Raw genomic sequence first — 72089 nt, forward strand, 5'->3', positions numbered from 1 at the left:
CTGCTCCGTACCATCCTGCACCACTGCCGCTTGCTGCTGGAGACCCAGGCACAACTGTTTGAGCTACCCTGCTTGGTGCTTTCCCTCACTATCATTGGCTGCTACTGTAAGTTCTGACCTACACAATTTCTCCAGCCTACGTTTACAGGGCCAGACAAAGTGTTTCTCTAAATCCAGTTGAAGGCATGAAACTGCTTGACTACCTCAAATGTAAAGAACATGGCAACATTCTGACAATCCCAGTCAGTGAACATCAGCTTTACTAGGCTGCACACACATTACAGAACACACACTTTGGCTTTGATCCAACAAAATCTGATCTGCAGCAAGTTGTGCTGGGTTTTTGTTCAGCCTCACCTAACAAATATTTATTTGTTGAAGGTGATTTGAACATCATTTGTGAATAGGGTAAATAGACAGAGGCAATTGCTGTCATATTACTCAATGTTTAGATAGGGAACAATCTCAAAGGTAAGCACAACATAGTTGAGAGAGAGACGGGATGTTTAAGGAGCTTTTATGTCGGCTAACAACCGAAGAGGTAAATCTGAGAAAGCCTTGGGGCTGCATTGGGATCAATCCACAAGGCACCAGAGGAAACGGCCACATCCCGTGGAGGATTTTGGAACTGCAAAGGGTCTCAGTCACTGGGTAGTCTTCGCCACATAATATCAAGCGACAATACTCAAATATGGGAGCTTAGTGCTCAATATAAGACTAAACTTATCGAAAAACTCCATGCACAAACCCAAAATAATACGACAAAAATCCGGGGCCTCCTTCGTACATCTCTGGTCAGTGTTTTAAACATGGGACTGCATACAAATATACAGGCCAGCCTTTCAGCCAATGGCACAAATCTCAACAAATGTTGCCGCTACACTTAATACACACAGCAGTTTGAGAAACATGGCCCTGGGCTATGACCCTCAAGGCACACCATCTCCCTCAACAAACACAGTCACCTTCCCACCCATAAACACAGCCATGATTCCATTCAGTATTTCATTCTGTGGGCCTCTCCCTTGACAAATATAGCTGTGAACCCCCTTGACATTCTACAAACATGGTCGTGACATGATAAACACCCCGTAACCCCTCCCTCTATAAACAAGGCATTACACCTCTCAATAAACAAGTCTGTGACTTTACCTAATAAATAATTCTGCACCGCAATGAACACAATTGTAGCCACTCTCCCCTCGACAAACACAGCCAGGAATCTCAGTCAGCTCTTTTAAAGTAGAGAAACAGATGAATTACCATTGAAATAACATCAAATTGGAAATGTGATTCAACCTTACAATGGATTTGATCCTGAGCATAGCTGAAATATTTCTGTAGCAAATCAAAAATGTGAGCCATAACCTTGTATTTGATTTATTTTATTTCATTTGATTAATGCGCACTGAAAATTTACAGATGTTTTGGGTGTATAAAATGAAATGGGTTTACATTCTGACAGTTGAAAGTTTAAATGGGTCACCTGCAGTTATAAGGGCAGGGATGGAAGATTTTGTCACAAAAAGAGACACAGGACAGATTTGACAATTAAATTATGACATTCAAGGGTCAAAGTAGCTGGCCTGTTTGAGAATTTCCCTTTGTGCACCATCTGTTAACATGTAATTGAAGCTTTGTGAAAGTTCCCTTGATGGCTCAGTTGTTTAATGCAATACCTTAGTGTGAAAGTAGAAATCTTTCAGGTTTAATCTCTGACTGGGTTGAGTTTCCTGATTTCAGACTGAGCCCTATAAATACCTTCATTGTTGCCAGATCTTCTGTTCCTGATTGATAATCCCCGGCCTTACAATATTAATAATGTCCCCTCGGGCAAAGTCTCACAGGGTTACATGGAAACGTGCATCAGTGCAAGTGTGCATCCTCCTGAGAGTTAGTTTGGGAATACATTGAAGATTTAATACCAAGGAGATCATTACGCTAATGTTGTCAATCAGTAAAATTTTCGCTGAGGCTAGTAGAAAGAAAAACGGATTTTTTTTTCAGGTGATGTTAGGTGGAAGGATAAATATTAGCCAGTACAGTGTAGAAAACTGCTCTTCCCTTCTTCATATTAAAGCCATGTTATCTTTCATGTCCTCTCAAGAGGGGAGATGAGGCCTCAATTTTAACACCTAATTTGAAAGACAGCACTTCCAACAGTACAGCACTCCCACAGTACTGCATTGAAATGTCAGCCTGGATGTCATTCTCCAGCCTCCTAGGCCAGGAAATGTGTGTCAGGGGTGAGAATGTGTTGGCACTGAGGCACGATGACACTGCAGGAACAGAGTTGTAACAGTGGAGCAAAGTACAGCCGCTGTGGTATTGCTATCTATCTCCTCTCCAACAGACAGGCTGTTTTCATAGTAGACGGCACCAAGCAGGCCTGGCTAAGTGAGGTGGGATCTCTAATTTCAAGATGTACACAATATATTTAAGGACTATTGTTGTTACAGGTCAACTATAGGGCAGTGCAGGCTTATTGCAATATAGTGAGTGTGGGTAGATGCCTGTCTGCTCTTTCAGTCCTGAACTGTGCACAGTGTGCAAATGTAGCGTCATCAGTAGCTTCTCGGAGTATAAGTTTTTCACAGGAAGCACAGCACACAGCAAATTGGGCTAACTGTTATCCTGTGGTCCAACCGAAAACCGTCACACAAATTGTCGTCAAACATATGCACGCACAGTCTGCAGTCCCGGTTCAACAACCATCACAGCTTTCTCTTCGAGAGCGAGGGATAATTATTTTGCACTCCTCGACGTATAACATTTGTGTATTACAGTTTACTCAGGGAGCCTGAGTCGTCACGGCACTTTTTAAATGCATGTTGCGGTCTGGAGCCATGGATGGTGAGGGCAGAGGCTCCAATGTTCCTGCTACTAAACTGTTGAACGGGAATTTCTCCCGCACTAACTGCCTGCAATTGACAAGTGTCATAAGGATTGTCAGATTCATACTCAACTGCTCTGACCACGTTATTTTATGAAACAGTCCTGGGGTGGGTCTCAAACCTGAGTCTCTGGGCTCAGGAACACCACAAATCTCTTCCTCTATGAACGGGAAGCCGGTATTGGAAAAAGGACCATTTTCCCACTTTTTTCAGATGACGTTCCACTTTTTGGCGATCCTTTTAGTATTGGCAATTTGATTCCAGTGTCCTTGTACACTCACACAGACAACACCACCACAGCCCCCGAACTTTCTATAACCCAGGTTGTGCCTTTATCCTGCTGAATATCTCAGTAATACGCTGGCACATATGAAAATCCTTCACTGTATGGCAGCTTCCCAGTTTTTGGCCTCAGAAGGTAATAGAATCAACAGTGCAGCAGGCTGTGAGATAGGTGAAGAGTTGTTTAATCGATTCACTAGTCAGTAAACGGATAAGTGAACAGAAACAATAACACATTGGGCCACATCTTCCAAGGAGAGGCAATCTCATGCACATTACTACTCCAGCTCTTCTTTACAAAAGAAGGGAGCACCTAATTTCAGAGAAAAGGTTCCACTCAGAGTTACCTCAGAGGTACGGAAACGTCCTTCCATTCTAACAGTTCTTTTGTAGCATGTAACTGTCAGGGGGAAGGTAAACCATGCCCACCCTCCACTTTCACAACAGTCAGCTGCTATATTCGGACATTTCAGGTCCTGATGGTCACTTTCACAACTACTGCCACAGGATAAGTATATAAGTTAAGTGAGGGATCTTGCAGTGCAGTGCTAGTGCCCCTACCTTTGGACCAGAAGGATTAGGTTCAAATCCCACCTGCCCCAAACGTGTGTTTTAACATGTGTGAACAGGTTGATATAAAATATCCAGGAAATTAATGACTTCTTGGGGCTTTTGTGGTGCAGTAATAGTGTCCCTACCTATGAGCCAGAAGGTTTCAGTTCCAGTCCCATCTGCTTTGGAAGTGTGACATTACAGATCTGAACAGGTTGATTAAAAAAAAATCTACAAAGTGAATATGATGTTTGGTTGCTGGGAAGGTAGGGGCAAGGATGCCAGGCTAGGGATCTAGCTGGGAGGGGTAGGATACCAAGTGACAAGAGAGAGAGAAGCAGGTCTAAGAGATGCAGCGTTTAGAGCCCCAGGAATTGGGTTTTCCCGGGGCTGGAAAGTGCTGTCAATTCTGGCAGGGGGAGGGTCTAAATGTCAGATCTAGCAGGGGGAATGAAGGGGGCTCAGACTGGGTCAGGTCTGGGGAGTTAACTGCTCTGGAGGTGGCCATCTTAGGGGTGTGTGAGGTAAGCATGGGATAGGTTCACTAGTTACTGAGAAGTTAGACTATGTATTATGTCTAGCATTTACTGAGAAACTATTTAATCTCATCGCAACAATGCAAACTCGCCGATTTAAAATGAGATTTTAGGGGGAATCCCAACATAGCCGAAATTCCCAGTGGAAAACTCAATTTCCTGTGCAATTGCTTTGGAGTCTGCTGAGAATGGGATTCCACATGGGCCCAATGCACAACTCCCACCTACACTGCCTGGCCATCAGAAAATCTGCCACATTACATACAGTACTTGCACTTTTTACCTTCTGATCTCTGGCTATGAATAATTTGTAAAATGCACCAGATATAAAGGTCCCAATTTAAACCTTTGTGCCCAATGATGAGAGAATGTCAATGATACTGGGATTGAAGATTAGGATTCCTCAATTCAGACCCCCTATGAAGCTTATGCTAAAAACAGGCAGAGCTTACTTAATATTGAAAAGTGGCAGCTCAATAATACCCTGGGTGCAATGACTTACTTTCAACTCCATCACAGGGCAATCCACTGCCAAGCAGCATCATCATCTTGGCAGGAGAAGTCAACTGGCCAGAATAGGCCTAAAATAGTACCTGTTTTTCAAGTCCTGGTTGGCCAGGATATGCAGGGGTGCCAAGCTGATCTCAAATGCCCATATCCTTCCTGACAATTGTGCCAACCTCTCATTTCTCCAGATCCCATCCCATCCCTCTCCCTGACTGCTGGCAGTGTTCCTGCAGATACTAGCTGTAGCCTCATATCATTAATCTGTACTCCTGCTCTCTAACTAGACTCTCAATCTGGCCAGCTGTAGAAGGGAGTCTGCACTGATTCACCTAAATGAGGACTTGCCATTGAGATCAGCCTTGTTTCCATGCCCTCAGCCTTGCCGGATTTGGAGTTCTCCCCCAAAATCTCCCACTCCACATATACCCACCAGGGAGGCGATGGCCTAGTGGTATTACCACTGGATTGTTAATCCAGAGACCCAGATAATGTTCTGAGGACCTTGGTTCGAATCCTGCCACAGCAGCTGGTGGAGTTTGAGTTCAATTTAAAAAATGTGGAATTGAGGATCTAATGATGACTGTGAATTCATTGCTGACTATCAGAGAAAACCCATCTGGTTCACTAATGTCCTTTAGGGAGGGAAACTGCCATCCTTACTTGGTCTGGCCTACATGTGACTCCAGACCCACAGCAATGTGGTTGACCCTTAACTGAATTAGGGATGGGCAATAAACGCTGGTCCAGCCAGCAACGCGCTCATCCCGTTAATGAATAAAGGAAAAAAAACTGCCCATTAATACATGCCATCCGAGTTATTCAAACAAAAATGAACATGCTGCTTGAAGCTGAATTGAAGCGCTAGTTCGTTCTCTCTGACACACAGTCTAATATCAAACAAAGCTAAGCCAGCAGTAAAAGCGACTGACGCCTGATTCTATACTCAATCAACCACAGGTAACATTAAATGGCAGTAGGCTGAAGTAAACTGGCCAAGTAGGATGTCTGACAATTACCCCTCACATATTGTCAATTACTAACTCTATAACCAGTGGGGAATGAGTAATCCTTATTGAGCACACCAGGTTAGATACACACATTCTCAGAGTGACAGATTTTAGGACACTGGCTCAGACCTATGCTTTTTAATGTCACAGACTACAGGAAATTGCATTCATCCTCTGCTGAGTTGAAAAAGATTAGAGGGACAGGATTTTTTTTGCACAGAGTATAAGCTTTTATAAACACATCAATTACTTTTCACTAATGTGTCCACACCAGCAACATCAGAGGTTTGAAACTTGATCTCAGCTCAGTTAGCCTATCTAAATATCTTCAAAGGAGGTGGTTTTCTAAAGACCAAGATAGTAATAGGCACTGTTAGGACAAAGCATGCAGTTCTCACTGTGGAATCTCTTTTTTTTTTAACTAGTTCATTGCCAATTCTACACAAACCTAGTGTTCGATGAGCTTTTATGTCTTTTAACTTGTCAACAATTCATTGTCAATGCGCAATGCTTGCCCATCAATCAATCAAGTAATATTAAATGGAGAGCTTCATCCTAGCAGAATACTATATCCTCGACATGTGTGAGTTATTTCCCTATTTAAACATCAAACACATACATTGTCAGGAAAGTCCAATACAATAGATATCGGTGTCATATAAACTTGTATTATGCCATGTCCTAGGACTGGATCTGACTTATTTCTTACTTTCACCTTTATGGATGATTCCTGGCCAGATATCAAGGGCCACAGGGTGGGACCTGGTGACCTTGGAACTGAACTGTCAGTTCTGAGAGGTGAGATTTTTTGTCCAGTTTTGGAGATAGCATTCTATGTGTGCACTGGTCTCAGTATAATACATATGACAATATATTATAATAGGTCATATAACAAATGGGGAGGCAATAACACAGTAGTATTATCACTGGACTGCTAATCCAGAGACCCAGGTAAGGCTCTAGGCACCTGGGTTCGAACCCTGCCATGACAGATGGTGGAACTTGGATTCAATAAGAGTCCAATGATGATCATCAATCCATTGTCGATTGTCGGAAAAACCTATCTGGTTCACTAATGTCCTTTAGGGAAGGAACAGCCATCCTTACCCAATCTGGCATATACGTGACTCTGGAGCTGAGTCCATGAAAAAATCAGTAATGATCTTATTGAATGGCAGAACAGGTTCGAGGGGCCAAATGGCCCACTCCCGCTCCTATTTCTCATGTTCTTATGTACAATTACTGAGCCTGTTCACTTTAGGGACCTTGCCACTAACTTGTGGATTTGGAGGATGAAGGGACACTCCTGAAGAGGGAGAAAAGGCAGTCACACTTTGAAGTGACTAAAGCCCTCTGCAAGTAGTGCTGCACTTGTGGCTTGAGCGAGACACAGTTATCTGGGTAAGCCAAAGGAAACCAGCCCTTGCCATCAAGAAGGAAGCAACCACAGAGTTACACCATCTGCTGGTGTCTGAACATCAAAGACAAGGATAGTCTGCCCATGGACCCAGATTCTACAGTTCCCTGCAGTAAAGAATTCTACAGATTTACCACCCTCTGAGGTAAGAAATTCCTCCTCATCTCTGTCTTAAAAATGGATGACTCCTCACTCTGAGATTACATCCTCTGGTCTTAGACTGTCCAAAGAACCTTTTCATATCCAACATGTCAAGCTCCCTAAAGAGCTTGTAATGCTCCTGGAACTGTTCTGTCTCTTTAACCCCGTTCAAGCTTTCCACGATTATGGGTGAAACTATAACCTTTACTCCAGCTAAATCATTCCCCAGGAATAAGTCAATTCCAACCATGGGTAATTTCTAAATAAGTCCTGTTCCCAGTGATCCAATTAACAAGCCACACTCTTTTAATTTATTTCATTCAACAGACCTGGGATACACTCTCCACTTATCCCATTAATTAGCATTTTGGCATTCATTTCACTCTCTGGTGGGAATACAATTCCTTCTGTTGCAAAACAGTGTTGAGTAGCTCCAGTGCTCCCTTAATATCATTAGGATTTTAATGGCATCATATGAAGAAAACTGAGCTATTTTCTCTTTTGACATAAACTCTTTCCACCTTTGATCTACCCTATTCACCTCTCCTGCACTTAGCAGTGTTTACCTCTGTTTTCCTGATTGTAGTTCAAAATGCAAATTATCTGGGGTGTTTACGTTTTGAGTTGCTGTTTTATGGACTCACTCTTACAAACCCCAATAGGTCCCATCGGCTTTCATTGCCATGTCCAGCATTCTGAACAAGGGTATTCCACTTCTTTACAATGGAAATATCTAAACATTTGATTTTTACCTCCACCATCAGCACCTTCTGTGTCTCCATTTTTGCTTCTTGATGCTTGATCTAGTGACAATGCAGGATATTTATCTTTTGCTTTTTGCACGACCCTTTTCAGTGGAAGGAGCAAGTGCAACGTGCCACATTTCTGCTGGATATGAAAGGTTATAGGTGTCAGCAGCTCAGCATCTGCCCCGGTCAGCTGCTGCTGTTCCCTCCCTGACACAAGTGAGACCTACTGACAAGGTCCTGGCTAATTGAGGGCCCTTTGAAACTCACTGTACTGTACAGCCCCTTGCTCCTCCACAACAAAACTCAAAGCTGCTTCAGGGACTCTAAGCCATTCAATTACCAACAAAAAATGAACGAATCATACTTTGTTTCCCCCTCTTGGTTACTCTTCATTTCTTTTAGTCTTCAAATTGTAATTTGTTTCAAGCACTGAGCTGGTGACACTTCATTTCGGTCATGATCTACTTTTGCTTTTGCAGCCACCTAGTGGTCTATCCTCAAACATCATCAAGGCCCAGCTCCATGTGTCTATTCTCAGTGGAAGTTCATTAATCAAATTGTGATGAGTCTATGCAACCTTGAGAGAAGAAATATGCACCTGATATGGATTTAATCATTTTCCAAGTGATGTAAAGCCACAATCTAATCCCAGGTTTGACAGGGCTAAGGGAATAACTTTAAATGTTAATCAGCATGCTTCCACAGAGCAAATCATGGAATCCCTACTGCGTGGAAGCAGGCCATTCAGTCTGTGGAGTCCACACCAACCCATCGAAAAGCATCCCACCCGGATCCCCACACCCCTATCCTATCCCTGCATTTCCCATGGCTAAACCACCTAGCCTGCATATCCCTGGACACTATGGGGCAATTTAGCATGGCCAATCTGCACATCTTTGGACTGTGGGAGGAAACTGAAGCACCTGAAGGAAGCCCACGCAGACACAGGGAGCATGTGCAAACTGCAGACAGTTGTCTGAGAGTGTAACTGAACCCAGGTCCCTGGCGCTGTTAGGCAGCAGTGCTGACCACTGAGCCACTGTGCTGTCCCTAGATCCGAGTGAAATATGGCCATTTGGAATCAAACAGATGTGGATTGATGCTTGGGATCGGCATCTCCAAAGCAGTATTTGGCTAGCAGAGTAATCTGCACTGTTGGTCTTTCTGTTGCCATATGTCTGGGTTTTTGTCAGATTTTCATTGCTTCCTGCTCGGTTATTTCACTACAGCCATTTATTCATCCTCTGCGGCCGGATTCTGTTACTGTATCATTCTCATACTGATTATCATCATCACCATTTTGGTCATTTGCTCACATCTCTCCTCTACCCAACACAGATAAGAAGCCTTATGCAAATGGAACAAAAATGGCACTTCCTTACTCTTATAGTCTAACCTCTCAGATGGTGTAGTGTGTGTATGCACTACCTTATTCAAAGCTGAATCAAAGAGACCAGAAAGGTCCCTATTCTCATCCTTCTCTGTGCTAGGTTAACGGGTCTGAACCAGAGTGGCAGTAAGACCTCTACACTGAACCTATTGCCCAGGCAGGGGAGGGATGCCATATCACCCTCGATGATACAATAATAGATTGTTCACTATGCTCATCTAACTCGTGCTTAAATATCTACCCTTAACATAAAGAGCATCCCAAGGTGGGTTACAAAAATAAACTAAGAAAACTGACATTGTTCCAGGATGTGGGAGATGCAGAATATTACTTAAAAGTCAGAGCTGAAGAGGTGTATTTTTTTAATATATTCATAGAACATGGGCATTGCTTGCCAGGCCATCATTTGACGGGCAGGTAAGAGCCAACCAAATTGCTGTGGGTTTGGTGTCACATGTAGGCCAGAACATGTAATAACGATAGATTTCCTCCCTTCAAACAGATCAGTGAAATTAAGGGAGTTTTTACCAACAGTTTCAATTCCAGATTTTTCATTGAATACAGATTTCACCATCTGTCATAGTAGGTTCTGAAATCATGGCCCAAGACCATTAGCCTGGGGTTCTGGTTTAGGAGTCCTGTGACATTACAACTACATTACTGCCTCCTCCATGGGGTATCTCTTCAATTAAACTGCAAATGAAATAGAATACGTAATACAATTAACCAACTGGCTGATTAAATGTAAAGACAATGAGTGAATGGAATTATTATCCTACAGTTTTGGGCTTTCCTACACTGGCCGTCAGCATTTTCTCCAGGTATGTTTATGTGCTGTCACATTGTGCCATATTCTGACCTTAATAAGCAACTGTGATTTAGCCTATAATCAGTGAAACTTTTAAGTACTGATGCATTTTCTAGCAAGCAACATGAGATAATGGTCAGAAGGTGGAATGCTGCTTGATTCCCTCCCCAAACTCTCCTCTAGACAGTAATGCAATGGGATACTGAAGTCTGGAAGCAGATATAAAGCGAAGCTAGAAGGCTTATTGTCATCTGGATGTTCCTTCAACAATTTGTTTGTTTTCAAAACCACTGGTCCTGACATTTCAGTTTCCTGTTCTGTCCAATTGTACAGAATATTCTGAGTTCAGATCAGTTATGATCTTGTTATAAGGCAGAGCAGGCTTGAAAGGCCAAATGGTCTATCTCAGCTCCTATTTCATACATTGGTAGGTTAGTTAACATTTCAGGTCGATTATTTGCAGCAGGGTTCAATGTGCATCATGCCTGTATAGATCAAGTAATGAACAAATTATTCTTCCACCTCCTCACGATTGTCAACAATGGCCTAATGCTCCATCTCACTCATGTCCTCTCCTGTTGAAACCCTCATCTACAGCCCCTGTGCTCATTACTCTACTCACCAACTACTCCACTCCTTTCCTCTCAATATCCTTCAAACCCAACTGACCTGAAGCATCAACTCCATTCATCCCTCCACAGAAGTTGATCATAGTGCTGAGGATTCCCAGTATTTTCTGTTTTAATTTCAGATTTACAGCTATACTTTGCTTTTGTTGTAGAGAACATCCTGCCCTCTCTCCGAGACTGATTAGTTCACATTTTGAAGGCAAACTAATTTACGGCACTGTGACACTCCGTTTGACTGGGTGGCTGCAACATGAAAATAATATTTGGATTGGGTCAGATCATCAGCCTTCTGTTGATCAGAGAAATCGAGGACTGCAGCATAGGTTGTGAGAAATGGAGTGGAGAAGTCGATGAGTATGAGAGAGACTGACTAGTGTCACGGTGGAGAGCTTCAAAAGAAGTTTTGATTGAGATCAGGCACAGGGAAAGGCCAGCAGTAACAGTTGTCAGAAAGTGGTTGATTTTATTGATGTACTGAAAATGAACAGGGTAGGATACTGGACATAATTGGTGCTGATTTCAACCAAATAGTTCACACGTTCAGTTCAATGGAAACTTTTAACTGACATACTGCTAGCAGTATAGGAGGTTATAAGCGTACAAAGTCAAGGTTACAGGCTATCAAAACCATCAATAAATGTCACAATTAGTAAAAACTGCAATTAAAAAGAACATAATACAGTTCAATTAGATGAGTTCACTGATACACTGTCCTCCCACTCCAGGAATTGAAGCTCAGCTCCATCCCAAACTGCTGGAATGAAAGAGAACTTCTTTGCTAGTTGTGAGCATCTTCTGGGAAAAAGAGGCTCATTTTCGATCCAGTTTCCCAAAGCACAAACTCCACTTCACTTAGAAGTTGCAATATACATGAAACCAAACTGGGTGTGATTTTCCCCTCTCTCTAGAGGTGGCGACAAAGTTGTCAAGCAAGTGAAATATTAGGGCAAGTTAACCCTGGACACAAACTCACCCAGTCCTTGACACTTCACTAGCTAAGGTCTCGACAAGAAGATCCATGGATGACCTGCTTGATCCACCAATTAATGCCCTTAAGTGGTCAAGCGGGCAATCGGAGGCACAGATAAATGGCAAGAGGGTGGCCTGTGGAAGCCACCTTCTCCCCTTGCCACCAACTTCCTTGTGCCCCATCTCCCCATGTCACCAACACAGGAATGATATAAAAAGTAGTTGGTTTCTCGCAGTTGGATGTGCCAAGGACTAGGCCTCAACTGACTGACTTTTGGACTCAGAAGCTGCTGGCCTCTGACCGGCTGGGAACTCAGTATGCCAGTGTTGAGGCCTGTGATTCTCTGAGCTGATTGGTGGGTCAGTCAGATGGTCTTCTCAGTGGTTGGGGTGGCATGTTAGTCATTATCTCTTACGCTCACCAAACCCCCGCCAATCCCGAATCTCCCCACGCACAAGAAAAAAGTGAGTAAATTCCATCCACTGATACATTTTAAAGATAGAGAGGAGAAACAGGAGTTGTATTTTCTGTGCTGTTTAATATCATTTGACAAGGACACCATCATTCACCTTTATTTGAGGATGAAGAGTCTTGTTTCTTCATTCTATCCTCACGCTTCACTGATTATTTTTTCCTGTGAAGTCAGATGCACCGCCAGTGCTTGAACAACCTTATTTGCCAGTGAAGTGAAGGAATAGCAGAGTTTCTGATTGAGCAGCATGCTCACAACAAAGCCCGTGCTAATCATGAGTGAGTCTGGCTGAAGTATATATTACTGGACTGTGTCATTTCTTACCCATCATAACGATTGCAAGGACAATATCACTGACTTCCTGCATGAACTTCAATCCAAACGCCAGTAGAAATCCTCCAATCAATTCGATCCAGCCCACCGTCTTTAGGTAATTCATTGGATCTACCTCAATACCCGTGTCAATTAAAGGGAACACTTCAGCGAACTTCACAAACTCATCAACCTATGAAGAAACAACAAATAAAGGGAATGAAAATCAACAACATCTTGTGACAAGACAATGCGGCATATTGGGGAGGCTAAGTAAGCAAATAAGATCCAACCCCATCAGCCCAGCTTTACAATGAAATCTCTCTCAAGTACTACTATCCTTTTAACCCAACTGTACTGTGAACGTAATTGGCATCAACTAATCATTTATTCAAAACATAGAGGTTGGTATTGCAGTGCCAGGACAAAGTGGGTGCTGCCCTGTCAGAAATGCCAACTTTTGGATGGCACATTAAACAGAGGTCCCATTAGCCCTTCAGTTCGTCTGAAATAATGCAGTGTTATCTTTTACAAGAAAAGCAAGGCAGTTTACCTATTGTGCTGAACCATATTTATCCCTCATCCAGTGGCTAAAACAAATGATCTGATCATTTTCTTTTTGTTGTCTATGAGATTTTGCCATGCACAAATTGGCTGCAATATTTCCAATATTACAACACTTGCAAAGTATATAATTGGTCGTAAACATTGTTGGAAAAAGGAGATTATGAAAAGCACCAGAGAAATGCAAGTCTTTCTTTCTATAAATGGGTTCTACTGGACATTACACTTCATTTGCATTTTAAGGTTGCGCCCCTTGGAAACTTTGACGTAGTGATCAATCTGCCTCCATTAAATTGGCGCAATCCTCCAAATGATCTTGTAGCACAACGGATAGCATTCCCACCCCCGAGCTCAATTCTCCAGGTTCCATCTCTATTCCAAGACTCAACAGCTACAGAAGACGTGGGCATAATGTGGCCAAACAGACTTATTGTTAATCTGCAAATCTTTCCAAATCGCCTCTGGCAGAGGTAAGAGTAAGAGAGACTCCTGTTTCCCCATGTTTGATGCAGAGTGTTGCCCACAAACCACAGTCCCTTGTGACAGGGTAACCAGCACCTTGTTCAAGGAAAACCCAGCAATGGAAACATATATTAGCATATGCCTTCACTGCTTCATAAGCCAGGAGGCATGGGAAGAAGAAATTTTCTTCAAATGCATTGTAGTGAATTCTCACGTGAACAAGAGTAAGATTATGACTAAGAGTTATCACTTGACCAATGGTACCTGTCTTCTTGCAGCCAGCATGGCTGTCTGGTGCTAGTTGGTAGCTTCCTCCCTAGGGCATATAGAATGGGGAGAATCAAATGCTCAACAAGGAGATGGCTTTGAATGTTACAGAACGCGCTTCTTTTCCATCTTGTGCTTGCAGTGACCCCTGGACTGGGTATAATGTAGTCAGCAGTAGACACTCTGCCCCAATCCAGGAAAGCTTCTATTGTACAAATGTATGAAGTAATAATGCCACAGCAGCCATCCAAACAAATCTTTCAATAAGCTCCCTAATATGGTAACCATTGGCCAGTGGAAATTGGGTGCAAGTTTGTACTGCGAGCCAATTCACAAGTCGACCTGGGCTGCCACTGAGAGGGCTCAGTTCATATACAGCCAGTGTTCTTTGAGCTTGGTCTGAATTCAGACAGACAATAGAGATGCAAATGCAATATCTGAACAGAGTTCACCACCTAGACTCCAGTCATGCAGACATACAACGTACTTGAATGAGACCATTGTCACTTGTATTATGATTCCAGCTGATGGTAATACTGACAAGTGAGCTTCAGGAATGGAACTTGACTTGATAGATCATGTTTAGCCTTTACAGATGGTTACTGCGGTGGTTAGTTCACATGAACATATTCACATGAGGCTGCAAATGTTCTTGAATAAAAGAATAGTGGACTATTACATAGAAGAAAGAAAAATAAAAGCTATATATCCTGCTATATGAGACAGTTACAAAGATCTTAACATAAACAACAAAAGTTTCAACATGTTTCCCTGCACCATCCTTTTACAGAGAATCAAACCCAGAGAAATCTCAGTCCTATCTCAATTCTTTATAATGCCTTCCTTAACTGACTCTTCTCAGTTATTTCCTTTGGATTGCTGAGAGTTTTATGGCTGCTTTCATATGCTGTTGGAATGAGCCTTTTTCAATTCTGACGGCCTAAGCTCCTTTTCAGTTCAGATAGTGGAGCCCTCTACACACTCTCACAACCTGGATTCTTCACAAACTTCCACCATGGTGACCGGTTCTTCTAATTTCAAAATTTGAACCTTCTGATTTAAAGTCAAAACGAAACTAGTGGCGCTGCATTATTTACCCTGCCTACCATAAACTCAGCAGTTTAAACATTTTATCCAATCCCTGCACAGGTGTATGATTAGGCACTTAACAAAAGTCACAAGATTCTTGGAAATATGTATTCAGGTCACTATTTGAATGGATTTTCTGATCTCTCTTGAGGAAAAACCTACACAGCACTGACTAAAATTCATCTGTCTCTATTTTAAAATCCAAATCCCAAATGATACTGATGTATGTACAAACAGACACTCTATTACACTTATTCCTTTTCAATGAATTTCAATTACAACTTTAAACACAGAGAAACTTGTATTGCAGAGAGAGAGATTACAGGCAGCTGTAGCCTGTTATGAAAGAAGTTTTATTCCTTTTCTTGCTTATGGAATGTTAAGGAGAAGGATTTCCTATTTTTTCTGCTATTTTTAAGCAATATAGAACGCCCCCCACAGTCTGGAAACAGGCCATTCAGCCCATTGAGTCCACACTGACTCTCTAAAGAGCATCCCACCCAGACACACACTCCTATGCTATCCCTGCATTTCCTGGGGCTAATCCACCTAACCCACACATCCCTGACCACTATTGGCAATCCACCCAACCTGCACATCTTTGGACTGTGGGAGGAAACTGGAGCATCCAGGGGAAACCCATGTAGACGCAAGGAGATTGTGCAAATTCCACATAGATAGTCACCCAGGACTGGAACTGAACCTGGGTCCCTTGCACTGTAAGGCCGCTGTGCTAAACACTGAGCTACCCCACTTAAATGAGTGTGCAAAGCTTTGGTTCTTAATAGCTAACATTCAAGTTTTTACCCTTTCCCACATACGCAGCCATTCATCCCATTCCGGTCAGAGTTCCTTTGCTCAGAAATGACCCTCGACGTTTGATCTATGTTCAAAGTTACCACTTGCAGGGCATCAGCCACTGACAATGGCTGCTGTAGTGCTACCGACCACTTTCTGAATTTTCACTGTCCATCTGCCTGGCAGAATTCACCGTTTTGGTCATCAAACTGAAGCAGCGACCTCCCGGTGTCAACTCATTTACCACTATAATCATGCATCACATTAGCAAACTGACACTGTTTATTGCAAACACATAACTTTTAAGTAAGATCCCCTCTTCTGACAAAGGAGTAGAAATCCGAGCTGGAACTGCTGCTAGCCCATTAGTATCTCATTAAGTGGCAATTCACTATGCAAATGCTTGTTTCTTAAGAGCTACAAATCTTTGTGTACTGTTTCTAGTGCCGTGGTTAATGCATTCATTGTGAAATAGTTGCCAACTGATGCACACAAGCATTTGACTAAAATATATCAAGCACGGTGCAAAAAATAGCACACGAAGAAATATCAACTCAAAATACTTATTCATTTTCTGATGCTGAAAGTGGTAGCAGATACCAATGTCCAGCACAGATTACCAAGGAGAAAGCCAAGGGCCAAGAACGCAATCCGCATTGCAAGGAGTTAAGGCGTCTGCACACTGAATGCAGGTCACATCCTTCAGGATAAACTGCTTTATAACATGAAGAGAGCACATTGAAATAAATTCAATCTGCTCCCAGTAGCTAGTGCCTGACCTCACTGTGAAACCATTACGGAAGGAGACAGAGTAAAGATGCAACCTGGCAGCCCACTGGGAAATGTTGGAGCATTTAAAGATACAGTGGTTGCACAAGCAGCAGTTTTGGAACAGTACTTCTTCTCCTCGATTTTCTAATATCTTTTAGGGCTTGATAGCTTTTTCAAATTATACAATATCAAGGCACAAAGCAAAGGATGTGGATTGAGTGATGGAACAATACAGACTTCAAGCCTAGTTTCTGACTGGGGTTATAGTAGATATGAGGCTGCAGACGGAATTACAAAGAAGGCACCTGCAAACATACATGTAAACATACTACTTAGGAATAGGAATGGGCCTCTCAAGCCTGCTGCATCACTCAGTAAGATCATGGCTAACTTATTACTCCACATTCGACCTCCTTTTACTTTTCATGCGCTTGTTTATTAAGAATCTAACTGTGCCTTAAAAATAGCCAGAAACGCTGCCTTTAAAAAAGTTTCAAAGACTTACTAGCCTGAGAAAAAAAACTGTCCACATCTCTGTCTTAAATGGGTGACCCCTTCCTTATTTTTAAACATTGACCCTGAACTCAAGATTCTCACACCTGTCAAGACCATTTAGGATCTTGTACAATGCAATCAAACCATTCCTTACTCTTCTAAATTCTAGAGAATACACATCTAACTTGTGCAACTTTCCTCATAGGAAAACCCAGGTATTAAACCAAGTAAATCTCTACTAAACAGCTTCGATGCATTTCAACCACAAAGAATTTCAGCTACAGCTTTAAACACAGAGAAGCTTGCACTGGAGAGAGAGATTACAAGGAGCCATGGCCTATTATGAAAGAAGTTTCTTTCCTTTTTTTGGCTCATGGAATGTTTAGGGGAAGAATGTCCTCTTTTTCTCCTATTTTTAGCAAAACCTTAAACGGAGCATGCAAAGGTGTAGTTCTTGATAGCTAAGTCAAGGCACTACCCTTTCCCACATACCTACATGCTCCTTCCATTCCTATCAGGGTTCCTTTGATGAGAAAATCTTCAACTCAAATCTTTAAATAAGAAGGCCAAATATTGCACCCAGTATGCAAATGTGGTCTCCACCAAAAACTGAATCTTACACTCCTTACTTTTTTCAGTCCATTTCCCCCGCAATAAAAAAATCTTTTAGCTTACCAAATTGCCGAATCTATTTGCATACTAACATTTTGTGATTCACACAATAGGACACCCAGATTCCTCTGCACCTCAGAGTCTGGCAATCCCTCACCATTTAAACATTTGTTTTTACATTATTCCTGTCAAAATGCGCAATTGTACATTTTCCCACATTATAACCAATTTGGCAGATCTTTTCCCAATCACCTAACTGCAGCCTTTTGTAGCCTCCTCACTTCCTCTTCACAACCTACTTTCCTAACTACCTTTGTGTCATCAGTAAATTTAATGATCATACCTTCCATCCTTTCATCAAAGACACTTGTTTAAAATAAAGCTCCAGTGCTGATCCTGTGATAGATTTTTTGTTACATCCTGCCAAGAACAAGATGACCCATTTATGTCTCAGCAGCCAGTCTTCTATCCATGCCAATAGGCTTCCCCTGTACGATGAGCTTTTATTTTCCGCAATAACCTTTGATGTGGCACCTTATCAAATGCCTTCTGTAAATCTAATACAGTATATCCACCAGTTCCTCTTTATCCACATATTACTTCTTTAAAACACTCTTGACAGATTAAGAAAAGGCTTAATAGGGAGTGGCATGGTGGCTCAGTGGTTAGCACTGCTGCCTCACAGTGCCAGGGACCTGGTTCAATTCCATTCTCAGGCGACTGTCTGTTTGGAGTTTGCACATTCTCCCCGTGTCTGTGTGGGTTTCCTGCAGGAGGTCCAGCTTCCTTACACGATCACAAAGATGTGCAGGTTAGGTGGACTGGCTATGCTAAATTGCTCATAGTGTCCAAGGATGTTCAGGCTGGGCGGATTAGCTGTGAGATTTGCAGGGTTACAGGGATAGGGTAAGGGATGAATCTGTGCAGGATGCTCTTCAGATGCTCAGTGTAAACTCAATGGGCCAAAAGACCTGCTTTCACAGTCTAGGGATTCTATGATGTAGATTGGTGTAACATGATTTTCCTTTCACAAAACCATTATGACTCTGCCTGATTACCTTTATCTTCTCTAAGTGCCTTCCTTTAACATTTTTAATAACAGCTTCTAATATCTCCATGATGATAGATGTTGAGCTGACTGGCCTGTAGTTCTCTACTTCCTGACTCCTTTTCGAATACAGGAGTTACATTTGCTATTTTTCAATCTAATGAACATAGGGAATTTTGGACAATTAAAAGCAATGAATCAATTATTTCAGTGGTCATTTCTTTTAAGACCCGAGTGTGAAGTCCATCAGGAATCAGAATCAGGATCGGAATATCCTTTATTGTCAAATGTACTCCAGTACAGGAGTACAGTGAAAGTTTCTACAATGGCTGTCCTTAATGGCGCCATCTTTGGTACAAATACCTAGGTACAAATCTTACAGAGTAAACAATAATGTTGTTACAGAGTAAAAGAAGAATATAGATTTGCATGAAACAGTGAAAAAGTCCGGAATGAATATAAGTGGCCATAAGTATGTAAGTTCCAGTCCGTATCTGCAGGCCCTGCAGCACGAGGCCATGGTGCTTCCATGTGCCGGTCTCCATCAAGGGCTCACTCCACCGCCATTCCAGGAATCGCCCATTCAATCCTCCGCTGCCAAGGGACATGGCACGTGTGTGTTCCACCACCGGGCGCGGCCTGCGCGCAGCCGTACCTCCAATAAGATATCACTTTTTCTTCTCTCCTTCCCCTAGGTGCTCTTGCCTGTCCCTGTGCAATCAGTTCTCAAATCAGTACAGCTCCCGTAGCTTGTATAAGTAAGATTCCTTTGGCTGCACCAGCGCGGCTTTCCCGAATTTCTTGCCCGTGGCCTCAGCGTGTATATGATCTACTCTATCTTTGGTCCCAGTGTGGTTAGTCCTGTGACCTCGCTGCAGGGCGGCTTGTCCAGCGCAGATTTGGCCTGGCCTCCACAGGCTTTCCTCGGCGCCTCCTGTCCTGAGTATTCCTTCAGATTCTTTCAGTGTTCAACCGGACTGTTCCCAGGCTTACTGCACTAACTATGGGTGTTAAACAAAAATTACTGACCCCTTTGCAGTGTCTTTCTGATGACCTGATACAAGTATCCTGTTTGTGATGCAAATTGTTATGGGATTATTTTACAAAATAATCTCAGAAGCCTTGAGGTACCGGTCAACAATCATTTACTGAGCCAGCGCTGGGAGAGTCTGCCTCAGAAAAGATTCCAATGTAGCACTCTAACACAATGAGGATTCATCAGAAAGTTATACATTGTAAGTCATGTAGACAGTACATGGTACAGATTCCAAAATGGTCTGTTTGAGACAAACACCTTAGTTATCACACATTCCAAAAGTGGCAAGGTAACTGTTCCCCCTGGTCTCACCACGCCGTGTCATTCACGGTGCCATTCCATCTCCTCTCCTTGGCCTGTGTTATTGTTGCTAGATATTAGTGATACTATCGAGATCTAGGTAATGTTCTAGGGACTGGTTTTGAATCCCACCACGGCAGTTGGTGGATTTTGACTTCAACCAAATCTGGCATGATAAGTCTAATGATGACCATGAAACCATTGTTGGATATTGTGAAAACCTATCTTGTTCACTTTAGAGAAGGAAATTTGTCATACTTACCTGGTTGGGCCTGCTTGTGACTCCAGCAGTGTAGGTGACACTGAACTGCCCTCTAAAATGGCAGCTGTATCAAACCACTGAAAAGTTTCAAAAATAAGGAATGGAACCAGAAGTAATGGCAAACTCAGCCTTGTCGGCACTGCAAAGTCCTCCTTACCAACATCTAGGAGCTACTGACAAATTTGGCACACCAGACTCACAAACCAGTCAACAAACAGCCTGAAATAGTCATACACACGGAATCAGTCCTACAGATATTGTCATTCCAGCAGAGTGGTATAAATTTGAGCATTTTTTTTGGGAGTGTTTCAAATTGACTCCAAAACCCATGAAATCTCATGGCATCAGGTTACATATGGGCAAAGAAACCTCCTGCTGATTACCACATACCATTTCCCCCACAATTGGAGAAAGTACCGAGTGTGGCAAGGACACAAAAAGAACTCTTGGTGGGGAATGCTTTCAATGCATTAACAGTACTGATTGAGCTGGTCAACTCCTGACGGGCATAACTGCCGAACTAGGTCTGCAGCAGACGGTGAGGTAACCAACAAAAGGGAAAAACATACTTGACCTCATCCTCATCAATCTGCCTGCCACAGACACAAGTGTCCATGTCCAAAGTAGCAGGAGTATGAACCATACAGTCCTTCAGGAGACAAAGTTCTGACTTCAAACTGAGGATATTCTCCAATGTGTTGTGCGGCACTATAATTATACCAAATGGGATAGATTTTGACCAGATCTAGCAACTCAAGCCAAACTGTACTCGAGTGCAATCTGCAACCTCATGGCCTGGCATATTGCCCACTTTATCATTACTATCAAGCCAACACTGGTATAAAAAAGGGTGCAGATGAGCATGCCAGAAGCAGCACCAAGTCTACTTAAAAATGAGGTGTTAACTGGTAATGTTACAAGACTGGACTACTTGTATGTCAAACAACATAAGCAGCAAGAGATAGACAGAACTAAACGATTCCATAACCCATAGATCAGATCTATGTTTTGCAGTCTTACCACATCTAGTCACAGATGGTGATGGATGGTTAAACAATTCAGTGGCAGAGGAGGCTCTACAGATATCTCACCTCAATGGGTTTGAAAGAGACAGTGCATTCGTCAAAGACTAGCAGCCTTTAGAGCATTTCTTGTAGGATTAAGAAAGCAGGAATGCTTCCTCCGAACCTCAGGACAGACTTTCACCTTCAACTTGTCAAATAGAGATAATGTCTAGAAGATTATAATTCAGTTTGTAATGCATTCCTCCCTTTTAAGCCTATCCCTTTGATAATTCCTTTACACCTTATCAGCTGTGACATTTCAAAGTCCCACTCTCTCTAGACAGCAAGCGAATTTACATCATTTTGGCTGTATCACTCCTCTTTTAAAGATATTGGAATGAAAATTCAAGATGTCCATAGGTGATCTGTGGTTATGATAAATGGTCATGATGGCAAGGCCACGTCAATCATGATGATTGCTCAATGATGTTGAATGGCAGCAACCAGCAGCAGGATGAGCAAACTGTCAAACAAGTGTGTATTTCCCCAGATGGGCAAATGATTACCAGACCAGGGCAACTTGTCAAATATTCAAAGAATTACATTTGCGCTTGAAATGTCAATTTTGTAAACTATTTTACCTGTTTGCATAATTATGAATTGACAACAAGTGGCTACGTACAACTATGCTTGAGACAAGCTGTTATTTTTGAAAAAAGGGGATGTTGTATTACAATGCAAGGTCAATGTACAACTATGTCATTAAGAGATATTTTCATGGTATCATCACTCCATCATGGTAAGCAACTTGAGAATACAGACATCTCATACTAAATCTTAGTGAGGGCCAGTAGAAGCACAAAATTCTACTGGAAGTAGCTCCTCTGTTATAACCTTATAGTGTAATATTTGCCAAGACATTTATGTGTCTGAAAATGCAATGGTGGGAATAAATTAATTGCAATAAAGATCTGATGGATTCTTCAATACCATGATATCCACACCCAGTTTCTTATGTTACCGAAGATAACATAAGCATTGTCTCATCAGGTAAAACTACCTTGATGGAGATAAACTCACACTCAAGCTGTGTTTTAAATGGAAAGCACTGACACACTCAAATCTCCTAAGAACTTCAACCTTCAAACCACCATGACACAAAAACAGTTACCTAGTGTGGGTGCTATGAAGTCTTCACGGATCTCGCACCTTGGGAAATGCAGTTCAGTTCCAGCAGGCAATCATGCCAAGCTGTTTGGTGTGAAAAGAGACTGATGAGTTAGGGGCAGATGAGTAACTGGGCAGTTCTGAGGAAGGCTCACCGGACCCGAAACAGTAACTCTGATTTTTTCTTCACAGATGCTGCCAGACCTGCTGAGCTTTTCCAGCAACTTCTGATGATTTAGGTACCTGACCATGCTATGGCAGCACTTCAACTGATTTTGTAGAGTTTGCCATAATATGGCACATATCAAGGCATAATTTGCCTGTAGGCTAGCTTACTCCAAATGGCAACAGTTCCTGCAAATGACATCCTTGTGAAATTCACAAGATGGAGTCAGTATTCTCATCACGGGCTGGTGGCTGAGCCAATGCCTTCCCGTATGTTTAGGACCTGCTGACTCATCCAGAATCCTTTTTAGTCTAGTACTATAAAAACATTTAAAGTAAACAAATATATTACAACGGGTGAAAAGAAATGGCTATTTCATCTGGATATTTTGTAAGAACATAATTTCAAGGGGAAATTCAATATTTATACTTAATGGGGGGGGAGTGGAGAGTGCTGATTGGTTCGCAATTTTTGCTTTCTTCTGGAACTTATAAGTATGAATGCAGAGCATCCTGTTCTTTGCGAACAGAAACAACATGTCCATGCACTCCACATGTTTCAACTCAACTAAATATCGAAAGCCATTCACTGGTTCATTAGGGAAGTGCCCTGACAAATCAGAGATGACCTGTGCGGTTTAAAAAATTAAGAAAGTAAGTCTGTTAACTGTCAATCAGCATTACTGGATGCATTGTCCATGCCAACATTTTTAACAATCATATTCCTCTTGACAACCAATCGCACTCTCCCCTCAAGCAATTTATGTGTTGGTTTTCCCCTTGAATTTGTTCCTGCAAAATGTCCTAATGAATACAAGATTAAAAGCTTCAACAAAAGTGTCTTTTTTCAACAGTACTGAAATTCTATAAATGAGTATTAATATAGCAAAAGCAGTAATCAATTCACAGAATGCATTTATGTTAAAGAAGTTCCTTCTCCCAATCCAACTGAGCAATAAATAATGCCCTAAAGTCTCCTTGTTTCAGAGCCAACCAACTCTGTTAATCTGTCAGAAATGAAGTTCAAAAGCAAAATGGTAATCAATAGTCACATCTCAGGTGCCAAGACCTCGATCTGCACTCTTCGGCTCAAACTGCTGACAGAGAGAGCTATGAGCAGTCAAACCCTGAAACCATCATGAGAGGTTTATACCCTTGCTGGTCATTAATTGAGACTCAAGCTCTAAATTATGCCATATGAATATATTAGTAGATCAATGCTGAGCACATTGAGATAAAACACTGCCTTCTCTTTTAATGAAGAGAGAAATTTCATTCAATTTGGTAAATACTTGAACAACAGTCAACATCATTTTAAGGCCCGAGGCTTTAATAAACAACTGTCTGCACAGTGGCTACTTCCATCACACTTGGGTGCATCTACATTTACTCCACACGTGCAGAAATCATAACTCGTCAATAATTAGTCAGTTTTCTTCATAATTCTGTAAACACCAGAATGAGGGGGCTAGTTCAGAATTAGCAACCCAAATTATGATTAAGGCAAGGTGAAGTACACAACATTTTTTAATGAAAATGAAAATTCTGATATGTAATTAGCTTTAATAGGTGATATATTCACCAAAGTCTAGTTTTCATGCAGTTTAAATATATTTTGGACCAAACAACCTTTAGCAGCTATTTAACACAATGGGGGAAGCAGCACAAGAGCTATGTCACATCCCCCGACAATGCCTCTCATGGCTGATGAAATTGTTTTTGTTCACTTGCAATACAGTGAGAGATATAATTGCAAACAGGATCAAAACACAGACTGCTGTTCAAACAGAAGTCAAATTTGCTTTTCTAGAGGTAACCAAATTAAAAGGCTTTGCAGCTGTCTCAAGCTTACAAAAGAACTCATCATTGAAAGTGCAGTGGCAATGCATTGCACACTATATACAGATGGTGTAGCTGTAATGGAAAATCACAACTGATACAATATGCTTGTTTGCTTACAGAATTTACAACTAACAATGATTGGGTCCTGGAGGGACCCAATTTTGTAGGGTCAAATGTTACCTTTTCGTTAAAGAAAATATAACCTGTATAAACTAAATACAGATCAAAACTGTGCCTCTGCCACAAGGCTGATAGAAGAAGTATTTCCTAATAGCCATGTGATCTTACATCATTTTCCAATGATATAAATGTCCACATTAATCCTTACATTACTTGAAATAGATTCAAATCACTGCCCATTAATCGATGTAGAATTCAACAATCTGGTGGCAAGGCCAGATGAACCTCCCACTGAAGACTTAGATGGCGAAGTTTGTGATGGAGTAATGACAAAGAGCAAGTAATGGACAAGAGGAGAACACATTGCTGGTTACATACGAAAGAGCAAACAGCTGCCACTTAGTACTGAAAAACAAAGAAGAAAAGCAAAGAAAACCTCCAACTAGATGGACTAAAATCCCGTTCAGGAAGTGTATCCAAGCGGTTCTTTTCAGGTTCGGGTGAATATAATTGAGAAGGCTCGACCACATCAATTTGCTTAAATATGAATGTTTATTAAGTCATAATTGAGTATAATGTTAATAATAAATGAAAGAGAAAAGGAAAAAAAATGTCTCATGCCCTTCTAGAGAAAGCAACAAATCTCACACCCTCCTGCCCGTCTGGGGCCCTTCGATCAATGGCTGGTCTGGAGGAATAGGTTAGTTTATGGCACCATTCACGATCCCGAGCCAAGGCGAAGTCCCGCGCTTTGGAACGAAACTCTCTCTCTCTTACACAGTGTAATAAACAGCCAGCACAAAGAAAGCAGATACAAAAAACAAGACACAGCTACAGAAAAACAAGTTGCAGGTGCTGTCTTCGGCCAGTAAAGGAATGTTAACAAGACTCATCCAAGGTCATGCAGCTTGTTGAGTATCATCACCAATTTTAGCCATTCAGCCCATCCTGTACAATCTATCTATTCGTGCAGCTGTCGAATATCATCATTAACTTTTAGTCCTTTGGCCCATCATATAAAGATGTGCACCGCAGTGAACACCTAACAAACATTAGAAAAGCCAGCCCAAAATCAATAGATCATGCAGGTTACCTGCCTTCCTTCTTTTCCAGAGGAAGTCACAAACATTCGGGTTTTAAGGTTACGTTACAGGAAAGTAAATAAGATATGGTGGCATAACCAGGGAATAAAGGTCACATCAGAGTTTATTTTGGCCAATCATTTATTTGATTGTTAATGTTTGCAGAAAACATGTCTCAGCACTAGGTCTCAGTAGAAATAATGACTGCAGTTCACAGACATTTTATAAATGCAAGGCTAATATAAAAGCTTTGAGGCCAGATGTCAATAGGCATTGCTTAAGATCGAAGGGCCAAAAGGCTCTAGATCACATGGTTAGAATCATATTGGAAATAGATGCAGAAACCTTGAACATGTAATATTGGGTTATACTGACTTTGATAGTTAAACCTCTGGCAAATATGTCAAGTTAAGTCCACAGGTGCAGCTCAACTAAATTGCATGGGAAGCACTTTGCTGTAAGTATGAGAAAGAATAAGTGACCCAGGAGCTGCTCACTAGCTGAGCAGTGTCTGCTGAGAGCAGTGACTGAAGGTGCAGCTTTAATTTATCTGAGCCAGCTTTTCAGAAAAAAACATGAGAATCCACAGCAGAGGACAGCATTGCTACAAAAGCTTAGGAACAAAATCAGGTAAGATATCCTGATTCTTAAAATATATATTTAAAAAGGGACCAAATGTATCCTTTCAGAAATGTGGAATTTGTGGGGCAGGAATTAATCCCTAGATACTGCATTGTGGAATGAAAATAAATGTCTGAATGGACAGGCTGTGATGTTAATTCCACAAAATGCATCATCCAATGAGAAACTCTCCAGAAGGTGATTCTAATGTTGGAATAAGACAAGAATACCTTAAAGTAAGAAGTGATACAAGATTAGGAAATTTAAAAATAGAAATTACAAGATTGATCCTCTCTAGTATAAAGTCCTTACATATCGAAAACTCACAAAACTGCAAAGAAATATTTCAAAATCAAGGTAAATGTTCATTACCCTTTAAGCCCCTGAAAAATGAATTTATTAATACAAGCCACCATCTATAGATTCAATGTGAACACACCAGGAAATTCTGCCAGACAACAGCCCAAGTTGAGCAGTTCTCACACAGCCTGTTACAAGACCCTACTTATATCGCAGATTGCTGCAGTTCAGATTCTAGCACAGGGGTTTCCCAAATTATGAGTCATAAACCCACTGAGATTTTGGGATCACATGCTCTGAGGCTGCTGTGGGGGTGTTATTTTTCAAATAAGACCATGAGATAAATGCACTCCATCCTGCACTCCACAGCTTAACCACCCTCTCCACCTGCAGCTCAAGAATTAACCCTTGACCCACTCCCTCAAGAGTTAAAACACACACCTCCGCACACACAAGGTTACATAAAGGCACATCAGGGAAAGGTTTGGGAAGCACGGTTCCAGGATACTAACCTAACCTGCCCAAGCTGACATCTCAATTTGATATTTCAAGTGACTGCTGGTCTTCCTGTTGGAGATTTGTAGTAATTGGAATGATGGCCAAGTGGATCTCATTGACTATAAGATCCTTGACTGGGGCTTTTAACCTGGGCAAATCAGGGAGCCCTGGATGATAGATATAAACAAGGGATTCAGAATCTCCTCAGTCTAGGGACTAGCTGGTCAGAGGCAGTGTAATGTGCGTATTTAAATAAAGGGTGATTAAGTGACGGGATACCAGCCTCTGTGCAGTTATTTCAAGACTGATTAGCCAGATGGAGACCGTATTTGGAATGTCCAGCAACTGATAAAACAAAAAGATAACCATTCCTTTGCTGTTGAAGATCCTTTATGTAATTATAAAATTTCTTGTTGATTTTGATGTCCCTTGCAAGTTTCTTTTCTAATCCCTTTCTGTATTTCATCTAAGCTGCTTTGTGGCCCTTTTCTGGTCTATCTTGGGGGTCTGTGACCTTACTGGTACGTTAGAAATAGGGAGATGGGCACAGTGCAATTATCAGTTCTGATGGTAAATAGGACTCAATAATCCTGTGGTATATTACAGTGACGTTCACTGTCTGTTCCAACACTAAATCAACAACAGCTTGCATTTTATAGTGTCTTTAACACAAAAAGTCCAAAGAAACTTATCTTTGTTGAGTCATGAAAGGTAAAATTTGGATGGTTTGACCAAAGCCTTACCCATGGGATGAGTTTTAAAGAGGGTCTTAAAAGGTGAAAGAGGGATTTATGAATGTTAGATTATTGGGCCCAGACATGAATTATGAAGCACAAAGAAGTTTTGGGGATGGGGGGGTATGCAGATTGAAATTATTCAAACAGTATTTGGGAGTTATGGGAGGGGCAGAGGAATGATGAGGTCATTTGGGGGTGGCAGAGATTCAGACAATAACCCCTTGTATTAACATAGTGCCTTTACCTCAGCAAAATGCCCCAAGACACTTAACCATTTCAAATCATTGTTTTAAATTTGCAGTCAATTCAAAAAAGTCTTCAAAAGCTCTCAAATACGATTTGACAAATATGTGTGTTAATGAGAAATAAATCAATAGCTGAAGGAACCACATCTTTAATACGGCAAGGCATTTTGCACAGCCCACAAAAATGATTAAACGTTTCTTGCCCAGCTTTCTATTTTTTGCTCTGCCCTTGCCAAGAATTCTACTTCTGTGGGTAGACAGCTAATGGTGAATTTAATCACATCTGTAAATGTGAAAGGTCTCTGATACACGGTCTCAGTCACAAATAAATCCCATTTTGTTCAAAGTGTGTAGCCCCCTTTTAATTCCTCATGTAACAGTCACAGGTGGAACTTAAGCAGCAGCTCCCAATCAAAATCAACTAATTACATCTGACTTGCGAAGCACATACTCTTTTTGTGAAAAACTGTGACCAGAACACAGTGAGATAAGAATTTATACATACTCTTACAATGTTAGTCACATTTGTATTTTATCTATCAGAAGATAAGCTTCTTCAAGCTAATGGTTCCACTCAACCTTGTCTTTTCTTGTCTTGTGTTAATTTAATAACTTAAAAAAATTCCATTTCATTGACTGAAACCATCATTGACTGGCAAAGTCGTAACAAAAACAGGAACACAGCTGTAGGAGCGAAGTGTGCCTTTTTGAAAATAATATACAGGTGTTCCCACAGGAAGGGAAATGTTTATATGCAGGCTCAGTTCCTAAACCAGGCTCTGCTGTTTCACTGCCGCTGTCAGTGATGGTTCAGTCACATTGTCGCACCAGAACAAACACTATCTTGCTCTGGTACAGATATGCAGGAGTAGCCGATGTGTTGTTCTCTCCAATTTTCCATGTTTTCTTGTCAAACATTTTCGCATAACATTCTATCCTAGGATGGCATTGGCTTAGCTTATCTCTGTCAGAACATCAGGTGGGCCGCTACAATTGCCACTTGTTCTTTTACGCCAATAAGTTTCCTACACCTTATTAGTGTCCAATAACCTTGCTGAATTTATAGATGTCCAATGAAAACAAGATTGAGTTCATCTGTAGTCTGCACCACAATCAAATTGCCACTGGCACTCATTTCAGTGCATACATGAGAACTGGGCACAAATTGATTACTGCCCTAAAGGAGCCAACATCCTCATATCCAAAGGGTAAATCCTGAATCTGCTTTGTGCCTGTGCTGAGACAAGTAACTCACTGTTCCAGGCTGTGCAACATCAGACTGAGGGCATTGTAAGCTGATGTAATAAATTAGGCTGTCAGTTCAATGTGTACAATAACTCCAGCCTTACAGTCAGCATGAAGAAAACTGAAGCAATGTATCAACCTGTGCCAAGATAGCCATAACTCCAGACCATGACCAAAACTGATCACAGCAGATAAGTTAACATCTCAGCAGCACGCCAATTCAATTTATCCAGATCAAAAAGGTACGTGCAGGAATTGTCAATTTCGGCAACTTCAAACATCAGTCTGGGAATAAAGAGAAGTAAGTCTGCCTGCCAAACAAAGTCTACAGAGCAATAGCCCTCTCCACTCTGCTCTACTTGGACTGTGTCTACCAGCATCATGCCAAGAAGATCGATCATTTTCACTTGAGCTACCCTCAGAAATTGTTAAAGGCCAGGTGATCGGACCAAATACCAGAAACTGAGGTGCCCACCTGAGCTGGCATCCAAAGCATTGACACCACAATGAAAGAGTCAGGACTTAGGTGTGTTGGTGACGTAGCCAGAATGCCTGACACTCGCTCAGAAAATCAACCAAAACAGTGCTGTCTGGGGTGCACTTTCATGGCAGTCTAGAGGAAGAGTTGAAAGATCACTCTGAAGGCTTTGCTTGAGGAGTTTTGATATCGACCCCAAGCCCTGCAAGAAGCACCCGTGGATCGCTGGACATCATGCAACCAAATTAAGTAAAAATGGTGTCACCTCCTCTGAAAATACAGACAGGATAAAGGGAAATGGTTCACTGCACTACCACCACACCATGAAAATTCCAGATACTGAGGATGAAACAGTGCAATCCTAGTGACATTCGTATCAAGTTGGGCCTACCTACATTTTGGACCTTTCTCCTGCACCCTTTTTCAGTGATAAGACCTGATCTTGTCCACGAGACCCACTGCTTGTTTGTTAAATCCTGCCCAACACCTTTTACTGTCATTCACATCCCCATAACAGTGGGCATGGTAAATGCTTCCCCAATTCTGTCAGTCACCTCCCTTTCATCACCCCATTTCCATCACTAAAATATTCTTAACCTTTCTTTATTTGCAATCTTCCACTTTCCTTTTCTCTCAAGGTGCTTGAATGGGATATTGCCTCCCAAATCTGTATTTATCTTTTCTGCAACTGAAAGCTCGAACTTCTCCAATCCCCATATGTAGCTCCCCCTGTACAACATCATTTGAGTCCCTTGGCAGGTTTGCGACAAGAACTTTAAAAAATTGAATCGTATTAACGCTGGTTGGTGGAGGGGGGGGGGGAATTCATCCATATTTAATTACACATTTCATTGTTGCATTTTTTTTTAAAAAAAGAACGACTTCTCAATGCTGGAAGAGCGAGTAAAATCCCTGTTTATCGAAGTGGACCGCTTTCCAGCCCATGTTAAAGTTTGGATCAGTCGGTAAACAAGGTGCGGACCGAAAGAGAGCGCAAATTCAACGCTGCAACACATCTGGAAATATTAGTTACAGTGAAAGCAAAGTGCAGCTCGTTTACTGCACATTGATTTTAAAATGCTGCACAAGCCTCGAACTTTTTAAATTCCTCGAACCTTCTCTCGGTTAGCAGATACTGATTTAGAAATGTGTGTGTTTAAGCAGCATAAATCTCCCCAAAATGTAGCAGTTCTTTCTAACCTCCCCCCCCCCAACCAGCCGCCCTGGTAAATTCAGCGCCAACGTGGATGGCTGTGCTTCTGATATTCTCTGGGCTTGTAGGAGAAGCGCTGCAGCAGCTCATACCCACCGCCTCCGCATGCAATTCCGGGGAGATCCGATCCGTCAGCTTGATCGCTCCCGTCAGCATAAAGAACAGCCCCAACAAGACGCGAATAACCACGAACACAAGCGCCATGCTCGTCACTTCATCCCGAATGAAACTGGCAACAAACTGCAATTGACTTCTTAAAGGGCCACACACTTCTCTTTGGCAACCGAACAAAGACTGCCTCAAGTGTCACCTACTCCTCTGTCACTTTCTTTTAACTTTTCAAAAATAGATATTTCATTCATAAAATAACTTTGTATACATGCACAGCCACTCAAGCAGTTCCGTTCTTTTAAAGAGGCCTGCGAAGAAACGAACGAACATTGGAATGAAAACCGAAATAACTGCAGATGCTGGAAATCAGAAACAAAACCAGAAGTTGCTGGAAAAGCTCAGCAGGTCTGGCAGCATCAGCGGAGCGAGATCAGAGTTAACATTTCGGGTCCAGTGACTCTTCCTCAAGACAACTCTTTAAACAAACATTGGAGTTTGATTCTATTTACCAACAAACCATAAGCATTTCTTCCTTATACAATATTTACATACATATGAGGCACCAAGCGGTAACTGATAATTGGACTGACGCCCTACTTAACTTTGACAGAAAGACCTCAGACGGTGGTCTTTCTCACTGCGCCTTGCTTGCAGCTGCCCCAACCTTTAATGAATCCCTCAGCACGCAGTCCTTTGACCTTGGAATATGTCAGTCTGCAAGCCTTGGTCGAGGCCAACTCCTTGCTGTGGAAAACTAACAAGTTTCGGGCAGACCAAAGGCCGTCTTTCACCAAGTTGATGGCCGTCCAGACGCAGTTGATGTTTGTCCTAGTGTGTGTCTCAGGGGACAGCCTGTGGGGAGACATTGTCCTACTGTTAGTGTCCAAGGACTATCACAGTCCCTTACTCCAACCATCAACTCCAGCCCTTATATTGGTGACAACGAGGGGCTCCCTAGGTTTGTAGCTCCTTGTTTTCTGTACTCTGATATGGACTGTCTATTTTTATTAGGAACAAAACCAAAGTTGCTGGAAAAGCTCAGCAGGTCTGGCAGCATCTGTGGAGGAGAAAACAGAGTTAACGTTTTGGGTCCGGCGACCCTTCCTCAGAACTGATGGTGGCTGGGAAAACGCCAGTTTACATGCAGCAAATGCAGTTTATATGCATATAAACTGACGTTTTCCCAGCCACCATCAGTTCTGAGGAAGGGTCGCGGGACCCGAAACGTTAACTCTGTTTTCTCCTCCACAGATGCTGCCAGACCTGCTGAGCTTTTCCAGCAATTTTGTTTTTGTTCCTGATTTACAGCATCCACAGTTCTTTTGGTTTTTGTCTATTTTTATTGGTGTGTTATCCAAAATATTGATCTACAATATAATCGTCTGGACTTGTGTTTCAAAAGAACATTTTGCAAAGCCAAAAACACTGCCAAAGCAGCAACAATGTTGCATTTGCAAGGAACAGCTGCTTGGATGGAGACACCAAGTCTGCAACTCTTGGTGAGAGAGTTACATGATCCAGATTGGATTTGAACAGAGTCTGAGAGAACTTGCCTCAGGAGCAAAAGCATTTGACCTCTCTCTATTTCCTCTGAAATTCCTCTCAAAAGTTTGTAATTGGTAAACCCACTGGAAAATCTCATCATGACAAGTGGAAGTTGCCGAAAGGAGAATTCGAAATGTATGTCACTGTCAGTTCACTGCTCCTAACTAGATTATAACACCAATGTCAGCTGAGCTCAACTGCATCCCTTGACAATAACAGCATTTTTCTAAAGAAATGGACAGAGATTAGTAACAAATGATGCAAACCCATCACCAGCCTCTCACATTTAGATGAAGAGGAATACTTTAACTCCTCAGAAAGGATTCAAAGTTAGAAAAAAGTCAAAGGGACATGCTTTTTGCATGGTATTTGAGAACACTGGGCCACACATTAACTGTCAGCAAAGTCAATCATACAACCCTGACATGATGCATGTTCCACTTTACAACAGCCCATTCTGACCAATTCTTCACTTTTTAATGTGTTCAGGTAAAAAAAGCAAAGAAAGAAAATGAACTAGATCCTTCTGCTTTTAATCCCACCAGCACCGCATCACATGTGTCATTACTCAGTCAGTCTTTCTACTTTGTGCACTAACTCTTGAGACATTCACTCAAGGGAAATTAAAGAGGAGCCAAAGGGGAATGCACACAGAGCTGTGCAGGTTAGGAGAAGCAGTTGTGGGGCAGAATGCATTGCTGATGGCAATGTCAACAGTCATTGTTTCGGTGCTCAGATCTCATGAGCCTTGCTTTTAAAAAAAAGACGCTTACACATCATTGAACATATTTACAGGTACTGGAAAAGGTTCTCCATATTGTGCAGCAGATGCCAGGTTACTGAGAGAATCCACCGCCTGCAACACTAGCATCATAGGTTCACAGCAGTGAAGTCCATTAGATCAGTTTCATTCTACTGCATAACCCATAAAAACAATCTACTGCCCTTGGTGCTCAGATTTCAGCTGTAGAGAGTTTGGACCCAGACTGGAAATGGAGGTGTGTTTTGTCTTCAATATGCTCGCTAACCAACTCGCAAAACTTCTCTGAACTTATTGGTGCCTCTAGGTTTTCTTTCCAATAAATCAGGGACATGCACTGACACAAAATGCAGTCTGTTGCAGATCCGTCTCAGGAGATAATTTCCTTCCCAATCAGAAATAATTCAATCTAACTACACAGAGGCTACCTTATATATTCCTACTACACAGGTAGCATTTGGGCATTGGGTTTAAAGGGTCACATATCACACACTTGCACCAAAGGAAGCTTAGTGGAAAAGTACAGTGTGCACACACAATATGGGCATTGACTGAAATTACAGTTGCTCTGAATTTGTATTCATGGAAGCATTAACACGAAACTTGTGATCAGTAGCAAAGTGGAGGCATATGCATTTAAAACTATATTCATATTTTTCTCATTGGCTGCAGCAGGAATTAGCTTTTCCGATTGTAGCATAGGTCCATGGGTGGAGTTAAATAGGAAAGTTGACTGGTGACATGCAATTCCAACAAAGCCATGCTTGCTTTGAAATCAAAAGGTATAGATGTGCCCTTTGAAGTCTGCCTTAAGCTCAATGACAGGTAAGTGTTTTAATTATGTTAAATGTTTTCTTTGTTACACTTTTAATTCTAGCACCTGGTTCATCTCTGCCAGTGTCACAGAAACAGAAGGGTGAGGCATCTAAACATGACAATGATCACTCTAAATTGGAGAACTGAGGGTCTTTGTAAGTCTGGGATAGGAACAATAAATGAGTGAGACTTAGTGTGCAATAGAAAACAAACAGCACAGTTTTCAACAAGCTAAAGTTTAAAGATTATGAAGATTGAGTGACCAGCCAAAAGTGAATTAAAATAATTGAATTTTGTGAGCAGATCTGGTTTACTCATTCTAGATTTAGTGTGCTTAACTTGACCACTTTTAGCGAAGCTTCTCAAAAATATGTATACTGTTAGTCTAACAAAGACGTTGAGGTGCCAGTGTTGGACTGGGGTGGATAAGGTCAGAAATCACACAACATCAGGTTATAATCCAATAGGTTTATTTGAAAACACAAGCTTTCTGAGCCTCACTCCTTCTTCAGGTGTTAGTGAGAGAGGTGGAATCAGACACAGAATTTATAAGTAAAAGATCAAAGGGTCACACCACCGATGAGGATGTATTAAACAAACCTACGATGCTGTTAAATCTTTAATCAGTTCGAAGGTTTTAATTGATTAATATGTATGTGTAAATCCCCGACTTGAAAGAAATTTGGGGATTTACATATATATACTAATCAATTAAAACCTTCTAACTGATTAAAGATTTAACAGCATCGTAGGTTTGTTTAATACATTCTCATCGGTGGTGTGACCCTTTGATCTTTTACTTATAAATTCTGTGTCTGATTCCACCTCTCTCACTAACACCTGAAGAAGGAGTGAGGCTCCAAAAACTTGTGTTTTCAAATAAACCTATTGGACTATAGCCTGGTGTTGTGTGATTTCTAACCTAGTCTAACAAACCACAGAGGCTAACTTGAGCGGTCACCCTCTGCCACTCGAACATAATAATCACTAATATTATGCGTAGCAACTGTGCACTACAGATGATTGATTAGAAGAAGTAGTTCAAATATGCTGCAATTGAAGAGTAAGTCATTCATAATCAGCTGTTAATAAATACTTTGTTTTATTTATTTCTACTAATTACATTCACTGTACTTTTAGAAGTATTGTTAGAACAGACAATGGGAAAGTGTTGATCAAGGCACCTCCAGAATCTTATCAGTAGTACTGCCCTTGAGTCTCAAACCATAAGGACATTGATGAATAAAAGATTGTTCACTTTTAAGATAAAAGAAACACTCTAAAACTTAATTATCTTCAAACTTAAAGCAATCTGCACAGACAAATAAATCCAATCAAACTGACTATTACCACATTATCAACATAATATATTTCAACAATATCTTTTAATAAAGGTAGGGGGGAGGTTAATTCCACACTAGGTATAAAAAGAGGGTTGTGAGAGGATTTACTTTTGAGTATTTCATTAATCCTGTAACAGTTTGAATGCATTCCTGCCCCATTTAGATTGAGGTCAGCTAATTTAGTTTTCAAGACACATTTCTCAAGGCAGAGGACCTCTGTCTGTGAGTTGCATTCCTGTCAGTGTAAAAACGGGATGTGCTTTGCCTCAAGGAAGGAAGAGATTTCCTGTTTGTGAGCTGGATGTTGGATATCCAGTTTAAATTCCACTTTGTGTTTCTGATAAGCATATTTTGTTGTATCTTGTCATGTGTCAGTTAAATAGCCCTTAGATCCTAGATGAGTGTATTGTTCTGAATGATTATACTTAATAAAATGTGATATTATTCATTAATGCATTAATTTCCTCGTCTTACCTGATGGTATATCTCTACTGAATTTGAAGCATCTAAATGAAACAGTTTAAAAGGGCTCAAAGCAGACGTCTAATTAGATGAGATTAGCCAAATTGAACTTATCCAAGTTATTTAAACAGCCTTTCCAAATTTACAACTTGCAGTTGACAATGTATGAGAGATTCAGAAGCTTACGTTTCAGTTGTGTCGGCATCACAGACTATTATCCATATTTTGCCAACATTTCTATGGGTAGTCCTAAACCAAAAATGACCTGATAAAATGGTAGGTGTGGTAATGAAAACATTTAAATGGAAATAACCCAAAGATTGGTTTTAAAGATTTCAAATGATGAGGCTGTGACTATTTCTGATGGGAGTTTCATCCATTGTTGAATGTTCCTTGGCAGGGTAAAAGTATTGTATCTTTAAAACAAATTATGTTCATAGTTTGAATGATGAGGCAGAGGTAGAAACTGAGGCAGGAGATTTTCCAGATGTGAACGTAAGTAGATAATGTGTTAGTAAGGATGCAGGGTTTAAGCTGAGCTTAGAGCCTGATAGGGTTCCCAGGTTGGGAGCTGTCTTGATTCAACCTAAAACAGTGTTTGGAGAAAGGAATGCAATCAGTGACAAGAATAAAGGTTTTTTTTGAGAGCATTGAAATTCATGGACGGAATCTTCAAACTCTTCAGTGAATTGAGTTCATCCAAGATTGGATGTTGGACAAACAGTCTGACAACACAGAGACAGTGGAGTGATTGCGTGAGATAAGGAGAGGTACAGCTGACTGTCTCAGCCAGCAGATCTTCTGATAATGTGGTCAAAGGATGCAAGTGTATGATAAAGAGAATGAAATGAAGAGTAGAATCTTGGAAATGCAGAGAAGGGAAATCATCGCTTGAGATGATTTAGCTACAATTCTAACAAAACAAGGCAGTCTACTGAGCTGGAGAATATGGAAGATGCATTAGAGAAGGATAGTGTGGTCAATCATGTCAAATCCTGCTGAGAGATCGGAGTGATTGAAGAGTCAAGGATATTATGCCAGAGGAGCACCATACATACCTAAAAATGCGGTGACAATCTGGTGCATCACTGGGTTACTCGCATCTCAAAAAGCCGAAGCAGCAGGCAAAAGGGAGGGCTAAGTAATGCCATAACCAACAGGTCACATCTATGGTCTGCAGTCCTACCATATCCACTTGAGAATGGCAGTAAACAATCAAACAATGAATTGAAGGATGAACCTGCACAAATATCCTTATCCTCAATGAAGGTGGAGGCCAGGACATCAGCGCAAAAGACAAAGCTAAAATATTCACGTCCATCTTCAGGTCAAAAGCGCCAAGTGGATGAACTACCTCGGACTCATTGTAAGGTCCCCAGCATCACAGATGACAGTCTTCGACCAAGTCAGTCAACTCCCCACTGTATAAAGAAATAGCTGAAAACAGTTGCAATTGTAAAGGCTTTGGGCCCTGACAAAATTCTGGCAATAGTACTTAAGATTTCAGAACTTCTGAGCTCTGAGCTAAACTGTTATTGTATACATTCAACACTGACAATTATACAACAATGTGGAAAATTGCTCAGGTGTTTTGTGTCCTTAAACGGGTCAAAATCCAATCCAGCCAGTTACTGCACCACCAGTCTCTTCTTGATTCTCAGTGGCATGAGAGAAGGGTTTCGTGACAGTGCTGTCAAGTGGCATTTGCTAAGCAATAACCTGCTTGCTGATGCCCAGTTTATTTTCTGCAAGGCCACTCAACTCCTGACCTTTTGCAGCCTAGTCCAAACAGTGACCAAAGAGCTGGACTCCTGAAATGGGGTGGAAGTGATTTCCCTTGAAATCAAAATAATATTTGACAGAATATGGAATCACAGAGACTAGCAAAACTGGAGTTAATGAACATCGCTCCTTCGATTGGAGTCAGAGCTAGTACAAACAAAGATGATTGTGGTTCTTGAGGTCAACCATTTCAATCCCAGGATTCAATCATGAGTTTCTCAGGGTAGTATCTTAGGCTCAGATATCTCTGGGCCAACCATCTTCAGCTGATCCATCAATGACCTTCCCCCCCATCATAACGTCAGAAATGGGGATGTTTTTGGATGATTATATAATTCTAGGCACCATTGATGACTTCTCAGACATCGAAACGGTCTGTGTCCATATGCAGGAAAACATGGATAACAGCAAAGACTTGGACTGATAAATGGCAAGTAATATTCACACCACCTAAGTACTGGACAATCACCATCTCCAACAAGAGACAATCTAACTAACTCTCCCTAAAGCTCAATGACATTACCATCACTGAATCCCCCACTATCAACATATCCTTGGAGTTACCATTGACCAGAAACTGAACTGAACTTGCCACATAAACACAATGGCTACAAGGGAAACTAAGAAGCTAGAAAATATGGGGTGAGTAATTCATCTCCTGTGTCCCCAGTGCCCGACCACTGTTTACAAGGCATAAGTCAGGGCTGTTAACACTTTTCACTTGCTGGATGAGTGCAGCTCCAACAACACTCAAGAAGCTCAACAGGATAGAGCAACCCACATGATTGCCAACCCTTTCACTACCGTCAACATTCTCTCTATCTTCACCACTGATGTATATATCAGCTACAAAATGCACTGCAGCAACTCACCAAGGTTTCTTTGACAGCACCTTCGAAACCCACCATCTGTATTAAGAAGGAAAAGCAGGGCAGACGCATGGGAACACCACGACCTAAAAGTTCCATGCTGAGTCACACCATCTTGACTTAAAAACATAGAACGTAGGTACAGGAATAGGCCATTCAGCCCTTCAAATCCACTCCATCATCTAATATGGTCATGGCCGATCATCCAACTTGGTCCCTGTTCCATCTTTCTCCCCGTATCATTTGGTTCCTTTAACCCTAAGAACTATACCTAATTCCTCCTTGTAAAACTTTCAATCTTTTAGCCTCAAACATTTTCTGTGGCATAGAATTCCGCAGGCTCACAGCTCTGTGGGTGAAAACATTTCTTCTCACTTCATATCAACTCCATATCCTTAGATTGTGACTCCTGGTTCTAGAAGTGTGAATCTTAGTTCTGAACTTGAAGCTATATTGCTGTTCATTCACTGTCACTGGATCAAAGTTGAGGATCTCCCTTCCTAACAGCACTTGTGGATATAACTACACCCCAAGGATTGCAGCTATTCAAGTAGGCAGCCTACCACCACCTTCTCAAGGGCATTATGAAACGGCAGCAGAGACTAACCAGCCAGTAACACCTACAATGCATGAACAAATCCAATAAAAAGGTGAGTGCGTTAGAATCATACAGAATTGCATTTATGGCTTTGATTAGAGCTGTTTCAGTGCTGTAGCCTAAAATACAAATTTGCATTTATGGAAGAAATGCAAGCATGGGATTTGGAAGCGACTGTAAATTCAATGACATAGGAGAGGAAAGGGAGATTACAGATAAGGTGGTAGTTTGCATGAAAAGAGTGATCAATAGTGATAATGAGTAGTTTTGAAATGGGAGACAAATGAACCCCGTGGAGGCTGATTCATTTCCAATGTCAGCTGATATATCAACCAGGGAAGGAAATTTTGGTGGTTGGCAGTATAATGTACATAGGATCCAACGAACTAGAAGGTGGGCCTCAATGACAAAATGCCTTCAGAGCGGGCATGAGGGGAAATAGAAGTGAAATGGAAAAAGGTGTAAGATCAGAGCTAGAGCAGAGGAAAACTTTGGGAAGCTTAGACTGTTGGGTGAGTCTACCTAAGGGAAGCGTCGGACACAGATGAGCAGATAGATGTTCTTGGTTTTAGAGACATAGATGTCTATGAGCTCCTTGTTGTTGAAGGTGAGGATGGAGAAAGTTAGGGAAAAGAAGACAGCAATCTCATCTCTCTGAGTTGCTCTCCTATTTTATTTTCTCAAGTTGTCATCAATCTTCCATTTGGTCTTATGGACAAGTGAGCTCAAAAAATCTGAAGTTAGATGAGAGATGCAGGGTTAGTGTTCGAACTAAAATTTCATTGTCAGTGATTTTATTCAAATTGCGATTTTGTCATCACTTTTGTTACTGTTTTTCACACACAGGGAGCAAAGATAGTAATTTATCATGTTCACATCACGTACAATTATAAAACACAAAAATAATCACGTAATACTAAAGTGCAAACAGTGTTAATTTGAAACTATTTTATGATAATTTAGCAGAGGCATTAAATATTTATTACAAAATACATTAAAAGAATAAACAGCAGAAAGAGGTTTTAAATGAACCATTCATTAATCACACAAAGTATTACCTGCTGTTGTGTCAGAGCCAGTATTTTTGTGACCAAGTGTTATATTCTAACATGAAATATACCACCATGGTCCAGTGTTTGACAAACAAAGCAAATGCAAGGTTCAACCAAACTGTTTTGGACAGACTGCGCTCCATTTACCAATCCTGAGACAATATTTTAGGATCAGTTCCAGAATGTTGTGATGGAAAAGAGACAAGAGAGAGCCACAAAGTTACACTCTCTCATGCTAACACTCAGGACAAAGAAACTTCTGGTACAAACCAAGCACATTCCTATAAAGATAAAAAGTTGCATCTTTCAAAGCTTGAACTCCCTTGATTGCAAAGCAAATACAATAATGGTTAAAATAAAAACAGGTAAAAGGTTTATGAAAATGTTCAGTACAAAACCATGCAATAAGAAGCTGGAAAGGCATACAGGAAGGACAAAGAGGAAACATAAGAAGAGCTGAATAGGTTACATAAAAGTAAATTCCCCAAAACTGTTGATTAGGACAATTGTTTTTACAAAGGAACATAAGTGTTGAAGTTTGTGGATGATACAACATTTAGCAACGTAAAGTCTTACTATCCATGGGGGTTTTAATCCTTGAAAATCACAAACTGAATTTCACAAATAGCAGAAATATGCATGCATAGTGTGTACTTTTTACTCAAGGAAGTAAATTGTCTTTCATCTGGTTCTTTAAATCCATAGATAAGTGAATTGGAACTGCAGTGGGCAAAATGGTGTACAGTAAATTTTGCACTGTTAAGCAAATTAGTAAAAGGTGGAGATGCAAATAGCAGAACTTTACTGTAGTAAATAGTAATCAACATAGTAACAGACATTAGGATGTCATTGACTGGTCATAAGGACAGACACACGGCAGATGCAATTTACTGTAAAAAATATGTACTTTGGAAGAAACAACATGAAGAGGCGATGTGCTAAAAATGGTATTAACTTGAGGGAGTTCAAAAGCAGAGGAGCCTGGGAATGCATGTTCACAAATTATTGAAGGTGGCAAGCAGTTTTGATATGGCCCTTAAGAAACTGCATCTGAAACTTGGCGTTTGTAAGCGGGAACACTGAACACAAAATCAAGAAAGCCACACTATATCTGGACATTTCACTAGTTAAATCTAAGCTTGAGTATTGTCTACAATTTTGGGCACTGCAATTTTGGAAGAATGTCAAGGCCTTTGAGACAGCATGGAGGATATTTGGCAGGATGAAACCAGGAATGAGGGACTTCAACGCTGTGAAGAGACTGGAGAAGCTGAGATTGTCCTCCATAGACCATAAACTAAGGGAGACCTGATGGATGTATTTAAATCACGAGTAGTTTTGATATCGCAATTAGATAGAAACAGATTCCTCTAACAATGGTGTTGTTAACTGAAGGTCATGGATTTAAAATAATTGACAAAGGAATGAAAAGAGAAATGATTTCAAGCAAACAAATATTATAATCTAGAACACACTACTCAATAGGTGCTGAAATCAGATTCAAGAATTTTCAAAAGGCAATTGAACATGCAAATCTTCTTTCTTCAAGTACAAAATTAAGAAGAAAAAAACTGGCATCTGGGACTATCTTTGACAGCTCTTTCAAAGAACACCACAAGATAGCCCAATTGTATCCGAAAGTACCATAAGTCTCTATGTTCTAGTTACCCAGCAGCAGTTACAGTACATCCTCCAAGTTAATAATGAATTGACTATTACAAAGGACACTGACATCACTTTCCGTGCACCACACTCCAATCCCTGATCATTTCAGTTCATTTGCTTTCAACTTGCATGTTTCCATGGGAACTACATTAAGTTCTTTGAGACGAGCCCTGGATCTCCCACCATCTGCTGTATAGTATAATAGGGCTCTCCTCACGCACACACACACAAATTCAGCCTGCAGTAATTCAAAATCAATTTTCAGCGATGGCCACTGCATCCACTTGTTCCTGAAGAAATACTCAGTTCAGTTGAAGACAGTAGACCATTGATAAAGTGCAGAATCACATTGGTGCATAAAAAGTTCTTGCTTTTATTCTTAAATCCTTAAAGTACATACAATTAATACAGTCATAAAACTATATGCGACATTATACTCAGCCATCCTTTTATTTCTTTTCAAAGAATAAGATTAATGACGTGAGATATTTCATCATTTTATATTTTTAAAAAAAGGGAAAGACAAGAAGCAACTATTTTGTTGTTGACCAAATTTGCCAATTAAACATTTTGCTCTGATCTTCAGTTCTACCTCTGTAAGATTAAGCAAGTTCCCTCTGGAACTTCCCACGTTGGCAATGCACAATGAGGCAAACAGAGCAGTAAAGTCAATATGCAATCAATCTTTAATCTGTGTTGAGTTAGGCTGCAAACAGGCTGAGCTGGTTGAAGCTGGTGTGGAAATTATGATTCTCTTCTATCATTAAGACTGCTAACATTGTCATCAGGAAACAAAATATCTGTCAGTTTTCTCCTCCTGACTGTCTTCCATTCGCTCCTGAAATCGTGTGTTCTCACCTTTAATGAAGACAAGATCTTCCTAAATTTTGCTGATTGTCACAGTCAACCATGCTCCCAATGCACATTAAATTTATTTGCTGGCATTTATATGAGTGACCAGAGGGTTGCTGTGCAACTCTATTTCAGACAAGCCACCACCTGCCAGAATGTGGCTGAGTGTGCTAAAGGAATGCTCCAACTTAGTGAATGCAAATACTGGAAGTCTAGGACAAAAAAAATCAGCATGGCGATACAACTCCAAGGAGTGCAGGTGATTCGTGAGGTGAATTGAGAAGTAGTACTTCTACTGAATGAAACCTCAAGTGACTCTTAAGGATATTTCAAAACAACGGAGTACATAAAATTATTGCAAGTTAAAGTAGACTTCTTGATCTTTCAGTGGTTCGGTAGTGACAAAATGCCAAAATTAACTGACCATGGCCTTCATAGTAATTGAAAACTACGACTAACATCAGCAAGATTAAACTGCAGGATAAGGGTTGTGGTAATGGTGTTAGAGAGAAGAACAATTCCTATTCCATACCACAAGTATGTGTTAGACAACGTTATCAAAAGGTCAGGATTGACTCTTAATCTCCCCCCACCATCAAATATTTTGCTAATCATGTGTTCTTTATACCATTTTCTTCCCCTCCATCTAAAATGCCTTGGGGCATTATTACATTGAGAGACACTTGTTAAATGCAAGTTGTTATTGACATAATTGACCAATTGTCCATTGTCTAAATACAGACAGAAAGAATGAACTCTTGGCCAACATACTGAAAAGCTGCAGTTGGGAAAGCAAATAGTCTGGTTGACATTTTCACCTTGGGAGCACAAATGGGGAAGTATTCCAGGTTTAACCTGTTTAGAGTTAACTTAGGTTTCTCACTCACTCCATTAATCGGTCCCATCACACTAACCTCAGTTAACAAGGTGCAGAGCTGGATGAACACAGCAGGCCAAGCAGCATCAGAGGAGCAGGAAGGCTGACGTTTCGGGCCTAGACCCTTCAGATTTCTGATCCACTCTGATCCACTCTTCACCCCTATTTTTGCTGATCTACATCAGCTCCTGGTGATACCTCAATCTTAAAATCCTCGTCTCATTCTCAAATCCACCCTGGGCTTCAATTCTTCTGATTTCTGTAACCTTCTCCAACGCATTACATTTCCCTGATTGTTTTCACTGCACCATTGGTAGCCAAGCCTGCAGCTGCTTAAGCCCTAAGTTCTGTAATTCCCTCCATAAAACACTTAGCCTGTCTCCTCCCCTCTCCTCCTTTAAGGTGCTTCTTAAAAATGGCCTCTTCAACTAAGCTTTTGGCCACTTCCCTTAATCTTTGCGTGTGGCTGTGGGACAAATTATGTTCAACGGTGTTCTCCTGCAGTACCTCAAGATGTCTTACCATGTTAAAGGTGCACTCGGATGCAAGTTGTTGACATTTTAACTTCAGCAGAAATCACTTTCACACACAAGGAGTTGAATTACATGAGCATTGCATTTTTTGCCCTGTGCCAGCTAAATTGTTGGTTAGGGGGAGTGGAAGAGCTTGTACATGATTCCAGCAGCTACTTTGCAGCAATTTAACATTGGAACAACATGAATTGCTTTAAGATGAGATTTATACACTTTTCTTGAGAGAAATGTCATGAAAATGTCCCATATGAGACATATACAGAGTAGGCCATTCAGCGATAAAGCCAGTTCTGTAATATAATAAGATCATGGGTGACTTCATTGTAGTCTCAGTTCTACTTTCCTGCCTACCCCCATGACCTTTGACCCCTTTGTAGATCAAAACTCCAACACAACTTTGAATATAGTCAATGATTCAACATCCACTGCTTTCTGTGGAAAATAATTCCAAGGACAAATAAGAACATAACATACAGCAGCAAAATTAGGCCAGTTGGCCCATTCAGTCTGCTCCGCCATTTGATTATAGCTGATATGTTTCTCAAACCCATTCTCCTGCCTTTTCTTCATAACCCTTGATCCTCACACTAGTCAAGAGCCCATCTATCTCTGTCTTAAATATACTCAGTGACAGAGTGTGTCCACAGCCCTCTGTGGCAATGAGCTCCACAGATTCACCACCTTCTGGATGAAGAAAATCTGCCTCATCTCAGTTCTAAAGTGTCATCCATTCACTCTGAGGCTGTGCCCTTGGGACCTAGTCTCTCCTACCATTGGAAACATCCTCTCCATGTCCAATTTATCCAGGCCTCTTAATCAGATTCCCCCCTCATCCTTCTAAACTCCATCGAGTACAGACCCAGAGTTCTCAACCACTCCTCATATGATAAACCTTTCATCCCTGGGATCATTCTTGTAAACTTCCTCTGGACCTCCTCCAACACCAACACATCCTTCCTTAGATATGGGGCCCACGACTACTCACAATATTCCAAATGCAGTCTAACCAGAGCTTTATACAGCCTCAGCAGTCCAGCTCTGCTCATGTATTCTAGTTGTCTTTAAATGAATACTAGCATTGTATTTCCCTTCCTACCCGCCAACTGAAACTGCATGTTAACCTCAAGAAAATCCTCAACTAGGACTCCCAAATCCCTTTGTGCTTCAGATTTCCGATTTAGAAAATAGTCTTTGAAAATGATCTTAGAAAATGATAGTTGAATGAAGTCATTCCTCTTCATCTCTTAAAAAGCATCTCATCTTCTCAAGGGCATCTAGGGATAGACAGTAAATGCTGGGCCAACCAGCAGTACCTACATCCCATGAGTGAATAAAACAAAATTTTGCTGTCTAGTTATAGATTCCTCCATAATGGGAACATGTTCAGTATCCACCTTGTCATCCACCACACAGAATCCTGTATCTTTCAATAAGATCACCTCTCATTCTTCTAAAGTCCAATGGGTATAGGCTCAAACTTTGCTCATATAACACTTTCCTCCAAGGAAACAACCTAGTGGGCTTTCTCTGAATTGCACTTCACACACATACTCAAAGCATAACATCTAGCCACAGGGGAGATACTAGATTTGACAGCCAAGAGCTTAGTGAAAGAGGTGAAGAGGGGGCATTCCAAAGTTGGGTCCCGGATAACTGAAGGTGCAGCCTTCAATGATGGAGAAATTAGAACAGGAAATTGACCACCCAATCATAAAAGATGAATACAAGATCCACTGCAGCAACCCCCAACCCCTGTTATTTTCTACCATCAAAACGGACACATGTGAATTGTTGTCGACATCTCAAAGTTTTCTCCAAGCCAAGCAATATCTTACAGACTTACATTATCATTCTTTTATCGAGTTCGATTCCACCCCATCTGAAACCACTGAGAACTTCATCAGGATGAGCAGCTACTACAGATCAAAGAGGTAGATCACCACTCCTTGTTTAGACCAGCTAAGAATTGGTGCAAACTATAGTCGTACAAGAGTTACTTACAAAAAAAAACTGTTAAATTGCTCAATCTTGCTGACTGCATCCAGGATTTATTAGAGATTTTATAATCAGCTTTGATACACTTGGATTAATGGGAGAAAATCAACAATTAGATTGCTACTTCTGATTGCTATTCAGCAATTCTTTTTGAAGAGCACACCAGGACATGAGATGAGGCAGGTTACCTATAAAGGTGGGTCACTTGAGTAAAATCACAACAAGAATCAGTAGCTTCAGTGGAATGAAATAAAAGGGAGAGCAAAAATAGTCTTTCTCTATGATCCTCAAGGTATGCTGAATGTTGTCACCAGGCAATGGTTCCATGATCGTCTTTCCATACAGCTGCTTAGTCTTCATTTTGCAGGTCAATATAGCAAAAATAGAAAGGTGCAGCCTAAATATAACTGTTTTTAGCAGAATCAATCATCTGTACAATACCAGATTTGAGATGTGCATAGACCTCTGTTCAATTTTTCTGCAAATTCTGACAATTGTGAAACGAACTTACATCATGCTTCCATTTCAATTCTGTAAAAGGCATGACCAAGCAGAGCACAAGATGCTTATAGCAACTACTTCAGTGTAATTAGGCAATATGCCACTGATATTGGTACATATTTGAATTGCCTTTTCAATTTTTAACAAAACTCATCATATAAATAATGAATTGGTATTCAACAGTGTGGAAATTAATACAGGCATAAAGATCTCATAAATTACACATGAGCCAGTATTATTAGCTATTCCCAGTGATTCAGGCATGAATTTCCCCACAAGAAATGGAATTTTCAGCTTATCTCATTGAAAGGGTAGCTGGGCTGTTCTTAAAATAAGAAATTGGTGGTTTGTTGAAGAATAAATTATTGAAGAGGCTGCAAACTTGTGAAGATAAAAAGCATGTCTGAAAATATAAAACTGCAGAAGTTTGACAGGATGTAGAGCTGGACAAAGAAGTGGCAGATGGAATTCAACCCAGGAAAGTATGAAGTGATTCATTTTGGAAGGTTAAATTTGAATGCAGAATACAGGGTTAATGGTAGGATTCTTAGCAGTGTGGAGGAACAGAGGGATCTTGAGGTCCACGTCCATAGATCCCTCAAAGTTGCTACCCAAATTGATAGGGTTGTAAAGCAGGCATACGGTGTGTTGGCTTTCATTGGCGGCGGAATTGAGTTTAAGAGCCGTGAGGTTATGCTGCAGCTCTATAAAACCCTGGCTAGACCACACTTGGAATATTGTGTTCAGTTCTGGTCGCCTCATTATAGGAAGGATGTGGAAGCTTTAGAGAGGGTGCAGAGGAGATTTACCAGGATGCTGCCTGGACTGGAGGGCAGGTCTTATGAGGAAAGGTTGAGGGAACTAAGGCTTTTTTCATTGGAGTAAAGAAGGATGAGAGGTGACTTGATAGAGGTGTACAAGATAATGAGAGGCATAGATAGAGTGGATAGCCAGAGACTTTTTCCCAGGGCTGAAATGACTATTACGAGAAGGCATAATTTTAAGATCATTGGTAGATATGGGGAGATGTCAGAGGTAGGTTCTTTACACAGAGTGGTGGGCGTGTGGAATGCCCTGCTGGCAGTGGTAGTATAGTCAGATACTTTAGAGACTTTTAAGCGACTCTTGGATAGGCACATGGCTGATAGTATACTGTACGGTATGCAGGGTAATTTGATCTTAGTAGGATAATAGGTCAGCACAACATCATGGACTGAAAGGCCTGTACTGTGCTGTTCTACGTACTGAAAATTTCCTTAAAAAAAGTGTACACCTGAAACAATAACTATTTTTCCTTCCAGATATGGTCCAATCTGCTTACTTCCAATGTGGTCTAATTCTACTTCATTTCAAATTGACTTTAAAAAACATGCAGCACCTAATTTTCAGTTTCCAAGAAGCTTGCTAATCCTTCAATCCGTTAGGAAAAGAATCTTTATGAGCTGCAATTGTGCCTTTTGTTTTTTAATAAAGGCATTAAAAAATTCTTGTGATGCAGTCGTAGTTTCCCAGCTTTGGGCTGGAAAGACCAATTCACATCCCAGCTGTTCAGAGATGGATCATGTCTGAACAGATTGATTAAAACATTATACAATGAATGGAACTCAGCACCCAAGCCTGAAACTGGCATGAGGCCTCTTCTTTGCATGTGGAAAGACTCTAGCTTGCTAGGTGCTGGGAGAACTAACTGCATTCAAGATGGAAACACAAAGGAGGTTACAATAATATTTTGTAAAACACTGGATCAGCCAGACTAAAATGCCACGTTTCCCATTATAATGTGAACATGAAGAAATGGCAGAAGTAGCACTCTCTTCCACTTGTGCTGAATGTAACACATTAGGCATGATTAAGAAAATGGACCAAATCAGTCAGGCATAATTCCAAGAAAATATTCTGTCCCCGTGGACACAACGTCTGTTCTGTTTTGAAGTTCAGCCTGTCTGGCAATCTGCACTGCTTATGGCTGTAACCCCACTACAACATGATCATGTTTCCACATTGGCAATTATTCACGAGGCAGGATAAATTATTTATAAAGGAGTCAATGGCCTCCCCTGACTTTTTTTATTTGTTCATGGTGCATGGGCATTGTAGCCTAGACCAGCATTTATTGACCATCTGCAATTGTCCTATAAAGGGGTGATGGTGAACTGCCAGTTAAAAGATGTGCAGGTTAGATGGATTGGCTATGTGAAATCACACCATAGTATCCAGCAATGTGCAGGGTAGGTGGATTAGTGATTGTTAATGCAGGGTTATGGAGATAGAGGAGGCATGGATCTGGTTCGGATGCTCTTTGGAGAATTGGTGCAAAGCTGATTTGTTCAATGGCCTCTATCTGCACTGTAGGGCTTCTATGATTCTTGAACACCTACTATATTGCTAGGAAGGAAAGTCCAGGATTTTGACTTGAGTCACAGTAAGGAACAATATAGCTCAAAGCGAGGATGGTGCGTTTGACAGGGCAATTTACAAGTGGTGCTTTCCATGCACCTGCTACTTGTCCTTCAAGATAGTACAGGCCATGGGTTTGGAAGGTGCTGATGCAGCACTGGGGAGATAATGCAGTGTGCCTTCTAGGCGGTACACACTGCCGCTATTGGGCTTTGATGAAGGAAATGGCCGCTGAACACAGTGGATGGTGGGCTGAACAAGCAGACAACTTTACCCTGGATGGTATCAAGCTTCTTGAATGTTGTTAAGCTGCATCCACCTAGGCAAGAGTCCTCCATCACACTCCTGATTTGTGCCTTGAAGACGATGGGACAACTGACCCACTCTTGCAGTAACAGTACATAGACAACAGTTCTTCAGTTTCTGATCAATCATAAGCCCCTGAATGTTAATAATGGGGACTTAGCAATGGCAATTCCATGAATTATCCAAGGAAGATGACTATTGCTTGACATTGTAAGATCTGAATAAAACCTGTCACTTAACAGCTTAGCATGGCAATTGTCCAGGTCCTGCAGCACATGGACATTTACAACTGATACTGAAGCAGTGGTTCTAAACACAACTGATGTAAATTTAGTGCTGTCTGGGAAAACACTAAAGAGCCTATGGATTTTCCACCTGCAGAATGCTAGGGAAACTTCACTACACATACGGACAAGAGCAAGAGATAGAGGGGACTGCCTAACTTGCCCCCACTTAGTAGGTTCACTAGATTGATCCTGGATATGAAATTGAGGGGTTGAGCTTGTACTTATTGCTGTTTACAAGTTTAACAGACCTTATTGAAACAAAGGATACTTGGGGACCTTTTGAAGGTAGGTGCATAAATCATATCCACTTTTGGGAGAATCTAAAACCAGACGGCACAATCTCAAATGGGTTGTCCATGTAAAGTGGAGATAAGAAGAATTTTTCTTGAGTAATGTATCTGTGGAATCCCTTACTGGAGAGGACTGTCAACACTGGTTAAGAATTTCAGTCTGAGACACTTTTAATGAGCAAAGAAATCAATGTTTACAGGGAAAGGAGAGTTTAGGATTAAAAGATCTCAATGAATGATACAGCAAACTCAATGGATTAAATGGCCCAAGCTTGCTCCAATACATTATGGCCTTTGTAAATCAATGAGTGTAAGAGGGCAGCAGTTTGATAAAGAGCAAACCTGTGTGAAGAAAACAGGGGTGGGAAATAAAGAAAACTGCACCATCAGCGTTCAATCTATTTGAGAAAAAGAGTGGTCACGTTATTTTGAAAATGAATTTCCTAACAAACTTTCAAAGCAGTTGATAGGTGATATATTGCAGGTACATTATGTGGGAGCTGTGCATGGTGATCACTTGCATTAAGTGTTGGCTGCCTGAGGAATTCAGTTGAGCTGGAGTGGATACTTTGACCCATCAGGGAGGGGTATCTGGACACTAAAGGAAGCAGTCATATCCCTTAAATTACCTATATCAAATTTTAGTCTATTGTCAGGATGAGACGAGTTCAACTGAAACAGGGACCAAGATTTTAGACTTTACGGATGCTGAGGCTTTGACCTTGCTCAAGTACTGTTTGCTGAGGAAACTTTAACACACTAAGTGCAATCTGCAGTATTAAAATTGAAAATCATATCTGTCATGGAGTACTGTAGCTGGTTCTGCAACTGATGAGAGTCCACAGTGGAGGTGAGTACAGGATGCACAAGTTATACTGCAGCTATACAAAGCCCTTGTTAGACCCCACTTGGTACTCAGCGTATCTGTGCAGCACACTTTAGGAAGAAATATTGTCTTAGATGGCATACAATGCAGGCTTATAAGAATAAATGACACCAAGTCTTCAGGGGTTAAATTGGAGGTGTGATTATACAATTTAAACTGATTTAACTGAAAAGGATCATAGTCGTCAAGATATTAACAGGAAAAGTGTAAAACATATTTCCATTGGCTGCAGTTTCTCAAACCAGGGGCACAGTCTGAGAATTAGAGCTAGACCATTCAGGAAAGAGGAAGCACTTATAGACAGGGGTGGTCGAGGCTTGTAACTTCTAAAGATGGTGGTTGATATGAGATCATTTTGAAAAATTAACTTTTTGTTCAAAGATATTAAAGGACATGGCTGGTAGGTCAAATTAGGCTACAGATCAGCCACGATCTCAAAATGGTGGAACAGGCTCAAGGGGCTGAATGACCAACTCCTGTTTTATGTTGCTACCTTGTTGGGATGTGATAGTACATATTAATATTCATGCTTTGCTGGAATAATCTTCCAGATGCCTAATGCCAAAACCCTAAGTATCCTGGGTGACCTAAGAAAGATTGAGGCAATTGCTTATTATCTCAATAAGTGCAAATAAGAGCAAAGTTGAGTCAAAACAAATTTTATTTTAAAGAATGCATCAAATACATCAATGCTGCACCCAAGATGAATATTCCAGGTTCTCCTCCTCCAAACACGATCCTAGTAAGAGAATGAAAAATGTCAGGTCTGAGGATTTATTCATTTTAAACAGTCCACCACAGACATTTGCCTGCCACAGTAGATTCAACTTTGCAATGCAGATGGTCAAAAAGTGAATTAATTGAAAAATAAATCTCTCTCGCTTTAAAAAGTCAAATGATCTAGCAGATGTTAGAATGACCTGGTTCAACCTCAGCAACGAACATGGCAGATGAACACTAAAGGCATTTAGCCCTCCGACTGGAGGTTTTCAAAGTCTTATTGTGACTCAAGTATGCTGCTGAATGTTTAGTTGCAAAGCATATACCTGGACTATTTCAGAAACTAGTTTATTGCTGATATGGAGATAATATTAGGACACCTTAAAAAGGTGAGCAAACCAAAGCAAGCAGAACTTGTCATAACATTCATACTGTATGAAGTCAGCAGCTCAAGTTGTGACTCAACTCCACCCAAGACAAAAGACCCCAATTTAGTTTAGCTGCCTAGCGCATCTAAATATTGGTTATATTCAAACCCGCATGATGCACACACAGTACAGTGACAAATGCAAGATTGGAGGAAAACAAACTAAAAGCGCCTCTAGGAATAAATCAGAACACCTACCTTTGCAGAAATATCCCAGAATCCTTCCATGTCCTTCAACTTTTGCACAACTCTATGCACCCTCACTCTTTCATTTCTGGTGACTGACCAGATGTGAAAAACATTCTGGTTTTATCACATTTCACAGGAGCTGCAAGTGAGGGGAAAAAATAAAAGTCATTGTAGGCAGCATACCCTTATTCAAACCATATTTCCTAGCTGAACAGGCTCCATATTGTTTATTCACAAAGCTAGGAAATCAATTATAGTTTGATACTTAGATTAACAATCAACTCAGCTGACAGGGAATAGTAATAATGCCATGAGAAACCTTGCTCATGGCAAAAGTCCAACAATCTTAATTTGAAGATGATCAGATGCAAGGGGAAACATGAGGAACACCACAAAATTGAGTGTTTTTCTGAATCTCACCTCTGAAGGAAATCTAAACATTCTATGTAATGGAAGGCCTGAAACCTTTATGTCAGCCTGTCTGATACTTTGCTGCACACACCCCTTTAGGAGTGGTGGCAGTGCTAGTGGAATCACTAGTGTTAAGGCCACAAGTCATTTTCAAAAACATTTGGGGATCTGCAATTCTACAACAGGTGCTTGGAAATTTACTGTTTAAGATTCTCGAAGATTTGTAGCTCAGGGTGTGGAGGAGGTTGCTGGCTTGCTCACTGAGCTGGCTGGCTGTCGGTCGTACATGTTTTGTAACCATGCTAGCTAACATCAGTGCTGCCTCCGATGAAGCGATGTTGTTCTAGTCCGCTTGGTATTTATACGATGTGGTCTATTAAGTTGGGTTGTGTCATTTCTGGTTATGTTCTGCACACTTGTATGCAGTCCAATTCCACATATTTGTTGATTGCATTGCAGGTTGAAAACCAGGCCTCTAGGAATTCCTGTGCATGTCCATGGCTGGTTTGAACTAAGATAGTCAAACACATGCAGAACAAAACCAGAAATCAGACAACCGAACTTAACAGACTGGATCATATACATACCAAGCGGAGTAGAATAACATTGCTTCATCGGAGGCCGCACTGATGACGTTACCTAGACTGGTGATGAAACGTCTGCATGATAACCAGCCAGCTTGGCAAGCAAGCCAACAATCTCATGACAAGATGGTCTCCAAAGCACTACTTAAGTCAAGCAACATGATTTATCATGTTTCAGATGGACACTGCAGCATGAACTGATCAAATAGCTACTTACTTGCATCTCTACTGCATCAGAGTTTCAACATGCATCAAGCCCTTTCCATGCCTAAAGGAAATACCACAAGTTAATAAATACTTATCACTCCCATGCACAGCAATTCTGAACTCAGTTCTAAAATAACCCAAAAGGTCAGATTACTTCAGAATAGCCATGCAAATCTATCCCAGATGTAGACCTGGAATAGAAAGGCTGACTGAACCCCTAACAGCCTGCGTGGTGCTGTAACTATTAATATTTTATGGGGCCAGAATAGAAGAGCTGAAGTCAAAGTTAAGGGTACATACAATTCATCCAAACTGAAAACATTTCAGTGGTTAGCCAGAAAAGTACAGTACATTTTTACTGACTAGTCTGACAACCCTACAGAATAGATGCAAAATATGCATTTGTGCTTTAGGCCCAACTTTTCCTAAGCTAGTACACTAGTGAAAAATTCTCAGCATAAGAGGATTAAACTTGCTGTTAATGCTAAAGCTTTGGACAGGCCAATTAAGAGCTGACCAAGTTGGCACAAAAATGCCTAATCAGGCATGGTTGCCTAGACGGGAAACTACACCCACATCTTGGAACACAATATTCTAGCCTATTTTGCAACACTGAAAGAACATGTACCATATATCCCTATTATGTTCTGGCATCACTTTTCTGAGCAGACATTCTAGTCAAAAATTGAAGCCAATTGCACTGGGAAAGCTCAGGCACACTCAAGAATTTAGATGGAATACAGTGTAGACACTTTGCTACTAAGTTTTAATCCCACTTGCAAGTCCAGTGCAATAAGATGAAACATCACTTCCACTCGAGGGACAAGCCACTGATGACATTTACACAAGAAAAAGCATTTAATTGCTTGGTCTATAGATTTGCTAAAATTTGACCTAACAGACAAGTTACATTTCCCATAAATGGAATACAAATAGCAAATATTACAGGTTCAAGACCTGGAGCAAGACCAATCTTGCAGTTAGACCTGTGGAACAAGCTGCAATTTACACAGATTTTAAAGGAATGGTGCCAAAATCCTAGCATTGCAGTAAGACAAAGAATTCTAGTGGCACAGGACTGGAAAACAGATTAGTCCCAGACCATGTTTTTCATCTGTACCACCCCAGGACTAAACAAACTTCACAGCATTTCATTTCATCCAAAGCAACTGAACAACTAAGCAATCAATAGCAAGACCAATATTCTTGATTTTATTAGCCATCTCTAGGCAATTTCAGGGATAACTGGCACAAAATTTTAAATCAGCTCGTTCAGCCACATTATGACACCTCTGGAGCTTGCGGGACTTCAACTCGGACCTCAAATTTATATGACAATTGCCTTCACCACACTTTACACTTGATACTGATGGTGAACCATTGCGATGGTAATACAATACAGGTCAACTTTGTGCTCCGAATAGATTATCAAGCCTCCTTTGATTAAAAATCAAAAACAAACTAATTTAGTGAATGAAGCCCAAAGCAATACAATTAGGCTATGGCCTAATTTAATTGCACATATACAAAGTGAACCTTAATTATTCACGAAATGCCTGAATAGGCAAATGGACAGCACAGAGCCTAACGACTTGGTTTCTACTGAAATATCAAAGGATTCCATTGTATTTGTTCTGATCAGAATCCTAGATACACTTGAAACCTAAGCAGTGAAAATTCATCACATTTACAGTATTTCAATCTTCACTACATGTTTAAATCTGCCATACTGCTCTGTGGTAAACATCTTACACATAGGTACACATAGGTCTGGTTTCGGGGATTTCAGGTCAGATAACTCAATGGCTAAGGTTGCTGGCAGTTACAGTCAATGCAAGCTGGCTTGGTAAAACTAAAACTAAGTAATTTGTCCAGTCTCCAAGCTAAGCCAAAAATACAAGTGTAACACCAAATACAATAAGTCACTATATAATAGTTATGCATTTGATGGGTAGGTGCCTGATGGAGATTCAAAAGGAAGTGAAAGTTTTTCTAATCCCCAGCACAGTTCCCCAAACCCAAGTAGGCATACCAAGTTACCATCTCATTTATACAATGCAGGCAACTGCCCAAATAAATAGTCAATGCATTTTAGTTTTGCAAGTATTATCTATGGTGCTAAATGGCCTGTAGTACGTTTATTCGTTACATACAAGTAGATCACATTGCTGCTTTGTAGATGTTCTGGCAAAGCTTGAAAGTGCACAGTAAATAAAAAGACAAGTTTAAATACTAAACCACAACCTTCCTGTTCACGGTCTAAGTCACAGCTTTGTTCAGCTCAAAAAAAGGTACAAGGCAGAAAGCGCAACTACCCACTGTTGATAATTCAAGGTGCCAGTGAAATGTCAATGTTGTGAATGCAGTATTCAAAAAGTGCATACTAGCTGTACATCATTTGGGCCATTATACTCTGATACCAAATCAGTATTCACTGGTAACAGCCCAACCGTAAGTGGTACACTGTATTTCCACAGTCAGAAAGGTGATGCCCGAACCATTATACTCATCTTTAAGAAATTACGAAAGACATTTGTTAACAAGTTATTTGTACATACCTGTATGCAGTCTTTATTGTGTAACGCAGAACAAGCAGGAATACTATTCTCCAGGTCTTACTGCCCAATCCCATTTGCAGTACTACAGATCCTCAATGCAATGTATTGCAGACAAGCTGACTGTATTTATTCACTGTAGAGCGGCATTACTTGCAAGGATGCAGCACAATTGGCTGCCAGCAGCCGCTTGCTGGCTTGTAACTCAGATGCGTTGCCATGTAACCTGAGAATCTGAAACTGTTATAACTGCCACTGAAGAATACTGGGGAAGACAAGTTATTTCAAGTTGTGCCCAAAAACTTAGTGGGCATTGCAAATTCAGCACCTAAATGCCTAAACAGCAACAGCTAAATCTTTGTATTCAGATTAGCCAAAACCATAAATCAAATTCAAAGATGTGAAATATATATGTTTTTTTAAAAAGCGGGGCACTTAAGTTGACAGGTGATGTTCATGAAATTATACTGCAGGCATCTCATGCAGTATTTTGATTTAAGTTGAAATTCAATATTATGTAGAAAGGGCATTTCAAAAAAATAGCTCAAGTACTGCTTGCACAGCCTAAATTGTTAAAACACCCAAAACAAAGGACTAATTTAGTAGAAATTCAGGTCTCTAGCTGCAAGTACATCACAAAGCTAGTTTTTCAAATTTGAGGTGAACCCTTAGGCTTTCACCCACAGCTGAATAAGCCAAACCAACTTTGTTTATGATGGAATCCATGTTCAAATACAGCAACTCTGCCAAGGAACGGCAATGAAAATTATTGCAAGTTTGCAAAGGATATCCAACAGGAAATCAGAGCAGCTGCTCGTTCAAACCCCCACCAGCTCACATTGAGTAATTTTATAGTTGCACACTTATTTTGCCAGAAGTCAAATTTGATGGACCAATACCAGATTCTGTACTAAAGAAATATTTAGGCAAAAAGGGTTTATGGAATATCAGATTAAAATTAAGCCTTGCTCCAATCAAAGACAAACTGCACTCAAAGAAACTTAAAACCCACCATCCCAGAATTTAGAACTTCTGATCTTGGATTACAATAATTGCTCAGTATATTAATTCTCAAGATTGAAATTAAAGTGGAGAGCAGCATCTAAAGGCACGATTTGTTGCTACGTCCAAACCCCCATCCCCACACACAAATAAGTTTTAACACTTACCATTATCACAATCCTAAAGCAGCAATTTTGACACTGCATGCTACTGCTTGGTTCCAGTTACCCATTGAAGCTGTTCAGCTTCTCTAGGCAGAGGGTACAGAAGTCACGTTCTGGTAGTCCGGGTATCCTGATGCAAATTCATTCCTACTGAGTACATCTGCAGCTCATCTTGCTACTGGTTTCCAATTGTGACTTTCCAATCAGAATTCCCATTCACAAACGCAGAATGGCCAAATTTTCCAAAGCTCAAGGTTAAACTTCCATAAGTTATTGGTTGAGGAGCCCAAGTTGGGTCAGAAGGTTTAAACAAAAGCACTGTGGACCATTAACTGCAAGTCTTTTAAGTGATCATGTTTCATGACATATGAAGTTCATTCAAAAGTTAAAACTGTTTAGATGTCCTATCACATGCAAGATCCTGTCCCAGTTTTTCAGCACTACTGCCCGAAACTGAAAGACCTTATTACAGCCATGTTACTTAAAAGAACTCCCAACTCCAGCTAAGATTCCATAATTAGTGATGGGTTGATGCAATAGAATCATGCACTGAACAGTGGTATAAGATTTATCTTAGTATTGTACTCTTAGTATATAGCTTTTACACACCTTACATATTGTCTAGCCCAACCAAAAAAGACCACCACTTTCATCAGGATTGCTCAGTTTGCAGAGTTGCTATTTGTAACTGGGATATTGCCATTCCAGGTTTCTTGCTGTTAATCTGACGAGACTCAGCGTATTGGTTTACAGACCTAGCACTCAACGCTTAGTCATTTGGATGCGATAGTGTCTAACTTGACTGGTTTTTGGCTGCTATACTCAACGTCTCAGGCACTTCAAGCCAGATAAGTAATGCAGTTTTTAAATAAGCCACATAGGAATTCAATACACTGAGTGTAGATTTGTTGCAAAACATGGTTTTAATAGGCTTGAACTTAGGCCAACGGTGATGTTTCAAATTCTGCCACGTGGCCGACCAAGATCAAATTTCAGTGATTTAAAATGGATCAAATAATGAAGAAGTAAAACATGCTATTTTGGTATTCCATGTATTCTGGAAAGATACTGTAGCAATTAGATCAAAATCAAGATAAGCATTCATTTTAGAGAAGTCTATACAATACACTGAGAATTATGCACATCACCTGTGAGGCCTGACTGATGTTTGAGCTCTAATCAGATGTGCCACTGCCGTTAGGACAAATCCAAGCAAGTAAGCTATTAAACTGACTTCATTCACAAAACCTGAAAATGAACAACTTTGTCCTTTTCCAAATACAAAGGAAGGTGGTAACAAGTGTCTGATTGCCCATCACAAATCTAAAGGCAAAAACTGTTGTATATCCTTGGACTATGGACCAAGTGAACCAAGGATAAACCTTAGGCTGTGCCAACCAACACAGTCAATAGAACAGCACTGCAATGGAGTTTACATCTATGGATTGACAAGGGAAAATTGTCAGCCAAAGCTCCTGATCATCTAAGAACCCTTAATTATGCAAAAATTGTGCAGGTGAAATCAAGCTTGGCTTCAAAATTAAACAGTTTCACCACAATCTAAGTTCACATGAGTCACTTGACATTGATGCCCAGGGCACTGCTGGTAATCATAGCTTCTCAGCACGAAAGACCTTCTGAAGAGAAAGTTGCAATAAGTTGTGAACAGAAGAGGAAGAAAAATTTGAAATACAGGTGTGCTTTGCATAAATCAGTCAAAACACAGTTAACATGTTTTGTAGTACCAGCTACAATAGAACCTTCCTTGTCCCAATATCTATTTCAGAACATGCAAACCAAGATAGAATCTCCAGAACGTCAGTAACATTGTCAGTAGACTTCATCCCACCCCAGCATAGACTGGATTTGACTGCCAAAAACACTTCTGGGAAGAAAAGGAAAATCTTTTACAAAATACAAACGTTAGAACAATCCAGCCTATCTCCAAAACTGAAGCCACAAAAATTTAAAGGAAAAACAATTCTTCCAGTTAACACAAACCAATTAGGTGGCAATTTAAATATAAATGGGTCCAGAAATTTCAGCACTGCAGTTTTAAGTTTCACAAGATCTTTTCCAAGACCTAGATTCACCCCCTCTGTGTGGCATTAAGACACAATACAAAACTAGCCAAAGAAAGAAGAAGTTGAAAAAATGATCAAACTCAGGCCTAAAATTGGTACAACTTAAAATACAAGATAATAAATAACCATGACTAAAGGTTTTGTTTTCAGTGCACTTAGTTTCCATTGGAATCTTACCTTATTTTAATAAACAACTCCAATAAGTGATACGCAAGAGTTTGCAAACATTAGTAAATGCAACACTTGGTCTCACTTAGCAACCAGAGAAGTTGACAACTATGCTGTGACTTTGCTCAGTTAAAAAATCATTTCAAAATCATGAACACTATGAATGGGTTTTAATTTAAAAAGACGCACCAAAATACAGAATGCCACCATTTCAAAACAGGCTTTTAGCCTACACAATTTAACATGCTTCTAAAACAATTCAGAACAAAAAAAAATACATGGAGCATACTTTCTAGAGATTTAATGGCACGTCAGCGTACACAGTCAAAAGTACTGGGAAAAGATGCCTATGTGCACTATCACTGTTGTTTGACATAATTCAACATTCATAATGTGCCAGCGTGACTTGTTACAGTTTACAAAGTTTTATCAATACACAAATCTATATAGGCATAAAATGCAACTTTGCCACCAACTAAAAAAACGCAAGAATGAAGAGTTCAAGTCTAAATGAAAGACTAATCTGGAATGCACTACAGCACTATGAATTCTAAAATCTAGGCTTCTTTCCGCCTGCTTCATATTCTTCTCTCCCTCTACTAAAACTAGGCCCAGTAGGCCCCATAGGACGGGGGGGCTGAGCATTCATTGGACCTGGGGCTCCCTGTCCAAAGCGGTCATTACGCTATTGGGAGAGATTTTAAAAAGTTCATCATACATGGTAGCATTCAATGTCCATTAAGTTGCACGCGACAAAGTGAGTAAAATGTGTAACATTAGGTCAGGGAAGACATCCGCAGTCAATGTTCGTCGATTACAACCAGGAATGGGGCGATCCACAGGTACCAGGCACATAAAAAGAAAAAAAGAGGGCAAGTTGTTCATTAGTTTACTGACCGGTACATGGAGGAATCCAAGGTGGGTATAATCCTCCCATGACGACTTGTGATAACTTAAGAACAGTGGCTATTTGCTTGTAGTGCAAGCAAACCACTATTACCAACACAGGAATGCATTCAAATATGCACAAGTCTGATATGGGTCGATAGATATATTTGCATTATCATAACAATCTCCACATCATAGTTTTTCAGAGATGCAGAGCTTTAACACTTCAAGTTAAATAGCCTCTGCCCTTATGAAAGTCACAAGTAACCAACTTATCCCAACCCACCTTTTCCCCATTTTAAATGCAAGCTGACCAATGATCCAGTATTGTAGTACATGTTCTGCAAATTTTCAAGTAATGCAGTGGCTGCTGAGCATAAGGATTTGACAGTACAAAGCTAAACTTTAAACAACTTCCATTAGTTAAAGCATGATGGCCCAGAAGAATGCGTACATCTCCCTGTGTTAGGGAGTCAATCTTTAATGCATGTTGGTTTGGATTAATTAGGAAAAACTTGACTACAGGTGATTATTTTTATTCCAGCAGGCAAAAAAATTTATAGTTACAGTACAGCACAAGTACGACAACACTGGATCAGCATTACTATTAAAGTTTAACTGGGTAAAAATGTATACTCTACAAAACATTACTCATTAAGTGCAAAAAGGTAATAGGACATTCCCTCAATGTTCAGTTTAAAATGCCTAACGTAATTTTACCACTTGCACAATACACCTCAAAACTGAGGTTGAGCAACTGGGTTTGCCATGACCAATGGCACATTGATGTGCTAAGGGAGGGCACTCTTATAATCCCTCCCTCACTTCACTCAAAAGCAGTTTTCATTGTGGCAAGACAGCCAAACTAAGGCTGACAAACACTCAGAAGACCAGAGGATTTTAACAAGTTACAATGTGTTAATGTGGCAGCATTAGTACTAATCATCCCATTTGCAATCAGAACTTTAAAACCTAATCAATCATGGATTATCTAAAGCAATCAGTGCTCATCTCCCTCGTATGCCACCCAAAGTGTGCCACATAGTCACAAACTATCAAATCAAACTGACTGCATCACTTCACTGTACTAAACCAAACAGACGGTCAGAATCAGTTTTTTGATGCAGGGAAATGAGATTAGACAGCAAGGTGAACAGCTCAACCATTGCAGATGCAATAGGATAACTGGCTTTTTCTCGTGTTCCAATATGCAAAACTACGTGGCTGCCCACTTCAAATGAAAAATCATCTGCAATTCAGAAGAGTTACTGTCATTACAATACTGCCTCATTTATTTTGATAAAAGCACCACTTATTGTGCAAACACATTGTTCTAGGTTTAGTTTACACTAGCAGCTGCAAATGCCAGCCTTCAGACCGGAAACTGGAATTTTATTGCAATTTCCCGTAGAACAGGAATTGGTAACTTGTCAATGTGCTAAGGTAAAACAAACTTCTTTCATGCAAGCCTTTCTTCCTTAGTACTCAAGTTATCAGTTTCAATCTGGATCGAGATGCCAGTCAGACCAGTCATCAGTAACCCAATAACGGTTTGGGAAGTTTATATTAACCTAGAATAAATCACTTATGTATCTGATCTGCCTCAACATACCCATCTTAAGCACACAAACTATTGTCTGCACTAAGACTGTAAACAAAACACTGATTGGCAAACCAGGTTAGGCAAGTAGTTATTTCAAGTTTTAAAACATGCAATTTTGCAAATTGTTGCAGTGTATGCATGTTCTTGATCATTTCACTTGTAATAAGTATTGAAACTAATGTTGACACAGTTAGACTTCAGGAGTTGTAAATAACAATTAGACCACAGTGATCAGATGGCATGACATAAAGCATCTGATTAGTCTGTCTGCGTTGATGATCAGATTAACATATCACAACTAAGTGCACATTCCTGAAACTGAATCCTCCCACAAAATCCATGCTGAAACAGCATTGCTTATGGTAGCTTATTCAAGCTGCCTCTACAGTCTGTTATTTTGGTACTTTACTTCAATGAGTAATTAAGCATTTGCTAAAACAAGCATTCCCACCCCTCCAGTTCTGTGTATCCTTGTACATTTAGTTGTTCCAAGATCCCAACAAGCCTTTCCTTCATACCATACACACACATTCATTTCACTTTACAATCCAACCATACATCCAAGCATTCACTCCTAACCACAGTACACTTTACCCCTGCTATGTCGCTGGTGTTTCCACTGTTGCCCATCATCTGTCCAGTCATTGCACTTGGTCCTCCAGGGCTATTCATTGCACTGTGACCTTCATAGCCCATTGCTGCCATTGGTGGGAAGCTTTGGTTTGTAGCAGCATATTGTTCTGAAATGTAAAAGCATGCGTTCAAGTTTTTCCATGAGCAGTGATGGAACAGGCACTAGAAATGGTTACTCTGTTTACAATCAAAAGCCAGGTACTGGAATAGTGAAAAGGAATTATGGTACATTCAAATTACTGATGTATAATTCAGATTGCATCTTACCTGCCATTCCTCCAGCCATGCGCATGTCACGTTCTCTCTGAAGAGAGAAATTTCAGTAATGAATACCAAGGCAACCATTTAATTTTTCAGTTTGAATTATAATTCAGACAATGAAGAGCTGACCAAGACTTGTTCAATTGTAATTCTAGTCACCAAATACACAAGCCAAAGTAAATTTGAATGGTTTCTTAAACTGATCAAATTTGGAGCATAATACCATGTGAAGCTGTTCCGTTGCAATGCGCACACATTTCTTGCAAACTGTCAGGATTACAGAAGGACTTGCTTTGGAAATCAGTGAAATCAAGGATTGTTCAGTACTGAGTGGCCAACTAGGCTAACCATTCACATTTGATGTGTCAGAGATACAAAATGCAAGCAAAAAAAGTGAAATATAAAATATACCTAAATATGATACTGCCCAGGCAGTTGTTGAGGCTTCAATATATTCAAATTTTCTCAGCACCATTGAAAGGATCAGCAATTTCAGAAACATAACTGAAAATTAAATTTTCATTAAGGACATGATTTCCATCTCAAAGACAATTCAAATGGTGGCTGACCTAAAATCCATTCAAAATAGTATTCCACAGGGCTTGCAGCAAAAGATCTAAGCGTAATCTGCAACCTTAGCTTGAAGAAATTTCAGGATGAAGACTTTGGAGTTTGAGAGATCCAGTAACTTCTATTCCTGGTTGTTACTTTTATGGCCAAAACCAGGCACCTCTGAAAGAGCAGGGCACAACACAGCTCAATTATCAACAGCAAGACTGTAGAAAGGACCAAGGTAATTTACAGTCTCAAAGACAGAAACCAATGGCAATTTTGACCATAACACTGAATCTGTCAGTTCAATCTTTTGGTCAATCACTGGCACAAGGATCCAAATCCAAATCTGAGACTAAAGCAGTGCCTACTGGAGAGCAGGATTGATAGCACTGCAGTAGTATTCATTAGTGCCATCATGAGATTTTTTCAAATCTGGTGCTAAGAAACAACACCTGGTAAGTTCCCAAACCAGCCTACCCAAAACACTTAAAACCAAATTCTGCTGGATGGGACTCTTCAATCACTAGCACCCAGACTCAAAGCAACTCACAATGTTGTTATAGGAAACTTGCAGAAAGGACATTGAAATTCTTTGCGAACAAAGCATTCCCAAAAAGGCCAAAAGTAGCTGCTAACAAAACGGAGGAGACACTAACTGACCAAAAACTGAAAACCCATTCAAGAAAGGCACCACAGAATCAGGTCATGCAAAGACAAGGCCAAGATAGGGAAAGGAACACACTAACCTACAACTCACCCTCCAAGCATCATGGCCTGTATGCTTGCATTCTACTCTTATGTATGGAACTAGAAGAATTCTCCTGCTCATTATTTTGACTCTGTTTTAACAATCCAAGCACATCTGTACTTTATTGATCAAACTCACCGGATCCATGTACCCCATTCGGAAGTTCTCCTCCCTCTGGCGTCTCATCATCTCCTCTTTCTCCCGCTGTCGCATCAACATTTCCTCCTCTCTTCTACGGCGCTCTTCCTCTTGCCTGGTAAATTTAGTTCAATCCAGGTGTTAATTTAATTTCAGCTCAAATAATTCAAGCTACATTAAAAGACAAAATGATAATTTTTGCAATTTAACTCCACAGGAAATCTCAGGCATTCAAACAGCCTTCTTACCTCAATTCCAACTGTTTACGCTTCTGAACCTCTTGACTGTGAAGCTCTTCCATGCGGCGAAGCTCTTCTTGACGTCGCATGAGATCTGTGTAAAAATTTAGAAGCTTCCTGAACCATGCATCCAATAAGATAACATTTTCCATGCAGGTGCAGTACTGAATAATTCATGGTATACATGTCCTCATTGTTGACATTTTTAACGAATGTCTTGAGATTGTGTTTAAACACATTACAGGAATGAGTGGGACTTGGACCCAGAGCTATGTACACTACCACTGCATCTCAAGATCGCCTTGTAAAGTGGTGATCATAAGTTACTCACCAGCTGCTTTCTCCTTCCCCTGACCAGAAACAATATGCAGGATCAAAGGGGACAGGACTGCCAAGAATTGCAAACCAATGCCATACTCAATCTTTTGAGGTTCCTCAACAACATGTGCCAAGTCTCACCTGTAGCATTATTTAAGAACTATTAAGTTTAATTATTTATTTCAAGCTTACCCTGCCTCAGCAACATTGCTTGATGCTCATGGTATGCATCTTCCATTTCATTTTCCAGCTTATCTCTGGCCTCTCTCATATTCTTCTCCACTTGCTCTCTTTGTTGTTTTTCCATTTCATCAAGAGACTTCCATCGTTGGGAATACTCAAACTCAAATGTTCCGTGCTGGGCAAAACGAGGAGGTTGCTCCCGCTCCCTAAAAAGGGAGAAGGTTCATATTTGGCACACCTTTTACATAGATACAAATGATCTAGGACTTATTTTATTTGCAACAAATGAAGTTCATTGCAAAATGTAAATCGGAGATTCAGGCAAATAAGGTGGGTCACAGTGGTTAGCACTGCTGCCTCACAGCACCAGTGACTCAGGTTCAATTCCACCTTTGGGCAACCATGGAGTTTGCATGGTTTTCTCCATGTCTGCGTGGGTTTCCTCCGGATGCTCCAGTTTCCTCACAGTCCAAGGACGCACCAGTTAGGTGGTTTGGCCATGCTAAATCGCCCAGTGTCCAGGGATGTGTACGTTATGCAAAATGTGGAGTCATGGGGATGGGAGTAGGTCTGGATAGGATGCTCTTCAGAGGGTTGGTGTGGACTCAATGGGCCAAATGCCCTGCTTCCAGTGCGGAGATTGTATTCTACGATTCTAACTGGACAACGATCAACTCCTATTTCAAACCTGCTTTACATTTAAACAAAATGTTGAAAGTCAATAACAAAGATCAATCCCACATTCAAAATCAAAAATTACTCACTTCTGATACATTGGATTTCTCTGGGCAAGCTTCTCAGGCAGACCATCCTCATCGTCATATTGTTCCATTGGTTCCACGATCACAGGCCGTGGAGAGCTAAAAGTCAGGTTTTAACGAAAAATGGACAAAATTGCACTTAAAACAGTTAGAAACTCATCAGCAACTGGCAGAAAATCATGCATTTTAGTTTAAAAATCTAAGTAACTAAAAATTGCATAAGTCAACATTTCTCCTTCAGATCACACTGCTAATGTTTTGAAAATATGTAACTAATCTAGATATTTTACACCAATGGCTCTAAAATTCCACAACTTAAAAGGTTAGGGTTTGGAAATTTGCCTCAGGATAATAAATTTTTCCACAGAACAATGTGTCAGACATAAGCCAACAAAAAAGTCTACTACTTACGCAGTTAGGAGGAATACTCCTTCATTGCATCGCTCAAGGGCTTTTCTGGCAGCTGGCTTTGTTGCAAATTCAACTATGCCTTTGCCTGTTGATCTCCCACGGTCATCTACTATTACAATGGCCCTCTCCACCTGACCAAATTGGGAGAATGCTTCCTCAAGCAGTTCATTTGAGACATAAGGAGAAAGATTGCGAACAGTCAGAGCTGCAGAGTGTGTGGCAAAACGGATACGAAGAGGTCTGCCCCTCATGGGTGTATCATCAAGTTCAGCTTTGGCGATTTCAGCCAAAGTTCGACTTTCCTTTGATAGAAAGAAAATTGTTAGGGAAACTGAACATTCAGTCCCAAAGTTTCTCATGAACAGAACTTAATACATCCAGTACATTACATTTAAAGCTTTGCCACACAATGACATATCTTAATTTTTAGACAAGCTCTCAATTCTGAAACAGCAGGCAGAGCATCGAGAACCACAAAACATTGGTCATACAGCCACAGCTGAATGTTGTGCAAAGAGTAGGATTGGAAAATCCTAAATGAACCCAGGAGTTTAGGCAACAAAAACAAACTACTAAAAAAATCTCAGGAGGTCTGGCAGCATTTGTGGAGAGAAATCATAATTAAATGTTTCGGGTCCCATGTTCTGAAAACTCACCAGACCGAAACGTTAATGATCTCTCTCCACAAATACTGCCAAACCTACTTGTTTTTGTTTCAGACGGTCAGCATCCGCAATTCTTTACGATCTTTTTCATATGTTGGGGCAACGTGTTTCGGGCCAACAGCTGTCCGGATAAACTTGCAGTGTTCAGTCAAGGGGCGGGTGGGCAAGAGAATGATAAAAGGTGATGGAACGACAGAACAGACCTTCAAAAGGGTCAGTGAAAGAGAGAACGGAGACGTGGGAATGAAGAAAAAGACCCGAGGCAGAGCAGTCGCGCTCGCTGACTGAAAATACAAAATGGAGAGAGAGAGAGAGAGAAAAACCGACAATGGACGCGAAGGAAGACAGGAAACAAAATGGCAGACGGAGACTGAAGGCTCGTTCCTGTCTCTAGAGCGCGCGTCCGCGCCCCGGGCGGGCGGCTGGGCCCCGCGCGCGCTCGCGATGGGTGACGCGCACAGCACCAGCAAGATTATGAGCGCGGGGGGGGGGGGGGGGGAAGGGGAGAGTTTACCCGCCGCAGCCGCCATTAGGAATAGCCGCCCCCCTCACCCACCAAGCGGATGAAGCCGAACCCTTTGCCTTTGTTGATGAAAACCTCGCCGGGTTCGCCATATTTCTCGAAAAGCCGCTTGAAGTCGTCCTCGGTGATGTCGGCCGGCAAGTTGCCGACGAACAGGCGGCAGCGCTGCGTGTAGGTCTTCTCGCCGGGCTTGCGGAGCAGCGACAGCTGTGCCCGCAGCACCGCCTGCTCGCTCTCCGCCTCTTTGCCTTCGCGTTGCTGCCGGCTGTCCGTGCCGCCTGCCCCCGCCGATCCGCCGCCCTGCGACGCCTGCTGTTGCTGCTGCTGCTTGCCCCCCTCGCCGCTGCCGCCGCGGCCCGCCGAGCCACCCTGAGAGGCCGCCGCCTCACCGTTCTTCTTGTCGGGCTCGCCAGATTTCTGGGAGCCCGGCGCCAGTGATTTCTGAGGCGGCGTCTGCTGCGAGGCCGGCACCTGGTTGGAGGCTGAGGCCGCCGGTTGCTGCTTGAGGGCGTCGGCCGGGTTTCCCGCTCCGTTTGGACGGTTGGGAGCGTTATTGCGGTTGCTACCGCCACCCCCTCCCCGGAACGGAGGGCTCATGCCACCCCGCCTCTGAAATCCTGTGCGGTTCCTGAAGCGATCCCGAGACATTTTATTCCTTGGGAATAGTATTTACTGGCGGGTCAGTTTTTTTTCCACCCTTTTCGATCTTTCTTTTATCCCGAATAAACCGACTGCAAAGGTCAACGTGGAGAACAGCACAAAATGGCGCCGGGTGGCGGCTAGGGCGGGCGTTGCCTGTTTATATATCGCCCGCTAGCCCCGCCTCTACGCAAACCAGATTGGCTGGCACTGGGGATCACATGACCGCTCCGGAACACCGATTGGCTCTAGGAGGTATCAATCACCTAAACTGCGCCGCTAATGGACGGGAGGTAACCAATCAGGTCACGTCCTTCTCCAGACAAAGGATTGCCTCTTCTGGAGGAGGGGAAGTCCTGATAAGAGACTTGTCTCTTTGAGAAATGGGTGATCCTGGCCTTTTCTACTTGAAATACAAGATTATTCGTTTCCCCTCACTGTTGCTTTATTCTGTCTCATTGTAGCATCCAGTTCGGTTTTGAAGGCCTTTTCATTTTCCTTCCTCTGTCCTTTCTGGCATTATTGTTTAAATAAATAAAAACTGAAAGAACTACGGGTGTTGTACATCCAGAAACAACAAAAAACAGAAATTACTGGAAAAACCTCAGCAGGTCTGGCAGCATCTGCGAAAAGAAATCAAAGTTAACGTTTCAGGTCTGGTGGCCTTTCCACAGAAGAATTGTTTAAGTAAATCTTGACTTATAGTTCTACCAATTCCAAAAAAATAAGCTATGTTTTAACATACATATAATGCACCTACATACAGCAGCCTATGAGGAGAAAGCAGCTCTTGAATTAAGTGGGAACGCCACCAATGCAACTTCCCTCTGGATGCCACACATCCATTCCTACTTGAAAATATATTGCTTCACTGTCACTGGGTCAAAAGCCTGGAGCTCTTCCTCTTGTAGGTGGACTAATGTTGTACAAGAAGGCAGCTCAACACCACCAACCTTCTGCAAGGCAATGAGGATGAACAATAAATGCTGGCCTAGCCAGCAAAGTCCACATCCCTTCAGTGAATAAAAATAATTCCATACACAGTCTTTTACTGCATCTACATTATAAAGGTAAAGTTACCAGAATCCCTTTGGACTATAGAGCTGCTCTTTCATTAGAGAGAGACACAGCTGGTGGTGGTTTAACCTGAGGGTCACCACACCTCAGGCAAGGGGAGAAGTTGAGAAGGAGAGTCTTTCAAGGTAACCATATGCACTTTGAAGTAATTTAAATTTATACTATCTGACATTATTCTTCCGGTTTACACTGCAACAATCTGGAATTACCGATAAATATTCATTTCAAAATATTTTCGATGTTTCATTGACTTCCCCTCACATCGGTCTTCTAATTAGAACAGCTTAAGTTTACATAATCTAACCTCGTAGTTGGTCTACTGTATCTGTGGGACTAGTATTTTTCCACATTTGTAATGCATTTTTGTTATGTTGCAGGTGCCAAAGCTGAATATATTATTCTAGGTGTAATCATACAACTTCAGACTTAAAACATGAGAGTAAGTTCTGAAGTCTGACTCTGTATCACAGCATTCATAGAACATCACAACACTGAAATAGGCTATTCAGCCCATTGTGCCTTTGCAGGCTCTCTGAAATTAAGATTTAATTCTTCCAATTTCCTTAACTTTCCCAATGCCCTTGCATTATCCTGTTTTCTTTGAAACTTTCTATTAAATCTGCTTCCACTACCCTTTCAAGGCAATGTGTTCCATGTTGTGATAACCTGAGATGTTAAAAAAACTTTACAACTGTGCTGTAGCCGAGCCAAGCAGTTCCAGTATAGTTACAACATTGGTTTCTACCCAACAATGTGGAAAATTGCCCATGTATGTTCTGTACACAAAAATCAGGACAAATCCAACCAGACCAATTGCCGTCTACTTTCAATCATCAGTAAAGTGATGGAAGGTGTCATCAACAGTGCTATCAAGCAGCATCTGCTCAGAGATGCCCAGTTTGGGTTCCGCCAGGGCCACTCAGCTCCTGACCTCATTACAGCCTTGGTTCAAACATTGTCAAAAAAGCTAAATTCCAGAGGTGAGGTGAGAGTGACAGCCCTTGACATCAAGGCTGCATTCAACCGAGTGTGGCATCAATGAGCCCTAGCAAAACTGGAATCAATGGGTATCGGGGACAAACTCTCCGGTTGTTGGTGTCATACCTGACACATTGGAAGATGGTCGTGGTTGTTGGCAGTCAATTATCTCAGCTCCAGTGCATCACTACAGGAGTCCCTTAGGGTAGTGTCCTAGGCCCAATCATTTTCAGCTTCTTCATCAATGACCTTCCCTCCATCATAAGGTCAGAAGTGGGGATGTTCGCCAATGATTGCACAATGTTCAGCATCATTTGTGACTCCTCAGATACTGAAGCAGTCCATGTTCACATGCAACAAGATCTGGACAATATCTAGGCTTGCGCTGACAAGTGGCAAGTGACATTATAACTCTATGATCTATGACATTCATGCCACACAAATGCCAGGCTATGACCATCACCAATAAGAGACAATCTTACCACCGTCTCTTGACATTCAATGGTGTTACCATCACTGAATCCCCCTCTATCAACATCCTGGGAGTTACCATTGACTAGAAACTCAACTGGACACACCGCATTAACACAGTGACTACAAGTGCAGGCTAGAAGCTAGGAATACTGCGGCGAGTAACTCACCTCCTGACTCCACAAAGCCTGTCCACCATCTACAAGGCACAAGTCTGGAGTGTGATGGAAAACTCCCCACTTGCCTGGATGAGTGCAGCCTCAACAATTCTCAAGAAGCTTGACACCATCCAGGACAAAGCAGCCGGCTTGATTGGCACTACATCCACAGGTATCCATTCCCCCACACCGACAATCAGTAGCAGCAGTGTATATTATCTACAAGGTGCACTGCAGAAATTCACCAAAGATCCTCAGTCAGCACCTTCTAAATCCACAACCACTTCCATCTAGAAGGACAAGGGCATCAGACATATGGGAACATTACCACCTCCAAGTTCCCCTCCAAGTCACTCACATTCCTGACATGGAAATATATCGCTGTTTCTTCACTGTCGCTGGGTCAAAATCCTGGAATTCCCTCCCTCATAGCATTGTGGGTCAACCCACAGCAGGAGGACGTCAATGGTTCAAGAAGGCAGCTCACCACCACCTTTTCAAGGTCAACCAGGGGTGGGCAAGAAATGCTAGCCAGCCAGTGACACCCACATCCACAAATGAATAGGAAAAAAAAGCTCTTTTGCTACAACTAAAAAATCTGCACTCGCAGGCTACTGATTCTTAGACTTTTGGTAACAGTTTCTCCTTACTTATGCTGTTAAAATGGATCTGAATTTTTTTCTCATTGGTTAAGTATTCTTTAACCTTCTCTGTTTCTCTGGTTCCTTTGTATAACTGATATCTGGATACATTTCAAGTAAATCAACGCTTACTCTTGCACACCTCTACATTCTACGTGAAATGTGATGCCCAAATTTGGAAACAATACTGCTCCTGACACCTAGCCAGTGATTTATAAATGTTATGCATATACCTCACTTTTGTACTGTCTATGTCTATAAGGCCAAGATACTTTTTAAAATAACATCATGAACTTGTCCTGTCACCTTTAAAGTTTTGTGTAAATCATTAATATTCTATCCTTTTTAAAATCTTTTCTCCATTCTTCCTTCAAAAGTTCTTCACTGATTCAAATGGCAATTGACTGTCTATGTTTGTTGACAATGCGTAGCTGTATGAGCTGTATAGAGGATCCAAAGAGGCAAGAAAATGATATTGACAGATTAAGTGAGTGGCGAAAAAAATGGTATTTGGAATATAAGGTGGGAGGTTATCCATTTTGGTTGGTAAATTACCGTAGCAGGGACCAGCCTCTACTCAGAGATAGCTCATTCGGCAAGTGAAGTCAGGAATGTTTTGGCTGAGCATATTGAAAAGAAAAACAATGCAGCTGTCAGCACTTGGCAATGCAGAA

The 72089-nt window shown here is 41.0% G+C and overlaps 2 protein-coding genes across 3 annotated transcripts; both read right to left on the reverse strand.

Moving 5' to 3' along the window:
* Positions 1 to 12400: 12400 nt before the first annotated feature.
* Positions 12401 to 31300, reverse strand: LOC109930239 (transmembrane protein 35B). Its single transcript, XM_048613288.1, has 2 exons — positions 31184 to 31300; positions 12401 to 12859 (listed from the first exon to the last, which is right to left on the reverse strand). Exons 1-2 carry the CDS (start codon positions 31289 to 31291, stop codon positions 12668 to 12670), a joined length of 300 nt encoding a protein of 99 aa, XP_048469245.1. The 5' UTR covers positions 31292 to 31300; the 3' UTR covers positions 12401 to 12667.
* Positions 31301 to 51657: 20357 nt separating this feature from the next.
* LOC109930383 (splicing factor, proline- and glutamine-rich-like) lies at positions 51658 to 68634 on the reverse strand. 2 transcript variants are annotated; one of them, XM_048613269.1, is made up of 11 exons: positions 67485 to 68634; positions 66264 to 66565; positions 65856 to 65951; positions 65101 to 65297; positions 64600 to 64684; positions 64352 to 64466; positions 62917 to 62953; positions 62611 to 62756; positions 53563 to 53613; positions 52360 to 52489; positions 51658 to 51753 (listed from the first exon to the last, which is right to left on the reverse strand). In XM_048613269.1, the coding sequence occupies exons 1-9, from the start codon at positions 68097 to 68099 to the stop codon at positions 53587 to 53589; spliced, it is 1620 nt and encodes a 539-aa protein (XP_048469226.1). In that variant the 5' UTR covers positions 68100 to 68634; the 3' UTR covers positions 51658 to 51753; positions 52360 to 52489; positions 53563 to 53586. The 2 variants fall into 2 exon arrangements, with proteins under 2 accessions (XP_048469226.1, XP_048469225.1); XM_048613268.1 differs by having other exon boundaries at positions 53563 to 60210.
* Between the last annotated feature and the right edge of the window lie 3455 nt (positions 68635 to 72089).

This window comes from Rhincodon typus, chromosome 27 (genome assembly GCF_021869965.1).
Source record: "Rhincodon typus isolate 14 chromosome 27, sRhiTyp1.1, whole genome shotgun sequence".
Taxonomy (NCBI): Eukaryota; Metazoa; Chordata; class Chondrichthyes; order Orectolobiformes; family Rhincodontidae; genus Rhincodon; species Rhincodon typus.

Excerpts from the sequence above, each read along its gene's own strand:
- LOC109930239 (XM_048613288.1), bottom strand. The coding sequence starts at position 31,291 with ATGGCGCTTGTGTTCGTGGTTATTCGCGTCTTGTTGGGGCTGTTCTTT. Across the intron at positions 12,860-31,183 it reads CGGAATTGCATGCGGAGGCG|GTTGATGAGTTTGTGAAGTT; the intron begins GTGGGTATGAGC and ends GTTTCTTCATAG.
- LOC109930383 (XM_048613268.1), bottom strand. The coding sequence starts at position 68,099 with ATGTCTCGGGATCGCTTCAGGAACCGCACAGGATTTCAGAGGCGGGGT. Across the intron at positions 66,566-67,484 it reads GGTTCGGCTTCATCCGCTTG|GAAAGTCGAACTTTGGCTGA; the intron begins GTGGGTGAGGGG and ends TTTCTATCAAAG. Across the intron at positions 62,757-62,916 it reads CATGGCTGGAGGAATGGCAG|AACAATATGCTGCTACAAAC; the intron begins GTAAGATGCAAT and ends TTTACATTTCAG.